Genomic DNA, 50,581 nt, shown 5'->3' on the forward strand with positions numbered 1-50,581 from the left:
ATATTTAGAGTTCACAAAAGCGCACGAGTGTTTTCAAGTGCCAACACTGCATGTAACTACATACGGTCAGGAAGTGAGAAGCTGTTAACAAAGTCCATTCAGTATGTTATATTTGAATATTGACCTTTAACCCTGAAGAGACCATCCAAGGTAAGTCAGGAAAGCACCCAGGACTTGTACAGACTCCTTATTTTCAAAACTGTTCTGTGTGCTATTAACATCCAGCTAACATACCAGACTCCGCTTTCATGTTGAGTAAACAAACAAAGAAGTTAGTTACTCAAATTACATTTTATTGTTTCCCAGCTCCTGACTTTTAGAGTTCACAGTGCTTTATGTTTGCCCCAAATATTTAAATAAAAAGTAAAGCCCATATCACAGATTTCATTTGGGATTTACACTCCCTGCTATTGCCAGGGGGAACACACATTTCAGTCAGTACTCAAAAGCAGATATTTACTCTCAAATAGTCTTCCCTGTTTGCCTTTTGCCCTATGTCAATTATTATGCACTTTGCCATCTCTAAGAATGCCTTCTCTTTGCCTGTTTTACAGAATGTTTGTTGTTGTTTTTTTAAAGAGAAGTTGTTAAAAAAAAAAAAAAAAGTTAAATAAACCAGCTGGGTTTCAAACCAAATCTGTTAAAACTATAAAATATCTATAAACTATGTTGAGAGTAAAAAATATATACACCTTACAAAAGAGGTACTACATTTAAGACTTATTCCCAAATATTGGAATAATTTTAATGGATTCCAGCTTGTAAATTCAATACATATCTGGTGTCCAAATGCCCAACCATCTGGATATTTTGTTCCTGAATAAACAAATTGGGAGGAAAGGGGAGATGAGAACAAGCACAATTATCCAATAGTTTAGGCTCCAAAAGATCCCTAAAGGTTAATAAACTGAATCATACATTGACATCACTGATTTTATAGTGGTGAACAAGTTTTGCATCATATGCAGGAGATACAGTAAATGCAAACTATTTCCAAAGCAAAAAGAATAATGTTCAGGGCAACGTTAGTAGATGCGATTTTTTTTTCCCATCTCACTTGCTTTAGTTTTTCCATAATCAGGGAAACTCACAGAAGCTCACCTGTCTGGTGCACAGATGCTGTCGTACTGCACCAGCATTTTCTACTAACTGCCATAGCCAAAATTATTTCCTGATTATTACTGAATTAAATGGATCTATCAGACTTTAGACGCCTAAATTATAGATTGAAGCAAATATAAACTCAATTTTCAGATTAACTCAGATTTGTGTTGTAGAGACAGATTATGCTATATAAAGCTTCCTTCTACAGTTATGGCATCAAGAGGAGATAAAAGGAATCAAATGTTTGATAATGAAATACACAGAATACCCTCTTGACCCGCCTCCTTCAAAAGGTAACAATTTGCTACCGTGCTCTTGATTTGGAGGCAGAAAATTTAACAACTTCATCTGTCTCTTCATCAAGCAGAAGAGCTTAATTGGGAGAATAAGGGCACAACTCTCCAACAGAATTCAGCTTTTGCCATACTTCACTGTTCCCAAATTGCGCTCCTGGGGCAGAACTCACTTGTCGTCACTCGGTTGACTTCACTGGAGCTGACAATTTACACTCTGAGAATCCACCCCCTGCATTTCCACATCCAGACTGACCTAAAAGAACTGCTCCAACATACAGTAATAGCAATGGCTCGGAAGAGAACACCAACAATGTAAATGAGAAAAATTCATTTGCTTTTTTAATGGAATTACACTTGGGATGAATTTGGCCTAGTGCTCAGATTATGTGGTTGGCACCCCAATTTTAGAAAAGAGTCGTAAGAAATGGATTATTAATGACCACCATGTTATAAAACAATTTCCTCAATTTTTGCTCTCTCCCTCCATTTAACGTTTATCTTGCATACTGAAATAAGATGCTAAGTTCGCCATTCCCCTCCCCACCCCATAAATTAATATAAATCTCTTCTTTGTGGTATGCATTATACATGACATTCCATTTCAGCAGACCTCCAATCCTCTTTATGAACCGACAGATGTATGCAAAGAATAGGGACAGGTGAACAGTAAATCCAGTTTGACAGACCTCTTCAGTGCAATTCACCGACTTCAACTGTCCCTGTTTTAATTAAGGCTTCACCAAAGAAATATGTATTACTTGTTTTAAGCCGAAATCAGCACATTCCCTTCAAAGCAAATGGTCCTACAGCAACTTTAGTAGCACTACCATCAATTGTCTTCATGGATGAAGTAGTATCTCACTGGTGGCCCTGGCAAGTCTTCATCTCCATCTGTTTCTGGAGCAAATGACACTGTGAGATCCACATATTTTTTATCAGCTGATGGTTTCACTAGCTTTTGCATCCTGCAAAGAGAGGATGAGTTTTGTAAGCGCAAGAAAAAAAGCCAAGAGCAGGCTGGGCTGAGCTATCCTGTGCTATAGGACATTGTTTTATCTTCAGAGCTCTACCAGGAATGAAGTCCAACGCATCAGAAGTTTGGTTAAAGACAATGAAACTTCTGTTTATGCAATGTACCAAAATTGCTCTCTCTTGGTTGTGGAAGGTCACATTTCAGGTAGTCTATTTCTGTTTTTGCTCTCAGAGCAGTCAACCTCTGAGCTATTATGTTGCTTGTGATAAAAAGCAAAGAAAAGTTTTTGTGCAGGGCTGGGAGACTGGAGGAAAACAACAATTCTTTCCCCCATCATGCACCAATAGAGCAGACAGATCCATGCAATAGCTGTTTCCCTTATCACATGGCCAGCAGTCATGGCCACGGCCTTTGTACATCCCACATGTGGTTCTGACCAATGGATTTGTACTGTGTATGAACAAATCCAATGGTCACACTTCCAGAACCTCCCCTGTCCACCAACAGTGGCTCTTTCCATGGCTCTCCTGGAGCTCTGCATGCAGGAAGTTATGGGGTCCCCTTGCAATGGGACTGTTCTGCTGCAGTCTATTGCCAGGGATTTTGGAGTTGGATAGTGGTGGTGGTAAAGAGCCAGGCTTGAGCCCTTGCTGAATATTAGCTACAATGCTAGTAGACTTACTGCTGTAGACAGCGCCAAAACATGCCCCCATATGTGGCTTTATTATCGAAGTACCACCCTGGAAGAGTGGCCTCACTGCACAGCATCTTATTCTTAACAAAAAGTTTATAGTAAAATTCTGAACTGCAAGAGTCAATTAACAGTGTGTTTAGATTACACATTTACCACTTATCCAAAAATATTTTGACCATTTCGATTGAGTTGACACAACATATCCGTCCCTTGCAGTCAGATTCTGTGAGCTTTGCTGTCTTCATCTGGAATGTAGTTGAAGTTTACTCTCTTTGAAATTATTTGCTACATTACAAGAACCACTGACAGTGTAAGTCTCGTCTCACCTGAACAATAAGGGTCTTAACCCTTCCACAGGAGGTGGACAGCAAATTCAATGGAGCTACCCAGCCATCCTTAAAAGCAAGTTTCATAAGACAGAATGACAAGCTCATGCAGCAGATCATCATTCTGAATGCAAGGACAGTATCAAAACACCTAATTGGCATATCTGAGCCATTTGGTGGTTGCAATTATTTTTAAAGGAAGAATAAAAACATGCAGCACCTTAGAAATAAAAACAAATTAGGATTTATACAGTAATTCAAAATGCACTAGTCACCAGTGTAGCTAAACGCTAAACATCAAGAGACCAAAGAAAACGATTTTGTAGGGTGAATAAAATATAATCAAACTTATGGAGGACTCCACTTTCAGTGTGGAAACGCCTGCTGGTAGCTAGCTATAAACTGCAGCTTTGTGCCCCCAGCACTCAGGAAATGAACAGTACTGACTGTAACCAGAGGCGTGGACCCTATCTGTACTCCACACGTGGGCACGCATGCACGCCATGTGCCCAAGTCCAGAGATTTCCCAGAGCAGAATCCACTGACACACATGCACAGTAGCTTCCCTTGTGCTCCTGACCAAAGGTATAAGAGGCAGTGTGGGTCGATGCCCCTTCAGTTCCTCCTCTTAGCACAATCCAACAGGATCCGAAGCAGAGGGGAAGATGGGCAGGTAGTCGAATACAGATAGGAACCACCCCTCTCAAAGAACCTCCAGTTACATTAAGTAACCTCCATTTCTTTGCTGAGTGCTGGTCCCTATGCGTATTCCACACACGAGTGACTGGCAAGCTGTGTTCAGAGCGGGGAAGGGTGTAGGGAAGCTGTCAGCAGAGATGCTTGTAGTACTGCCATCCCTACAGTTGCATCCGCAGTTGTGGCTTGAGTTAGAGCCTAGTGCACGATGAATGGGTGGACAGAACTCCAAGTTGCCGCTCAGGAATCCCTTGAGGGAATGCAGCTATCAAGAGCTTTCATGTATTTATGCTCTGCCTATCACCATGGTATCTAGGTGCCAGCCACATTAAATAAGTAAAAGGAATCATTAATGTACCAGGTCACATTCCTGGATCCACAGTTCGTTTTTACTACCCTATTAATACTTACGTCAGCTTTAATCTTTTGATGTGACCAGGCATCACAGGAACATACAGCATTTTGACGCCCTGTACAACCATTGTAGGCTCTATTCCATATTTCTCCTACAATTCAGGAATGCAAACATTTTAGCAGATTGCGCCATACAGACAGACAATTAGTTCCAAATAGAACCACTTCTACAAATATAAAAATTAGAAATTTTTTCATGCATTAAATATAAAATTGACCAATGGTTTATTGAAATTGATTTGATTAAATCTTTGTATATATTCAATTACAGCTCTGATCAGGGGCCACACAAAATGCACTTATTCCTAAAAATTATTTTGGCATTAATAGGAGCTTGACAAGCCAGAAAAAAAATGAAGCCACTTTCCCCACATCCTCTACTAAACCATTACAGTAAGTGAAATCTTACTCTGACAGCATTTATGAAGTCCAGCAGAGTGAAATCTTCTTTCCCATAAATAGTCCACCTGTCCCAGATTGTAAACGAGATTCCATTTCTATTTGAAAAAGAACAGTGCGCTAAACATTCCTTTGATCTGCACTCTGGAACTGTGGATTCAAAGTCTTTTTTTCAGAAACCGATATTGTCATTATCAGTAGCTCTGCTATGAACCTACTGTTTAACTTTCCTCCTCTCTCTGCCCCTATTTCCCCTCCCTCCCTTTGTCTGTCTTGTCTATTTAGACTAAGTTCTTTGAGACCATCCCTCAGAATGCATGTACACATTACATAGAGCAAGGAAGTCCTGAACCCAGATTAGGCCTCTAAATACGACTGTAGAACAAATACGGTGAAGAAAGAAACTGGCAAACTTGTATTTTTATACTGCAGAGAAATGTATATTTGCAACCAAAGACTCTGCAGATGGAACAATGTTTGACTAATACATTTACTAACTGAAATAGTTACAAAGGCAGTAAGTAGGGGCCAGACTTCAGACCTGTTCAGTAATCTGCAGTTCCCACTGAGAACAATGCTGAGCACTTTGAAAAATCTGCTCTCCAGTTTGTATAGGTCAGAATGTTTATGTTGGCTTTCCAACCCCTGGCACTGTACATTTGAGAACAGCCTCATCAGATCTAAGAATATTAGTAATGCTTAGTGTAGTGACAGGAATTGGGCACTACCCCTCCAAGTGCTCACTGTGTTCTGTGGTTTAGAAACGCGCCAGAGCGGTAGCAGGTAGCGAGGCCTGGTATGTCTGTGCGAAATTAACATGGTTGCTTGGAACCCAACTGTGGTTTCTTCATATTCTTGTTGCGTGAAGACCAAAAGACAACACGTAGCCAGGCTATATGTGTTCCCTCCAACCCCCATACATACTAACTGTGTCTCTCCAGTCCTGATGTAACATTACACCCCTCTCAATTATCAAATGTAAGTTCCTAGACAACACACCATCGTTGTACTCCTTACCTTATTTCTGTTTTTCTTACTTCAGCAGCTTCTGTGAACACTATTATTGGAATGGCTAGATTTAAAAAACAACTCTTATATGCTTCAAATGGATGTTCGCCCACAACTTTGATCAGTTCCAGGGCAACCTAGGGTAAACACAAAGACAGAGCTACTTAATACTCTACAAATTACACGGTATCTTGGGATAAAGCTGGTAAATAAAATCTGGTGTAACCAGCTGCATGCTGATACAGCAGGCTAAGACTGGTATGTGGAAGACATTTGGTATGGCCTTCCAGTAACATTACTAGGAACAACAGAAATCACGGTCAGAAAAAGGGAACAGTGTCAGCATGGCAGGGCATAATTAAGGTTAAAGCTAACCTTCCAGTGCGCCCAATCTCAAACACCTCCCTAATAGCTCTAATTCTACGTCCAGGCACATGTGTTCTGACAGTAGGGTAGAATTTTCTGGAAAGCCCGAGACAAACCAGACAAGGAACTTGGGAGAGATGGGTTCAGAAAAAATAAGGTGGTGATCTCAGATCTTAAACATTTCAAATATTTTGGTTAGTAATAACCCAACATCTTGGCCTAGTAACTCCAAATATGTTTAATTCTGCTGGTTTTGGCAAGGATTAAGAGCTTGGACTGTTTTTTGGGAGAGGGGAAGAGAGGCTGGGTTACTGGTACTGCAAAGAGTTCTGAACTCTAACACAGCAAAGTCTGCAGCACCTCTGACATGGAGAGCAGCAGGCTAGGAGTGGTCTGGGGAAGGAGTGGAGTCTATCCCTGCAGAAGTTGCAACTTCCTCAGTCACTGCATAACGTGAAAGTTAGTCCCATCACTGAAACTTTGTCATCATTTCTGGAAAATGAGAAAATTCCCAGCCAAAAATGGAGCTGGTACAAATAGCTAAACCTTGACAGCACTCACATTACTGTTGATTTTCCAGTTTAAGATTGATGTTTTCTGCAAAAATGCCAATAGCATCTTCAGGTTTTTCCCCTTCGTTGGTAAGGGGGAAATTTATTGCTTTATTTTCAAAATTAATGATTTTTTAAGACCTGGACATTTGTTTTTATTTTGCTACAAATGAAGTTCTATTATCATAATCCAGATATGCAGCAATCATGAACATGGGCTGGCTCACACCCTCCTCTGGAAAGGTTCCCTCTGGTGCAAGAAGTTAAGAGATTGTATACTTTGAAGGCTGAAACCACCCCCCCCCCCAGCATTACCGCTCCTGTTGGTGCCATGCCAACACTGGCTGTCCAACAGCAGTGCAAAGGACCCGAGGTGAGGGAATATGAGTCTTCCACCTGCATTACTAGGTAGTAGTTGGTGCACAGAGCAGGGGATGGTGCTGCAGAGAATGCCTACCCCTCTGTGTGGAAGTGACAAGTGTCCTACTTTTCCTGTGGAAATGTAGAGATCCATACACAGATTAGCAAGACACAGTCCAGGCCTTTATTCTCCTGGACTATAAACAATTTCTTTGCTATTCCACTGCTATTCTGTTTGCGTAGATATAGAACTCATCCCGTACTGGTGGACTGCATAAATGAATTATCAGAAAAATTGTCATCTGTGGAACTTGAGGTTTTGAACTGAGCTAAGACCACACAAACCGAAGTGACAAAAAGGAAGGGGCATGGATTTATTTTCAAGTAATTGAAAAGACTCTCACATTACACAAGCTTAAACTCAGTGGCAACTGCTTCTCTCCTTGACAGCACATGGCCTGTATTGATCACAATGGAGTCAACATTTCTCAGATATAAAGTGAGGAATGTAAATGAAAATAAAGGATTGCAAACTGATATTTTACCTCAAGTCTGGTCGCTGACACCTTCTTGCTAAGACATGACACACGCACCCAGTGTTAACACTAATACCGGTTTATCCTATTTTAATACTAGTTAATCAAATCTTTTGTAAATGCAGTAGTTACCCTTAATGTTTTCACATTAAGGTGTCCTTCTAATTGCCAAACTAGCATTAAAAGCATGATAGAAATTGGTTTATAAACTATGCTAATGAATTCTCATACTGCTAACATCAAATACTGTATCACATTCAAAATGGTGGTTTTCACACACACATTCTATATCACAGAAAACACTGCTGCTTGCCTTTCAAAAAGTTTTCTACTTGTTTAAAGACAAGTATATTATACTGGTAATTAATACCCCCCTTCCCAGTCTTTCCACAATGCCACAAAGCCTACGCTGCAGGATCACAGACGCAAGAGGCCACTGTCAAGTTATACCTAGCTTAGGATCACTTCTACCAAAAGTCTTGCAGCAGGGATGTAGTAGCTTTAACCAGCACTCAAACAATGAAGAACAGGCAGAAAAGAGGGCCTTTGCTTCTCACAGATCAGAGGTGGTTTTGCAAAATAAAGACTCCTCAATATGCAGACTCACTCACCAAGCCAGACACTGCAGCAGTAGCCGTTGCAATAGCAGGAATAATCTTTCCAGCGATGCGCTTTGTTTTGAGCCGATCCGCTGGTTCAATGTTGTACATCTTGGCTCGCAGATTAGATGCTGCTGTTATGAAGTCTATATGCCCGTTAGCGTCGTCATCTTTTTCAAAGGAGAGCATCCTCATTTGCAAGTCATCTGTTCACAAAACAAAAATCAAACGTTCACCAATAAGATGAATGAATTCTAAAATAAATTACTGCTGTTCCGGGTCTATTTTATTAATACGGTTTCAATTATGTGCTTTATAAAGATTAGGGAGTATTAGGTCCTGGTGCAGGGTTATCTGTGCTACAAAGAGAAGCAGCTGCTACATTTGACGACTGAGTTTTGTCCATTTGGGTGTTTTTTTCTTTTGGTTGTTTTTTTGTTTAATAGTAACGGAGACACCAAGCACTTTTTCCTTTGCAGTGTCAGGAACCAGTGTTGGCCTGTTTTGTGGTGTTTTTCTCCCCACCCTGAACTGTACGGATCCCCTCTGTGTCAGTGTTAGCAGTGTGTAACCATTTCACTGAAACTATAGTTACATCTAATTATTATTTTTTAAGCATCAAAATGTTCATGTGTCTGAAGTACCTGACCAGGCACCCTTTTACTATGAGAGCAATTACAAATCAAGTTCCCCTTTAGAAAGTAATTCACCTTTTTTCCATACCAGGACCACTTCCAATCTGACTGAGATCTAGCCAGGACACCCCCTCGACCCCTCCCCACACACACAGCAATAGGGAAAGGGCAGGGTGGTCACAATGCTCTGACACCCAGGTTGAGAACCTGTACTTCAAGAGATACAACAGTCAGAATGGCAAAGCCACAAGGACTCAGATGTTTATTTCTTAGGGAACCCTTCAAAGCCATTCTGTGTTTTTTATATTTTTAAACAACAAGTTATGGCAGTGGTCCCCAACCTTTTCTGGGTGGTAGGTGCCAGATGATGAGCCACCAAGGACCACGGCCAGCAGACAAGCATCCACCGAAATGCTGCTGAGAAGCAGCAACGTCAAGAGGTGTCACCGAAATGCTGCCGAAAATCAGCATTTCGGCGGCGACTCATGTTGATGCCACTTTTCGGTGGCATTTCAGAGGATGCTTGTCTGCTGGCCAGTACGTGGGCGCACATAGATGCCACAGCGGGGACCCACGGGCACCATGTTGGGGACCACTGAGTTATGGATAGTTATCTCTAAAAGAAAGTTTTGGTTCTTTAGGTGATACACAACAAGAAAGCTTTACAAGCCCTCACCAAAGTGAAAAGCTGGTGAGATACTGAACTATTTTTCCAAAGACCTGAGCTGTACACAGTTGGCACTACGGTAGCAGCTACAACTCAACAAGTAGTGGAGTATTTTACAAAGGAAGTTACTCACTTTTCAGAGCTTCATTGGATAATATGGCTTTTTCCAGCTGGAAAATAGCATTCCGCTCATCCTCACTGCTTACTGGAATGTGGTCTGGTTTCCTTGCAGTTTCATCTGTCTGTACAACCTATGAATAGATGCAGCATGAACATGCAGCATGGTATTACCCTTAGCCCAAGAGCCAGGTTTGCCCAAACTGATTACATGTGGCATTTGCCTTGCATTATCACATCTAACCAAAAAGCTGATGTTCTCTCAATGTCTAGGAAAACTGAAGAAATCCACATCCCTGAATGGCATCCTTAAGCCAACCTAACCCCCGTGTAAGCAGCACTAAGTCAACAGAAGAATTCTTCTGTCGACCTAGCTACTGCCTGTCAGGGAGGTGTTATTACCTGTGTGGACAGAACCCCTCCCATTGGTTTAGGCAGTGTCTACACTGAAGTGCTACAACGCAGAGCTGCAGCTGTGCCGCTGCTGGATTTCAAAGCTAGAGAAGCCCTGACGTGTATCTTTCTGCCAAACTATCAAGATCACCAACAACCTCACAGCACTACACATGAAGAGGATGTATAGTCTCAACAATTCAAACCTCCATTCTCCACAAAGAAAATTACAAGAGAGAGTTTGCTGCCATGTATTTTAAGCGGTTGCAGCCTGATCTGACCCACTGAAATCTTTTTGGTTAATAAAGCTCTAAAACATTAGCTTTACGTGGAGACAAATAATCCCATTCTCTTGCCTAGTATTAAAATAACGTAACCCAGAGCATTTACTGTCACAGTAATTAAAAGTTAACTAAAAGACTTCGATGTGCAGATATAAAAAAAGCCTGGAGGCTTAAGGTCATGGACTGCACTCATATGATTCAATTTTAAAAACCAAAAATAATTTTGAAGAGTCCAGATCATTGTCAGCTTCATTTGAGCTTGATTTAGCTGGGATATTTAAATACAAAATCTTGACTATAAAACATGGGGAAACAAAGCAGAACCTATGCTACCCAAACCATATTCTCACCAGGAGTTCCTCCATATAACAGGGAGGGGAGAATTACCAACTGACAAAAGCAACATCACAAGAAAGGTGTTTGCTTAACTTAGAGCTTATTAAAATATTAAACCTACTTTATTTGAAGGTCTGAACTCTTGTATATTTACTCCCGAAATTATCTTCAAAATAGTTTCTTCTGACAAATCCTGTTTTTTTAAATAAAGATAACTGCAGCTTACTTTATAAGAAATAGACAAAACCTTATTATATCTACTACACTTTTTAAAAAAAGCAAAGTTACAAAATATTTGTAATTTATAGTTCATTTACAGCAGAATTACAGTTTTATGGGCCAGGTACCCCAAACTGGCTTGACATTGAAGAATCATCATAAACTATCAGGCTGGGGGACACAAAGGCATTTCACACTGAACAGTTCTATGAGGTCTAAAGTTTGTAAAAGTGGCATTTATCTACATTATAAAACGCAATCACAGGATTACACACAACTAGGTACTTATACAAGTTACGACAGACATATGTTAACGCTACTATGTTTACATCCACTTCTCTATGATGTTTATATATTCTTGCCGCTAGAGATGAGTATTAACAAGTCAAATGCACAACAGTGAAAAATAACCCAGCATTTCCTTTATTTAAAATTCCTGTTCTTCCTTCATCTAACCGCTACTGAGAGGGGTGGGAAAGCCTGAGACAACATACTGTGTTGCATCTTGACTGTAGTTCATCCGCTGAAGAAGATTGCAAAGAACAAAAAGTGGCCAAAGTGGCTACATGAGAGACTGAGGGTAAAAATCTGAACGGTAAATAAAGATCATGGGGGCAAGGCAAGAAAACACACACTTATGGCTTATAGGGAAAAAGGACATAGGAAGAAAAATGAGTTAATGCTGGCCAAAAAGGTTAAGGGGAGCACGACAGGCCTTTACAAATATTGTCAAGGTAAGGTCATAGCAGGGAGGAAACAGGAGGGCAAATGAAATAAATCCTGATTGAACGCAGCTGAGATATTAGTTTAGTTTTTCTTCTTGTTAAGGACAGAATTAAAGAAAAGTTTGGACAATTAAAAAGTAGAGCAGCTTCTTAAAGATTAATATGGATAAGGAGCAGCAATGGTGGCACCGGACCATCATGCTAAAGACTAAAACACTTGAGGGATCAGTTGTAATTCTAAAAGTATTTTGTTTCTCAACAATTTATCACTGAAGACCGAACACAAACAGTAGCATCTCAATGCATACGGAGTATCAAGTGCATCTAACCTCTGCTCTAATTATAATTATTACCTACCTTTTCTGTGACAGGGACACAGTATACTCTTGCAAAGAGTTTTGCACCACTCACTATGAAACTGTAGTGTCTATTGAAAAAAACAGAAGGCAGTTGTTTTTGTACCAAAATCTAAATTCAGATTTTAAAATAATATTTGTGTTTCAGCAGCACCCTGTAGTTCAAATGAGGATTGGGGCCCCAGTGGGTCAGGCTCTGAAAAAACACAAGGTAAGGTTCCTGCCCTTAAATACTTATCATCTAAAAATGAAAGAGGATGTGTTACCAAAGTAGTAACAGCAGTATATCATGGGATGCTTCTACACATCAGGGAACTACTGCCCAAGAATAATTTTCCTTACATGACAGGATCATTAAGAAAGTAGATGGAACACACGAGAAAAGAAGGATTTTGGCTAATGACAGCTGAGCACAATCAAAAACTATCTTGTCAAAATGTTAAAATCCTCACTGAGGACTTGTCTTCACTACCGGGGTAAGTTGACCTAAGTTACACTACTTCAGCATCAATGGGAGACACTCTCCAGTCGACTTACTTTAATCTTCTCAGGGAGTTGAAGAACCGGAGTCAACCAGAGAGTGCTCTGCCATCGATTTAGTGGGTCTTCAGTAGACCCGCTAAATCGACACCTGCTGCATTGATTGCAGCAGCATAGTGAAATCAAATCCTGACACTGCACAACTTCAAGAGAGGCCGGTGTGATTTACTTTTAGTCTTCCCCTTATTCTTGTTAGCGTCACACCAGAGAATTCAACGAAATGCTTGATACAGGAACCGCATACTTTTCACACGCTCAAAAGAATTCAGTCTTATAATAACTACATCCAATGCACTGCCATATATTCCCATTTGATCTCACTTTTTAAGAGGCTGAGTTCACATACTAGGTGAGTGTTTCCCCAAGAGTGAGGAGCAGTTTCTCAAAGGAGAAGTCGATATTTCATTTGAAAAACCTCAAGACTTTGACATGCTTCTTTTGCATGAAAACGCTGAGTTTAGTTATCTGCAACACTGAAGTCTAGCCTTGGTTACACTGAGGTTGCTATTACGGGGAAGTTGCAGGCGGCAGTGTATCCAATGCAGACCTCACTTCAGTTTGTGTGGGTCTTAGCTCAGTTCAAAACCTCAAGTTCTACAGACGACAATTGTTCTGCCGCACAAGCCTATTACATAATATCCCTCCCTTCCTCCATGTATATACAAAATATCAATAGAGGTAAAATACTTACAAAGGATCACTGAATTCAAACTTTATTGGAGAAGGTGGCCTCTTTGGTGACTGCCAAAACAAACCTGGTAGTTGGAAGAATTTAAAGTGAAATTCTAAGTAGATGATAACATAGTAAAGCAATGATTTACTATATGAAGTCACATCAAAGGGAGGTATAACTGGCTATTTATACTTACTTCCATCTTTTAACCGGGTATCAAGGGGAAAAGAATGAAGTAGTTGAAGAGCCTAGAGAAGAAACGTCGAGTACTATTAATACTCCATCATACACAAATCAGCAATTCAAAATATGAATGAAACAGAACAGATGTCATTGTGGTGTTGTAAAGTCTTGATCCAGCTTTGTCATATTTCCCTCTGATAGAGGGAAAGTTTTCTAATCTGTTATGAAAATAAAAGAAATTTATGTACATGTAAGGCAGGGGTGGGCAAACTTTTTGGCCCGAGGGCCACATCTGGGTGTGTGGAAACTGCATGTAGGGCCAGGGCAGGAGGTTGGGGTGTAGGAGGGAGTGCAGAGTGTGGGAGGGGGTGCGGTGTGCAGGAGGGGGTTCAGGGCAAGGGGTTGGGGCAGAGGAGGGGTGTGGGTGTATGAGGGGGCTCAGGGAAGGGGATTGGGGTACAGGTGCAAGGTACAGCAAGGGGCTCAGGGCAGGGGGTTGGGGTACAGGCAAGGGGGCTCAGGGCAGGGGGTTGGGGTGCAGGCTCCGGCCCAGCACCACTTACCTGGAGAGGCTCCAGGGTGGCAGCGGTGCGCACCGAGAATAGCGCAGGCTCTCAGCCTGCATGCCCAACCTGGCCCAGGACCTGCGCTGCCCCGGGAAACAACAAGCACCACGTCCTTGTGGCCCCTGGAGGAAGGGGTGTATAGGGCTCTGCGTGTTGCCATTGCCTATGGGTACCTCCCCTGAAGGTCCCATTGGCTAGGAACAGGGAACCACGGCCAATGGGAGCTTCGAGAGGTACCAACAGGCAAGGGCAGTGTGCGGAGTCCTCTGCTCTGCCCTCCCTCCCCTATGGGCCGCAGGGATGTGGTGCTGGCCACTTCTGGGAGGGGGTGGCAATCCTGTTAGCCGGATCCAAAGCCCTGCGGGGCCGGAGCTGGCCCGCGGGCCGTGGTTTGCCCACCCCTGATGTAGGGAGCTCCTTCCCAATTGTACAGAACCACAGGGTTGAAGAAATGAAAGTATTCGTGCCTATCACAAGATACAAGTGCCAACTGAATAGGGCACTCTCCAGTCTTCATCCAAAAATGTTGTGTAACATGTGAAGTATACACTAGCAACCCAGGAACTGTGCATGCAATTAGTACTTTTTCTGCAACACAGTCACTCATTTGTGTACACATAATTTAAGCACATTACTTATCACACTTTCAAACCTACATCAACGCAATCGGCATGTTTTAATCATCCTGTTTGCTGTATATGAGAAAACTGAGTAAGTACACCAATACAAGAAGTAAGGTGACAGCAATCTTAGCACCATATTAAGAGTCTACTGCAACAAAAGAGAGACAGGCGAGGTGAGGTAGTATCTTCTATTGGACCCATTTCTGTTGGTGAGAGATAAGCTTTCGAGCTTACACGAGCTCTTCAATGTCAATTCACTGAAAGCATAAGCCATATTTTAATAGAAGGGCAACCTTGTGGGGCAGCAGGACTACGGTATTTATCAGTGCATACACTGCCAAAAAATACAGCAAGTCCCACCCGAAGTTTAAGTCTAATACACTACAATAACGTGAGGATTTATAAAATTAAGTTAAAAACATCTAATAATCTATGGAAGACTACACCCAATGTGAAACCTTCTGAAGAGATGCACTGGGTTTTGCAGTTTTTTAATTGTAGCATTTGTGGCAAAGATTCGCTGCCTGATAATTCTGGACGAAAGAGACAGGAAACAGATCTGAAAAAACTTTTTGCAAATAATTTTGGTATTTTATCCATGAGATAAATAAAAAATTCTTTTGTAAGCCTCAATTAATCAAAAGCCATTTCTCAACATTAACAGGTTTTATATACAAACCTTATGTTTAAAATACTTTTCAAATTTTATTCTTGCAAGTTCCACACACTGAGACCAATTTCGGGGTCTTCTACTGAGTGATTTGATAGCTTGAAAACAGCCTTCTAAACTCTCTCCTGACTTTATTCTCTGAACAGAAAGGGGGAATAGGAAAACAGTATTAGACTGGACAAGCTCTATTACAACCATTTAATAAAATGAAAGAGTAAATTAAACTTTGTTACCTTACTAAGAAAAGGGAAAATGGAAGTCTAATTTATGAAATATTCTTTATTCTAGGCTTCACTATTTCACTTCATGCTACCCTTTTTGCAGCTTCTGCTTTGCAATTTCTCCAAACACTATTGCCTAACATAGCAGTTCTGAAGTTACCTGCTTGTTAGATGTTTATTCCATTTTGTTTCTATTGGCCTCAGTCCTGGTTACCATGGGGTAATCAATGCTCAGTATAGAGAATGAGTGTGCAAATCCTCTTACTGGAAGTTGCATATTAATTTACCATGCAGAAAAATGAAATTATTTACTTAGAAGCAAATAAGTTTCTTTCTAGTTTCTTCAGATTAGTTGTTGCACCAGTTCTCAGGAAGATGCCCAATATTTTCTTAATATCAAAGGACAGTATAACAACTTATTGCTCCTACCCATGTGTACAGGTACATATCAGCTAGAGAAGCTTTCTACACACAACTGACTCAGCTTTGGGCTACTAACTCAGACAATGGCAATTCAGGAAGTGGTAGAGGTGTTCCTAATAAGGCTATTGTGGATATTTAGAACTAATCTTATTTTGCACCCAATCTGATCAACAATTATTAAGACTACGTTTTAGTCACAGGTATTTTTTTTGTAAAAGTCATGGACAGATCACAGGCAGTAAACAAAAAACAAATTCATGGCCCGTGACCTGTCCACGGCTTTTACTGAAAATACTTGTGACTAAAACGTAGCCTTAATAATCATTGATCACACTGGGTGCAAAAGAAGCAGCAGCAACATCCCCCATGCTCAGCTCCGAGGCAGAGGCGTGGCCAGGCAGCTCTGCGCACTGCTTCCACCTGTCCGCACCACCCCTGCAACTCCCATTGGCTGTGGTTACCAGTCAGCGGGAGCTGCGAAGCCAGGGCTCTAGGTGGAAGAAATACACAGAGCTGCGTGGCCACGCCTCTGTCTAGCAGCTGAGCAAGGGGGATGTTGCTGCTTCTGGAGAGCCCCCCAGGTAAGCGCTGCCCACAGCCCGCTTCACCTCATCCTGTGCCCCAACCCCATATCCCCCCACACACTCAAACTCTCCTGCTGCACGGAGGGGCAGGGGTACACATGCCATGGCGCACCGGCTGCTGCAGAAGTCACGGAAAGTCATGGAATCCATGACTTCGGTTACAAACCTACAGCCTTAATGATTATCATCACATCACAGATTCTGTATTAGGAATGAAAACAGAACTGAACTTGAATCTTGATCTTAAAACAACAGCCATTACTTTAAGCCCCTTATTTTAATCATAACTTTTATTCCTACCTGCAAAACCTCTTCTGCGGATGGGTAGGTCTGCCAAAATTTGTTAAACAATGAAGGCTTGTGAGAAAACGCACTTTCAAACTAAAAAAACAAAAGCAGAACTATGGTGTTGTGCAGGTCACTGTTCTTCAAGTTGATCCCCCCCCACACACACTTCTAAATACAGAAAGAATGTGTGTACCTTGCCAGGCAGTACACCTACCTTATCCCTTGCCCACTGTATTGTGTGCTCAATGGCAGCTGGGAAAGATTTTAAAGTGCAAAAAGGTATTTCTTCTTCTGGTGGATCTCGCTAAATTAAAAAAAAAAAAGAGCAGTGTATACTGAGAGACATGTTAAAGTATATTACTATCGGTACACTGTGAATGTCTGTATTATCTGTAGGTTGAACGTCAACTGACATTAAACATAAAGGCTGTTGGAGGTTGTTTATAAAAACAGATTGCCAGAACAAGGCTAAATTGCCACAGTGGCATTAGATGTGTCTTTACAGGCAAGAGGGATATTATAAGTAGAACGGTTTTCACTGCAACTGAAAAACAAAACTTAAAAGGCAAGAGGGTAGGAGCTCCAAAAGCAAAACTGAACCATGATACTGCATTTACATGAGGGCATCACTTCCCCATTTTCAAATAAGAACAGGTGCCAACATTTTAAGGTTATTTCAGAATTACTTTTAATTTCTGATCCCACTGTAACTGCTGGTTAAATAGAGGAAACAAAACCCTTAAAACACATTAGTTTTGGTTCTCCTCTGCGAACATCTTTAGAAAAATAATTTTTGCCACAGTTTAAAGTCTGACTTTCCAACAACAGGAGGTCACTCAAATGGGTCACCTGCACTTAAAATACACAAGAGGTAGAAAAAGTATAAGAAAAAAGGCACTTGTAGGATCAGCCACACATGGTAAGCTACTGTTACAAAAAGAACACTTACATGGCTGTTATAGGACTCTGTCAGATGAGGCACAATAGTTTCTGTGTGTCCTTTAGTTCCCATTGTTCCAGAGTCTAAGAGAGGACGCAGGTTTGCTACACAACGACTAAAGTGGAAATACAACATAAAAGATATCAGGGGAAAAAATCATTCAGGATCTCATTGACCTCTCTGGAGTAACTGAAATCAAGCCAAATGTCCTCAAAAAAAAAAATCTTCATGGATACTCTTTTTTTTGCTTCTGAATGTTTCGTAAGTGAAGGATTGTTTCATTATAACTCAAAAACTAGGTTTGCTGTCAAACGTGATGTTTTAGCCCTTGACAGTGTTTGCCCTGACTACATTCCAGACCTCTCCTTTGAGCATTCTCTGGCTGGGATTCTGTGCTTGCAGACCATCTACTGGTTGAGTTTTCCTTCACAGTGTCCTGGAGTTGGCAGGTCTTATTTATCCTGTGTGGACCATTCATGATAGAACTCATGTCTCTCTACACTCTTCAAAAGCACCTTCATGTTTTTTCCCCATAAAGGGAAATTCTCTCCCAAATTACACTTCCCTTTAAAGTTGCAACCCTCAAACTCTTTGTATTTTAAAGTTTTTATATTGTATTTATTGTCCCAACACTAAATACTTTGCTGAACAGTGAGTTACATAATCTCGCTAATAACACATAGCAAGTTCAACATGGAAGTCACTGAGCCACAACAAAGGGGAAACCTCATGATGCAACATTTAAAAGTAATCACTTCTCAGACCAGAATCAATCGCATTTTTCAAGATGAACTGCAAAAGACGTTGAAAATTTACATCAGTTTCTAATATCTGTGCTCAATGTTTCCATTATCCAGGCCAGGAGAGGCATTCAGCGTGCAACTAGAAATGGACCTCCCTTCCCTCCATTTTCAGGAACGCCCAGGTCATGCATTATCCAGCGATGTCACAGGTATCCAGTAGCCCAAATAGATTTTAAGGATATAGGAAAGACTTTTTTTTTTTTTTTTTAAAGACTGACAGATTGGCTCCTGAACTTGTCTTGGGCCTTGTCTCACTGAGGATTTCAATCACTTATGCCATCATAAAGGCAATGCCATTATGAACTGATTTGCACTGAAGTAGCTTATTTCTGCTTAAAACTAGGGGAAGCCACACTAGAACAAATCAGTTTACTGAGGCCTTGCTTGTCTACACTAAGTGTTTCCATTAGTGCAGCTACACTAATGGATGGCCAAAGATGCAATTCTCACCACCTCAGAGGTATTCTCCACCACCTCTTCCCTTACAGTTTTTGGCTGCTATTTCATGCCAGAGAAAACATTCTGAGACCATCCCTAATACATGCTGTCACCACTGTTTATATCAGCTAAGATGAATTTTACGCACACACACGCACTTTTTTTTTTTTTTAAAGGCAATCCAGTTTGTGGCCTACATTCCTCTCAAGGTCTGAAAGACAAGATTGAGCATACTACTGTCAAGTCACATTTAAAAAAAAACACTAGAATTGGAGGAAAAAAGATTAGGGGGAAAAAAACCAGAGGAGCAGATCTGACGCCCATCTCAACACACGTACCTGTCTATATATCGCCTTGCCTCCACATTGTCTAGCGCTGTAACGATGATGTCTTGCTTGGTGTAGAATTCATCATTGTAAATGTTCTCAGTGGCTGGACACACTTTATTAAGATACGGCTCTATCTTTAACTGAGGATTGATGTTCAGGGTTGCTGCTGCTGCAGTATAGCTTTTAGGTTTCTAATCAAAAGAAAAACGTGTTTATTTTATCTTTATTCATTCTAAAACCAAGAGTCAAGGTGGCTAGATTTAGGTCACGAAAGTTCCTCCAGGATTGCAGATTAAACAACCATTCAATGTATAAAATGTATAAATCTGAACCGCACCGCTGAAAATGAGGAAATACAAAGTTAGACAGGAAACCAAGTTATGGTTACTCAAGAGATGAGCTCATCACCTTTAATCATCCTATTCATCCAAAACAGACTGTGAAAGATCTGCTCTGAGGGCCTGGCCAAACCCAATCCAGACAAGATGCAATACTGGTGGTTTGGGGAAGTTGGAGAGAAAGCATCTACAGCAGGGGTGGGCAAACTATGGCCCAGAGGCCACATCCAGCCCTCCAGACATTTTAATCCAGCCCTCGAGCTCTAGCCAGGGAGCGGGGTCGGGTGCTTGCCCCACTCTGCGTGGCTCCTGGAAGCAGCGGCAAGTCCCCACTCCTGCTCCTACATGCAGGGGCAGCCAAGGGGTTCCACACCCTGCCCCTGTCCCAAGCACCGCCCCTGCAGCTCCCATTGGCCAGGAACCGCGGCCAATGGGAGCTGCAGGGGTGGCGCCTGTGGATGGGGCAGTGCACAGAGCTGCCTGGCCGTGCATTCGCATAGGAGCTGGAGGCGGGACATGCCACTGCTACTGAGAGCTGCTTGAGGTAAGCGCCGCCGGGAACCTGCACCCCTGACCCCCTCCTGCACTCCAACCCCTTGCCCCAGAGCAGCCCTGATCCCCTTCCCACCCTCTGAACCTCTCAGTCCTAGCCTAGAGCACCCTGTACTTCCAACCCCTCATCCCCAGCACACCCTAGCCAGAGCTCTCACCCCCTCCCACACCCGAACCCCCAATTTTGTGAGCATTCATGGCCCGCCATTTAATTTCTATACCCAGATGTGGCCCTTGGGTCAAAAAGTTTGCCCACTCCTGATCTATAGAATAGGGTAGAGATGGTGTCTGCCCCTATTACTGCAGTAGACTTTCTGCTTGTGGTGCTTTTGAATCCCTGATTGCCCCTAGGTAGCATCTGTGGCTAAAAGTGTATTTCAGTTGCATATAGACAGGAAAATGTGACCAGTGCTTACCCAAAGTAGACCTCAAACAATAACCAATAGCACTGTGATTTCAAAACTGAATTATTGAGATGTCATCTACAGGAGGCTGACCTCAAAGGTCACATTATCCACCTAACTGACAGCATTAACTGGGGGGAATAGTTAAGACAGCGTATATTTATATGCAAGGATGCACACAGGCAAGCAAGTTGATTTGACCATTATGAACTGCAAATTAAAACATCTAGCATCATAACTCCAGGGTCTCCATACCAATATTTCAGAAAGTCGTGGCGAAAGTGTTTAAAGCAGACTATCATTTTATCATTAATTCTGTTCATAATTCTCATCACGCTCAGTGACCTGCAGAAGGTCTTTGTTCTGATTCTTCACTCACAGCTATGTAAAGGAAGAATAGCTTCACTGATGTCAATAGAGTGGAGAATTAGGCCCTTTGAGTCCATTAAACTGGTGTTAACATAAATAACAATTTTAGATGTATGAATAAGTCTAAATATTGGATTTAGTTATTGTTAAAGTCCATTCCTCTCCAACCCCGCCCCCCGGTTTCTCAGACTCCTTTCTTTGCACACAAATATTTATATGCTTAAGCTAAAGCCTCACAGTGGGTAATGATGCAAAAAGAAAGTCTACCTGTATATGATGGGGTCGAAAAAGAAACTGCCTGTTCAAGTTGGATTTCTCTATCAAGTCTGGATCTGTAATTGTGACCTACAGCAAGAAGGAAAAAGAGAACCACTGAAATTAGAAATTAAGTGTGCTGTTCAGCACTGCTCTTTTTATAAAATCTAGTTTCCAGTGTCAAAATAAGATTGACAGATGGTAACATGAGCATTAAGACTGTTACAACAATCTATTTTAATATCTTAGATTTTAAAACAAATTATTTCCCAAGAGTGCTGCTCATGAGTTCTACTTCCAAATCACACATGAACATCCCAATTTACACGCAACTCTCTTCCTCCTACCCAAGAACTCAATCCAAAACAAGACTAACTCCTTAATAAGACTACAATGGGATACAATTTTTATTTTAAATATGTATCTGTAAGAAGGTATTTAAACTGGTTTTCATTATAAACAATCCTTTTTAAAAGAGGGAAAAAAATGAGACAAGCACACATCTCTGCATACCATCATCGCTTTCCCCGCATAGTCTCCAATACATCCAAAGCATGCCATATTTACAATAAACCCTGTCTTATGTTATTGTTTAGATACATAATGACAAGCCAATGTGTGCATAAAACTTACCATGCCTTTGTCTCGGCCACTACCAACACCAAGAAGTGCAAAATTTTTTAACATTTCACAGCCTATTGCTCCACACCCAACCTAAAGAAAACACAATTATAGTGGTCAACGCCATCATTTTATTTCTATCGCTTAAAAAAATAGGAGGGGACTTCATAATATAAGATTAGCTGAAAAAGTATATAAATTACAGTAAATATTGAAGTGAAATTCAAAATTCAGATGTTTAGCTACAAAAGTCCTCAATGATCTAGGCCCCAGTTATCAGAGACACCATATGACCTGCCACAACAATTTCACGGAGAAGGAATGCTCCAACCATTTAAATGAAGGGTGAAACCATCAAGAACTAGGGGGAGAATGTTCTTTTTGGCAAGCCACCAACTCACTGCCAAATACACAACTAAACCCTAACCTAGCCACTCTCTGAGTGAGATCCAAGACATTGTTCTATCAGGCTTTTCACTAACTTGCCTGATATTTTTTATACTAGCTTCTAGCTACTTCCATGGATTCTCTGAGGAAAATTAGGTTGGCTGCTATGATGGACTGCAAAGCAGGAAAGATTATGTTCTGGGCTGTTTTATGAAAAGGAGCCCAGAAACCAAAGCAGTGGACATCTTATATATACTACTATTAAAGTTTACCCAGTTAGGCTGGTTAAATGACCTTTCTGGACAATTACAAATAGATTTCTCCAAATCACTCTTCACTTCTTGCCACAAGATTTTCTCCAAAGATTTAAAACACCTTGTATTAATAAGACTTGTTTTCCACATACAGCCACAGTTCCTTTATATTCAGGACATTATGAAGCACCACAGCAGGAACCAAACTGTCATTCTAGAAGTTATAATTTTGCAATGCATTCTTTGTATATTTTTATTCTTTTACTCATTAAGACTCTGATCTTCAAGGAAGTCCACATGAGCAGTGTCTCATTGTACACAGCTCCTTGCAGGTTCAAGGCATCATTTACACAATTCAGTAATTTACAATGGATCTCTTAGATATTAATGTATCTTACTGAGAATCTACTTTTACTTTTGAATGGTTATCTGGCCAGTTATTCATGTAACCACTACAGCTCTGGCTAATTTGAGGACAATTATAATTACTTGCACCATAATATACAACAGTTCACATAACACGTTACTTCATATCATAAGCCAAACTTACCAGGAAAACATTCAGCTTGTGCAGCTTTTGGCACAGAGACTCTCCAATGCAAACTCTCAAGGCATCATATTTATCTCCCCTGTGCAGACACATTCAGATAAAGAGGGAAAACAGTACGGCAAGAGTGATACTAACCTACATATGATAAATGGCATATATTGTGCTTCAATATTAGCTAAGAAAATGAGGTGAAAACTTCCCCACAACTCATACAGTCTCAGGACTCATTACTTAGTCCTGCCATGAGTGCAGGGGACTGGACTAGATGACCTCTCGAGGTCCCTTCCAGTTCTATGCTTCTGTGATTTTAAAAATAAGATATGCCCACCTAAGGAACATTTCCTCTAACTGATTTTAAAAAATGCGCAAAGTATGTACTGAAGTATTACTAGGTTAAAATCTTAAAAATTGGATTGCATGCCCACAAGGGATTCAGTACATAAAACACTATTACATTTAGAATATTTCAGCTTTACCTTGGGAGGAATTCTTCACAACTGGTCTTGTCTAGAGATATAGCAATATCCAATGCATCAATATACAGCTAAGGGGGAAGAAATAATTTGATCACATGAAAATACTTCAGATTAATGTGTAAATGTATTTGATTTAGAAGGAGACAATTAGGAATGCACACTTTCTGTGTACAATATGTAGCCATGAAAATTAGGAAAATTAAATATGGAAGACAAAGGCTAAATCTCTACTGTCAATATACGATTAAATAGCATCATTAACTTGGGAGTTATTTTTCCTAGCTACTATAAGTTGATAATGAACTTGAAAATAAACGTTTATGCCAGAGAAAAGGCTGGTACATTCATAGCATTCAGATGTCTCTTTTGATCTATGACAGTTACATCACTTATCCAGTCCTTTTGAAAGTAGTTCCCTATGAGTCTCGGACTGTTCATAACTGAACTGCATTCTAGAGGCCAGTCCCAGCATCCCTGGCAGCACCATTCTTATCTACAGTAGTTCAAGTTAGCATACATCATACCTTCACACCAACAATGACAACAGTAAGTGTCTATGCTTGCCTTCAATTTCAGCATGTGGAAACAACCTCCATACCCTCTGCCATGTATTAATAAAGCTAAACATCAAAAAAAAAAAAAAAAAAAAAAAAAGAGAAAAAGCTTACCCACTGCTGCAAAGGAGAAAACTTTCCCGTTACTGCTTTCAAGACTTCTTGGCTAGCAACACCACCTATTGCTGCAGCAAGAGGAGCTAGAAATCCCTGAGCAGTCCTAGAGAGCCATTTCACTATGTCTGCATTCACCTGAGGCTGAAAGATAATCCACAATAAAGAGGATTTTATGAATTTCTCCCAGAAATGAAAAATATTCTGTGCCTGTGAGATAGTGCTATCAATCAGGCAACGACGTGTACTTTTTATCCAGAAAACAGGAACGGCAGAGTCAAGCGTGACCCAAAGGTACCAGCACTTCTAGAAGTGACAGTATTTCAAGTCTCCATACCCATTCAACATCTGGCTTTTATCATCATCCAGCTTTTCTGACAATGGAGCCAACAGATGTGGCTTTCCTATGGGGGAAGAGACACTGAAGTGTCTGAAGCCCTACAAATTAAGGAAGTATGCCCTACAATCCTGGGAGAAGGCCTGCCACTCTTAGGCATGACAACGTGGGGATTCCAGGGCCTAGGGGAACAGCCACTGTGAGACCAGTTTATCTAATAGCCACCCAGACTTCCAAAAGTAAACCCATATTAGATTTAACCATGTTTTAATCAGCACTAGCTCCCTCTCGCTACGCTTCCTAAACCACTACCCTCAAACAGGTGATGGTACAAACATGCAGGCAAAAGCAAACGGCGGACAGGATGGAAGGAAAGAGGTTTCTAGAGAGCATCCTACATAGCCCAGAACCACACAAGACTCAAGATCCAGGGACAATGGAGCCTGGTTTCCATATTAGACTCCAGGGAACGTCCAGCCTGTATGAGGCCAAACCCACCCTGAGGAAAGGATGCATAGTTCTCTTTTCCTGCAGCAGGAGTTGTAGGTTTAAAATCCATCAAAAGAATACCAACAAAAGCTGGGTCAAGGGCCAGAAACTAAAGCAAGGCAGGTATACATGTATTTAAAATTATCTATAACAAAAGCTCTTAAGAATATTAATCACATTCATACTATAACCGCCTACATAACACTGTAGAGTAATTGCAACTTAGCTAAGAGCTACTCACTTTGCTTTCCAGTGTTTCACTTATGGATACTGCTATTTTCAACATCTCCTCAGCATCCTGAAGGCATCTAAATCCCAGGACAAAAACAGCAAGAAAGCTTAATAGTAAAGATTTTTATCCATGAATACAAACATAGAAGAACAATTCCCTATGCAAAAAGCCAGGAAGCAAACTCAAGAAATAGGTCTAGTTCTCGACTGTAAAAGTGCTGAAAATACATCTTAAAATCTGTTTTAAAGCTGTAATATTTAGTTCAAAAATAGGTGTCTTTACTGGCTATGTCAACACGAAAGGTTTTAATGTTGGTATTTTAGCTCTGACAATAGAAGCTTAGAACACCACCTGAAGTTGGACTCCTAAGGCAGGGTTGGGCAAACCTTTTGGCCTGAGGGCCACATCTGGGTATGGAAATTGTATGGCAAGCCATGAATGCACACGAATTGGGGGAAGGAGGGGGTGAGGGCTCTCGGGTGGGACCAGAAATGAGGAGTTCAGGGTGCAGGAGGGGGTCGAGGCTGGGGTAGGGGATCGGGATGCAGGAGGGGGTGAGGACTCCGGCTGGAGGAGTGGACTCTGGGATGGGGCCAGGGATGAGGGGTTTGGAGTGTAGGGGGGGCATCAGGCTGGAGCAGAGGGCTTTAAAGTATAGGAGGGGGCTCCGGGCTGAAGCTGGGGGTTGGGATGCGGGGGGAGGGTGAGTGGTTTGGAGTGCAGGAGGGTGCTCCAGGCTCAGACCGATGGATTCAGAGGGCAGGAGGGGGATTATTGCTGGGGCAGGGGGTTTGGGCTGTGTCATAAACAGAAAGCTAAGGGTTAATGTTCTTTTACCGGTAAAGGGGTAACACCAGTAACCTGAAACACCTGACCAGAGGACCAATCAGGAAACAAGACTTTTTCAAATCTGGGTGGAGGGAAGTTTGTGTGTGAGTTCTTTGTCTTGTGTCTGACCCTCTCGGCTATGAGAGTGATTTTTCTATCTCCAGCTTTCTAATCTTCTGTTTCCAAGTTGTAAGTACAAAGATAGGAAGACCATAGATTTATATTGTTTTCTTTTGTATTTACATGTGTGTAGTTGCTGGAATGTGTTAAATTGTATTCTTTTTGGATAAGGCTGTTTATTCATTTTTTTCTTTTAAGCAAATGACCCTGTATTTGTCACCTTAATACAGAGAGACCATTTTTATGTCCTTTTCTTTCTTTTTATATAAAGCTTTCTTTTTAAGACCTGTTGGAGTTTTTCTTTAGTGGGAATTCCAGGGAATTAAGTCTGCAACTCACCAGGGAATTGGTGGGAGGAAGAAGTCAGGGGGAAAATCTCTTTGTGTTAGATTTACTAAGCCTGACTTTGCATACCCTCTGGATGAAGAGGGAAGTACTTGTGTTTCCAGGACTGGAAACAGGGAGGGTGGAGTCCCTCTGTTTAGATTCACAGAGCTTGCTTCTGTGTATCTCTCCAGGAACCCAGGGAGGGAACACCTGGAGGGGGGAAGGGAAATGGTTTATTCCCCTTTGTTGTAAGACTCAAGGAATTTGGGTCTTTGGGGTCCCCAGGGAAGGTTTTTGGGGGGACCAGAGTGCCCCAAAACACTCTAATTTTTTGGGTGGTGGCAGCTTTACCAGGTCCAAGCTGGTAACTAAGCTTGGAGGTTTTCATGCTAACACCCATATTTTGGACGCTAAGGTCCAAATCTGGGAAATATGTTATGACAGGCTGTGACAGACCCACGCCAGTGGCGTATAGGAGTCTGGCTGAGGGCAAATATACTGGTCACTGGCTGAGTAGTTTTCTGTTCCTTGAGTGACCAGAGCAGGGGCTGCACTAGAGTAATCAGGAACCTACTAGAACCAATTAAGGCAGACAGGCTGATTAGATCACCTGCAGCTAATCAAGGCAGGCTAATCAGGGCACCTGGGTTTAGAAAGGAGCTCACTCCAGTCAGGCCAGGGGAGCCAGAGGAGAGGAAGTGCATGTGAGGAGTTGGGAGCAAGAGGCACAAGGAGCTGAGTGTGAGAGGCTGTGCTGCTGGAGGACTAAGGAGTACAAGCGTTATCGGACACCAGGAGGAAGATCCTGTGGTGAGGATAAAGAAGGTGTTTGGAGGAGGCCATGGGGAAGTAGCCCAGGGAGTTGTAGCTGTCGTGCAGCTGTTACAGGAGGCACTATAGACAGCTGCAATCCACAGGGCCCTGGGCTGGAACCCAGAGTAGAGGGTGGGCCCGGGTTCCCCCCAAACCTCCCAACTCCTGCTCAGACACAGGAGGAGTTGATCCAGACTGTGGGGAAGATCACTAGGGTGAGCAAATCTGCCAATAAGCACAGGACCCACCAAGGTAGAGGAGGAACTTTGTCACAGGGCATAGGAGGTGGTCAGGGGTGCAGGCTCTGAGTGGCCTTTATCTCAAGCAGCTTGCGGAAGCAGCGGCATGTCCCCCCTCTCCGGCTCCTAACGTGGAGGTGCAGCCAGGCGGCTCTGCATGCTCTCCCGTCCACAGGTGCTGCCCCTGCAGCTCCCAGAAGTAGTGGCATGTCCCCTCTCCGGCTCCTACGCAGAGGCGTGGCCAGGAAGCTCTGCACACTGCCCCATCTGCCCCTGCAGCTCGCGGAAGCAGCAGTACGTCCCCCCTCTGGCTCCTACGTGGAGATGCAGTGCCGGCCAGGCAGCTCTACACGCTGCCCCGTCCGCAGGGACCGCCCCTGCACCTCCCATGGGCCGCAGTTTCCAGCCAATGGGAGCTGCAGAGACGGCACTTGGGGCAGGGGCAGCATGCGAAGCCCCCTGGCTGCCCCTACATGTAGGAGCCGGAGGGGAGACATGCCACTGCTTCTGGGAGCCGCACAGAGCCACAGCATGCACGGAGTGGGCCAAGCCCCCAGCGCCGATCCCCACCTGGAGCACCAAAGCAGGTAAAGCCCCTGACCCTGCTCCCTGGCAGGAGCTCAAGGGGCAGATTAAAATGCAGCCCGCAATTTGCCCACCCCTCTCCTAAAGGCTACTTACGTTTGTATGTGTACAGGGACTTAATTATATGAATTTATTGGTGGTAAAAGGTGAGACTAAAATTCCCTCTTTATCCATACAAGAGCTAGGGGATCACATAGTGCAGTGGCAGTGCAAGCTTCTGCACACTGCTCCATCAATGGGAAACCACCATGACATACAGGGATGGCTACTGAAGAAAAAGTAGTTAGATATCTGGCCTCTCCTGGTGAAACTGACAGTGAGATGCCAGATAGCGGAGTGGTTTCTGAGTGGGTCATGGACTAAGACCAAACTCAATGATAACTGTTCAGTGGCATATCCATAGATTGTTACTTTCTATCATTACTAACTGGCCTTGATTTGAACTCATGATCTAGAGATGAAAAACTCCAGGTACCTCACCAGTAACACAATCCATCACATTCCCCTGCAATAGTCTGATACTGGAAATGAAACAAATTAATCATCAGAAGATAAACACGGTATTCAAATGACATTACCCAATGTTCGGCATGCGACCAAAGTTTTCCTGGAACTGGTTCAATGCAAGCATGGCAGTGTGAATTTGCAACGGTGCCTGTTAAGGAAGAGGAAATGTCTGATTTACACAGAACTAATCCATGGCTAACTCAGGGCCCATCTACGCAGTGCAGCAATGCACACCAGAGGGATATAAGTTGTACAATGCTCTAAAGTGTTGCACTCTAACTGCCCTACCTAGATCCTGCTGATGCGCTCTAAAATGTACCTAGTGCACATTGATATAGTCCCATTTGAAAGAGTACTATGTTAACATGCACTAGGAACCTTTCAAAGCACATCAGCAGGGTTCACCCAAAACAGTTAAAGCACAACACTTTAAAGCACTCTAGAATTTACACCTCTCTGGTGTGCACTGTGTACACAAACCCCCAGAGGATGCTGCTAAATACTTTTTTAGAGTTAAGATTAAACTTTCCTTCCCCCCCCAACCCCCTCCACCTTTTTGGTCCTTTTTCTAGATGGCAAACATTTTTCCACAGTGTTCTGTAAGTTTTGTTAGCTATCTTCTTGCTGGAGCACAGCTGAAGGTCAAAGTTAACACTTCAGCTCTAACAAAAAGAGTTTGAATGCAAGGCTTTCCAGTACCTAATAAAGCAAATGATAGTTACATTCTCCAATATAACAGCCAAACACTAGTTGTCAGGAAAGGAAAGCCCCAGAAGAAAAGAGGGAAAAAAAATGAAGTGTGGGATGGAATCACCAGCGCAAACGTTTTGATTCAACGTTTAAATGGGATTAAAGTTGTGTGAGTTGGGGGTCCATAGTATGTTACTAAATCAGTGGTGGGAAGACAACAGCACTAGATTCAAGTATTAGTGAGGCAGTTTTTAACATTCAATATATAGGGAGCTCTCAGATTTCAAGCAGCAGAAATCAATAGCCAATCACAGAATAGTATACCTTGCAGTTAGATATTTATATGAAAAATGAGAATTCTTAACAAGTTGTTGAATTTGGCTCTTACATTTTCCCACAAAATCCTGAACACGACTTCTGGGTCAAGAGCTTTTACAATAATAAATGTTTACAAAACATACATTTTACGTTACCATTTCACACTGAGACCCTCTTCGCCTTCCTACTCCACACTTTCCAATACACTCACATTCAACCAATACAAAAGTAGACAGATATGAAATTTCATATTGCAAAATTATGGGATATTTAGTCTTAAAAAAATCCACATGCTAATTACCTCAGGTTTGCTAAAATCTCCAAGAAGGTAAGTTGGGTTTTTTAACTGCTTCTCCAGCCGTTCCTAGAAGAAAACAAGATCTCCTGAACAGAATGTATTACACCTATTTACTTACATATCCTGTTCTATTATGGGGCAATGAATGGGACAACAATGGTAACTGATCTCTAACTCCACACATGAAGCACTGATATCTACACATACCTTCTTTTCGGTGTTCTCATCTCTATTACTCTTCATTTCACTAATGCTACAGAAGTTAATGTATTTCTACTTTTGCTCAAAGAGTTTCTACAAATGACATCTGCAGCTATGATAGATATCCAATTGGCTATACCTATTCCAGCAATACTTCTGCCTCTCAGTTACTGGTGATTCTACACCAGCGGCCAGTTCTGTGATGGTTTTGTAAGTGCACAAGGAAACTAGATAAATGCACTTGCATATCATTCAGCCCTAATCTAGACGCGATATATCGATCCCCGAGCGCGCTTATATCGATTCCGGAACTCCATCAACCCCAACGGAGTTCCGGAATCGACACGGAGAGCCGTGGACATCGATCCCGCGCCGTCTGGACGGGTGAGTAATTCGATCTTAGATATTCGACTTCAGCTACGTTATTCACGTAGCTGAAGTTGCGTATCTAAGATCAATCCCCCCCCCCCCCCCATAGTCTGGACGAGCCCTGAGCGGTGGCTTACAGGATGGACCTCCCACCACATGAAATGCTATTTCTGGTTGTCCATTAGAAGCTCTTGGAATCCTCTGGGAACAAACAATTTAAAGGAATGGAAAGTCCAAAATTTGATCTCAGGTCTCCAGGGGTGATAAGCCAGTGCACTGTTCCATTGCACCATCTAGCTACCACTTCACACTTGATAGGAGCAGAAACAATAACATCAGAGAACAGTTGAGCAGTTAAGATCATATGAAAAGAATCTGGTGCAGAACCCAGACTAAACAAACAATTTAAAGGAAAAAAGTGTGTTTATGTCCGGGGGAAAGAGGGAGTGGAAAGGCAATGTAGTGGGGAGAGGACACTAACCTTTCACTTCTAGAGACGTGGGGTAGTAATTTGAGCTTGCCACACAGAAGTGACCACATGCAGAGTTAACAGTGGAAATGCTATACATATTCACTGAAAGCACTACATATTCTCCAACATCCCAGCCAAGAGGTATTCTTACAACATTCCCTTGTGCTAGGGTTAAGAAGGAGGCTTATCAAACATTCAGATATACTGGACTGATGAACAACAAATTTAAGTTGAAGTTTTCAGGCTTCTCTGCAACTGAATAATGAAATTACTACTTTTCTGACCGTATGGGGGGGTACCACGTTAGCCAAAAAGTTACCTGTCCTTTCATCCTATTTATACCTTCTACATATACCTTTATCTGCAACCACTCAATTCTCATTCCACTTTTTTAAAAAAAACACACTTCCATTTAGAAGAAAAACATGCTGCACCAAGAGAACACTTACAAAGCAAAATATTTTGGGTGTCTTTACTTGGACAGCTATGCCTCCATGTAAGTAAGGCTCCATATCTGAAGTATCACCAATGCTGAAAGAATAAGGTGACACCACTGAAAAGATAAAAGGTTAATCATCATTTTGGTGACAATGTTATGTAATAAGCAGCTTAGGTACATACAGTTATTCCATTTCTCAGGAATGTACATTATTTCTGCTAATACTTCTACTCGGTCATTGCTTCTTTTCAGGTTGTAATTGCTATAGTTCATCTCTATGACAAAACCATGATGGTCAGTGTAGTTTACCCATTTTTCAACATTTCATGTCTTTTCCCAGGTATGGGCCTAAAGCATTAGTTTAAAATAATTTGTTATATAGACACACACACAAACACACACCCTTTTAAAGGAACTTTTGTTATCAGTTTAGCCATAAAGGAACAGGAAATACGAAATATTGGTTTCCCCTGGGACTGGACAATTAGAGCAACCCAATTTAGCCAAAACAATACTCACTTAATTTTGTACTATCAACCAAGCTCAGCACCATAGCAGAATAACATGGAAATAGAGGCAGGAACTTTTGCAAAGCAGCTGGAGCACTTAAGGGCAAAACCCAGGCCTTTGTCAAAAATTCATTCATTAAAATACCATTTAGTTATGGAAGAATATTGTTAGGGAATAAGCATCAGTAAGGCTATGATTTTGGCACAGAAATTTTTAGTAAATTTCATGGCAGAGGTGGGGGGGAATCAGTACATCACCGGAAAGTCAGCAAATAATGTAGTTTTTGCTACGTCAACACACACAAAGTGAAAGGTAAAGCTGGGAGGCGGGAGGGAAGAGGGGTTTGGATTGCAAACCTACCCACTCTGCATTCACTGCAGGGCTGGGCCTGGCTCCCTGCTAGGGGCATTGAGACTTGGCACATGGGGTCACAACACCACTCGGGTATGGCCTGTCTACCCCTCCATCTCTATGGGGCTGATAAGCCAAACCTGAGTGGTTTTGTGACCCCATACATCAGGTAGCAGTGCCAATCAGTTTTGGGGGCCTAATTAAACGTAGTTTTACATTCATTTCCATGATTTAAAGGACTGAATTCAAATGCACGATTACCATGACATCCATGCCAAAATTGTAGCCCTAAGCATCAGGGTACTTTAGCCAACTGGAAAACAAAGGCAGAAAGGGGGACTTGAGGGAGAAACCAGGGAAGTTAGGAGGAAAGAACAGAAGTGTTCAGTTCAGAAAAGCTCAAAACAAGGCAGACATTTCATCACTAACATTATTGGACTCTGTGCTACAGATTTACGGTTTCTACCTCCAACACAGCTAGGATAAGATGTTACCTAAGAAATTTTGCACTACAAAACCTACATGATGATATTAACATAGCCAGATGTCACCAGAAAAAATTAAGTACTATCATTTCGAGGTCCCTGATAAAGAACACAGAACTGACTTGAAATAATTTGGCACAATTGTGCAGTAAATTTCCCCTTCAGAATTTAAATTTTACCTTAAAATTTACTTTAACAAGTTTACAGTACAATTAAATTTGAGATACTGGCCGAGATTTAGATGGGATATGAGTTCCATGTTCCTAGGATACTATCAATGACTGAATGCTAAAAATATCAGGTGTCCAAACACTGTAGATGGTCCCAATTCCAGTGGTTCTGACCTCTTCATACTCATTTTATAAAAAAATCCTTCACATCATCTCAGCATGTTCTAATCTAGCAGACCACCAAGCAGAGCTCCACAAACAGGAGATCCTTTAATTTAGTATTGATCTACACCAGTGTATCTACATTCTTCCTGCTGCAAGCATACTGGCATTGTAGTGAGGGAAAATGCACAAAAAAAAGTGTTCCTTTTGCACAAGTAAAACAATAGATACAAGGCCTACCCGTTATTTGTTGCATCGATCCATTTAAACAAGACATTCCATTAACTTCCCGAAAGGTTAAGCACTGTCCCGTTTCCAGCTTGTGAGGATGATTTTCAAGGCAAGTGACAATCCCAGGGTTTGACTGAAAATGGAATCGACTGCAAAGTTAGTAAGGAACGGTCCTAAAAGTGTAACCTCAGAAGCAACTAAACACGTAGAAGAGGTAGGAGCAGGCCTCTGTTACTTTACTGCTAATATCTTTGTTACTGAAGGCAAAACTGGCTATAGAGTGCAAGCCAGGTCTTAAAGCAGTTCGTGAAAGACATCTGTTACACATTCCTTCCTTTCCCTAAAAGAAGTCTTTATTCCAGAATTCTGTATCCAAAACTAATCTTACTACCACTTATCTGAATTCATCAAAATACTATTCCCTAACAGATACTGGAAAAAATTCTTTAGATCCCTGGAGAGAAGTACAGTACTTTAGAAACTTGAGTTCAATAAACCCAGGGAACCAATATATCATTTTTAAAAAATCCCTGGGTTTTGCCCCTCTCCATACCACACTCCTAATTCATTTCTTCAGTTCTGCTCTCCTGAAACCAGAAAGACTCCTTGAAGAAGTTGGTCTCCTCACCCGTAACATTTTTAACTTTCAGATATAAAGATAATTACCTGTTCTACTTTCTAAATAACAATTCCTGTCCAAGAAGGCATTAATCTGACAAACAAACAATGTAAGGAGAATTATGGATCTATTCCACCCTCACTAGATGACAGAGACCACTGGCCAGGTCAAACAGAATGTTTTTATTTAAATATATGTAGTTTTCCCTTGGCCAAACTCACTTTATTCCTCCTCCTGTACATATCCCCAGGAAATCTTATGTTATTTAGAGGGGTGCATCTGCAAGATAGGGACTAATATTAACATATCTATTACATCAATATGAACCTCTGTTGCACTATATAACACCATTGTTCACTGTACTTCAAGCTTGTTGTAAAAACAAAACTTGGAAAATAGAACTCCAGCCAGATCAAGTCCCTAACCAGAGTCTGAGAAGTAAAAACAAACAAAAAAAGAAATGAACCCCAAAATTTTTAAGCAAACAAAACAAAAGGAAAACAATTGTGGCATTAACATGACACTGCCAAGCCAACATCCTGCTTATATGTTATATTCTTTTCCCTTTGTCTGCTGGGCTATTGAGACCGTAAGTTTTCCTAGGCTGAAACTGTCTTCTATTGTACGTTTATACAGTGCCTAGGAGCAAAACGAGACCCCTCTGGATTCTAGGTGATACCACAATACTGACACCTAACAAACAACTAGGGGGTGATAAATTCTGTAGGCTGAGCTCTTTGCACACACCAGGTGCTCCTTGCATCCCTGTGCCCCCCAATCTCCTCTGAACAAGCTCCCTGCATGCTACCCTCCCATGTCCCTCTACTTCAGGGTTTGAGTGCAATCCCTGCCCACCCTCTCCTCTATGCCAAGGGCTCTGTGCACTCCTCCTTCCTCCCACCCCCATACTAGGATCCTCCCATTCCTTACCCCACCCCTCTTATTTCTTTTCTTTCTGTCTGGGAGAAAAGTCATGCAGTCGTGCATTTCAAACTGTATTGGTATGATGAGCAAAGCTGAAAAGGGAGGTATCATTGTTAGTGGCTGCCATCAACCCGTTCTATCTGTGATCTATACACAGTTACAGAGGTAGTTGAAACTGCTCAGGCTGCTAACCACTTGCCAGGGGCTCCATGTGCCCCTTGCTCTCCCTTTCGGTTTTCATCAAATTAAGATTCAGTCCACTGATGCATAAACCATTCCCTGAAATTCTGGAACTGATCAGATGCAGCATCCAAAATTTACCATGTTACAGACAGATGACATCAAGTTAAGTGTAGATCATAAAACAAGTCAGATCATGGCAGTTTGATTACTAGCTCTTACTTGTGTTATGTTTGAAATGAAGATTTCTTTTGGTTCCTCTCCTGTAGTATCCAGCACTTCAAATTCATCACCAAAGTCACAAAACAAACGTGACCATATTCCATACACATCTGCGCTGATAAACTATAAAAGAAGGGAAAACTATGAACATTCTTAATGGTGCACAAAACAGAAGTGTTCTTGCCAATTAAGGATACTATCCAATGAAGTTAATTTAGGTGCAAATTCCACCGTGTACTGTATAGAATACAGCAAACACTGCGCCAAAAGACAGAATTTAGCCCTACATCAATCTTTTTAAATAAACACATACCGCTGGAACCAGAGATGGCATCAGCACACAACAAAACTAACGAAAAAAGATGTTTTCCATCTCTTGTATTTCGTCTCATTCGTCTCGATTCATTCTGGATCAGATTCACCATAAAATCATAGAATCTCAGGGTTGGAAGGGAACTCAGGAGGTATCTAGTCCAATCCCCTGCTCAAAGCAGGACTAACCCCAACCTAATCATCCCAGCCAGGGCTTTGTCAAGCCTGACCTTAAAAACCTCTAAGGAAGGAGATTCCACCACCTCCCTAGGTAACCCATTCCAGTGCTTCACCACCCTCCTAGTGAAAAAGTTTTTCCTAATATCCAACCTAAACCTCCCCCACTGCAACTTGAGACCATTACTCCTTGTTCTCAGTGGTACTAGATGACAGAACAATCTAGATCTACCTACTTCACTTTAAACACTTGCACTCCTTTTCTAGCAGCTCTCGCCATCAAGCTGTGGAGTGTACCCAGAAAGAGATAATACAGCTACAAGTTCTTCTACCTCCCACTTGGGCATCTATCCAAAAATCCAGGAGCAGGGCAAGGAATGGTACCATTAAAAGTAACATCTCCAGGGCACCCATAGTATGCCAGCAAAAGGGGATTGTGGAAGGCATTATGCTGTGAACAGGGCTTTGGAGCTGTGCTCCGGCTCCGCTCCAGCTCCAGTGCTCCGGAGCTGCTCTGCGCTCCAGCTCTGGGCTCTGCTTCAAAGCCCTAGCTGTGAAGGTAGCATTCCCCTCTTCACACTTCTGTGCAAAGAGGAGGATGAAGGAAGAATCCTCCATACATGATCAACACAGGACGATCTGGACCAATAAGCTCACCGCAGTTTTGCATTACCTTAATAGGAGGGTGTTGAGCATGGCAAAAATCATTAATCTTCTTCTGCAGTGATAGCCTCGTTTCAGTCAATATGACACACTGTTGACAAAAAGGTACAAGAAATAATGTCTAGGTGTTGCTGAAAGCCAATAAGAAAAAGAGATGCACCTTTCCTTTTAGAGTGCAGGTGTAAGAAAGCCTCTATTGTGCAGATTTAACCATCACAATTTGAACAGATGTGCTTCTGTTCTATTAACACAGTCTCCAGACAAACAGTGACAGCAAAGATGAGAATTCACTCCTCCTGCACAGTCAAATAACCCCTCCTGCAAGTAGTGAGGTTCAAAGCCTAACTCAGACTATTTAAATACTTGTATTAGTAACAAGGAATATCTGTGTTAAAGGAAAAAAAGACAAATTCAAGTAAACCATGTTAATTCAATATTTAAGGTTAAAGGCATAAAATTAGGAAATGCAAACAATATTGGCTTAATTTTTATTTTATTTAAAGAAAATGTGCACTGTCTCATATGTTCTAATGCAAATGACTCACCAACACTTCAAGTGTGTACAAATGTCCAAGCTGCAAACTCACACCAACATGCAAACCTGCTTTTAAAAATTTAGGATTTTGTTGCCACTACATCATTAAATCTGATCACATTGCATATATGTAGCGTCTTCCATTCCTGTGTTTTTCAGGATAAATATGAACCTCAATTACATCACAGTTTGTTATAAAGTGTACAATACAGCCAGGTCAGCTCTAGAGCAGAAACTGTAATCTTTGCCATTCTCTGTCTTTGAATTTAAATTGTGAAACAATCTGACATTTAACTATGCACTGACAGCTTTAATTTCAATGTCAGGAACATGTTCTTTCAGTCTTGCAAAATTATTGTTACAATTTTTACCAGCCCAGGCACAATACCTATTCATCTTCTTTTTAACAAGATGAAAAAAATAGTTTGAGCGTTTTGTTTCACTTCAGACAAAATGAAGAAACTACTTACTCTGGTCAGGTAGAATGTTGCACAGCTACTTTAAATAAATACTACATACCTGATACTTTTTTAGAAAGGAGATGTCTGTGGTTTCATCAAGTGGTGCAGTCGATGATAAAACATGGACGTATGGGTTGAGCTCTGCGATGTGAGGAAGTGTGGCCTCAGCTCTGAAACAACAGCATTCTGGTTTTCAATGGCATCCTCCAATCAATTCCCAGAACGCTTATTTCTTTACGGTCTTCTTTTACGATAAACACTTACTGCAAATGACTACTCACGCGTCCTCACATTTAAAATAATTTACCACACGTGCTCTGATAACTCTGGCTCCATCAACCAGATAGCAAGATTTAGAGTCTGACCGCTAACACTTTTTAATATTTGCTTTGGAAGAGTGAAAGACTACAAATAAGGTGTTTATTGGCTTTCTTCAGCCAACCTTGGAAAGATGGAAAATAAATGCACTTCTGATCTCTCATTCTCTACAAAGAAACAATCACTGCTTACGTGCTGCTAGCTATGGGAAGTCAAGATGCGCAGAGCAAACAGGACTCAATCCCACTTCAGAATGCTCTCCCTTTATACCTGGGCATTGTGCTCAAAGGCAATGACTCCAATAGAACAAGATGTAATGCACACTAAACGTACAACATAAAATATATGTCATAGGCAGTGGAAAACAAACATTCTTGTTACACACAAGTGACAGTAGACAGCTCAAAAACATCTAAATAACTGTACTAACCTGTTCCTTAGATTTATACAATCATCTTCACAGATGAAGAAGTTGGTTCCCAAATCCCATGTCTTGCACTGCTTGGTATCATGAACTGTAAGAGCCTTCAAAGATGTTCAGGAGGGGAGTGTTAAAACCGACAAATCATGGAACATCAATTGAAAGAAATTCACATAGTCACGATATACTCCTGCCTAGGTATCATGTTCAATACGGAGATTCTGAAGAATTAAAACTGCAGTAAAACTAAGTGAGCTAAATAGAACTGCTAGATGTACTGCTTTAATTAAAAACATTAGACTCCACACCGTTTCCTACTGCCCTTGAATAAAAAATTCAATCAGAGAATATGTCTACATTTCAATGTTTTGCTCAGTATACAACATGGCAGCAACGACTCATGTTTAAGGTATGAAACTTGATTATTCATAGCCACTAACTGTAATTGGTAAAAATTACGTAAAAGTTGTCACTGCAATATTTTTTCACCAAAAAGGAAGATTCCCTCCCACCCTCAGAAATGGTCTGCGGTGCTGCTAGCCGCAACTAGGAGCCACTGGACTCAGCAGAGCCCAGTTGCACGCAGAAGACACTTCCAGGGGGAGGGAAAGTGAGCTAGAGAGTTCCTGGCAGCTGCAGTTCCCAGCATGCCCTGAGAGAAGGAGAGGGTGGTGCGCAGGAAACTCCCTGCCAGCCCGGGACCCAACATCAGGTTGTTTCTCCCTCTGGATCCTGGGGCTTATGGGGTTAGGGGAGAGGAGGAGGAGACAGGTGCCTGGGCAAGGGGAGGCCCCACAGCTGGGCTCTGGCAGGGGAGGAGATGTGAGTGTCTGGCCCCCCGGCCAGACTCTGGGGGAGGAAGGGGGCAAAGAAACAGGAACTGGGTTGTCTGGGGGAGGCAGGGGGCAAAGAAACAGGAACTGGGTTGTCAAAGAGGTTTCTTTAACTCTGTACTTCTGGGGGAATTTGTGTGTCCCCCCGTATTGTTACAAACATACTTGACAGGCAGTTTGATATAAATGACCAACATAATTGAAATTGGCGTGATTATGTAATGTTATTTTGACAAATAAAATTCGCAGAATTTTGCAGAATTTTAAAATAGTGTGTGCAGAATTTTTAATTTTCTGGCACAGAATGCCCCCAAGAGTATGTATGTCAGAATTCTTTTTCAAAAGGGCCCTTCTATGAGAATACGACTAAGGAGAGAGTCAGAATGTACTTCTGGAACAAGTATAGCCTGTCTTATCAGCACTGAGATAAAATTCTAGATTTCTCAATCATTTGATCTCTGATCAAGAACATTCCCAGTCACTGCAAAAATGAAAATGTTACTTAACTAAAAGGAAATTTATACCAATTCCTTTTACAACAAAAAAAAATGTACATACCTTTATTCCAGCTAGAACTATGTTCTTAGCTGAAAGGAAAAAAAACATGTACAGGATTGAAGGTAAAGCTCTTAGTTCGCGGTTCTCAAACTGTGGGTCACGACCCAATCTTAATGGAGTTGCCAGGGCCAGCATTAGACTTGCTGAGACCCAGGGCTGAAGCTGAAGGGGTGGTAGGGCTCAGGCTCCGGCCCCTTCTCTCCCACACGGGGAACTGGGGCTCAGGCTCTGGCCCCCTCTCCCTCCATACCTCACCCCCCGGTGTCATGTAGTAATTTTGTTATCAGAAGGGGGTTGTGGTGCAACGAAGTTTGAAAACCCCTGCTCTAAGTGATTGAAAAGTTACCTGCCAGTAGTGAAATCACTCATTCCTTCTATTTACATATAAATTTAACAGCTTGCAGCAGTCAGATATCTTGCTGAATAACTTTAAAAAAGAGTCAATTCAGCTCCTTAGTGGAAATCCAGAGAACACAGAAGGAGCTTTTTATCCCTCACTTGTGAACTGCATTTATTTTCTGGCAATCCTCTATCCAACAAGCATCATTACAGGAACTCTAATCAAAGAAAGGGCTATTATTACCACTTCAAAAGACCATGAACCCAATTCTGGGGTCAGATAAAACTCCCAATCAAGTCAGTAGAAGGGACCACATGCCGGATAAAAGTTGACAGGGCACGGAAGCACTTGGCTGACATGCCCCTCCCCATCCAAAGCAGAGGTACCAGGTCAGAGGTCCCCTATGCCAGGAGAATTCTCAGATGACCAGTTAGGGCCGAATTCTAACAACTTTGCCCCACTCAGAGTGAGAATACGGCCTGTAGTTTCAGATTATTTAATTGTACATATTCACAGATTAAGGCCAGAAGGGACCATTATGATCTAGTCTGACCTACTGCATAACACAGGCCAAAGAATATCACTCAATTTCTGCAACAATTTAACAGCATAAATACGCCTTACAAACGTATTTCAAAATGCTTTACATCCTCTAGCTACAAAAATATTTCTATATTACATATTGTGGTTCTGCTCTATGTTCTTGTAAGTTGTACATTTATTCACTCAATACACACTAAATTTAATTTATTTAAACATATATATGCATTATTAAAGGTAAATGCTACCTAAACTTACCAATCTCCACACCAAGCCCACCCATACCACTCAGGAACACATTGGACTGGGCCATCTTCTGCATTGCTGTGTCTCCAAGAACATACCTCTGCCGACTACAAGCAAGAAACAAAACAACACACAAATAGAACTCCCTCCAAAATAAGTACACACTATTTCAAGAATTTGCAGGTATTTTCGCTTGCAAATTACCAGCCCTGCAAATTCAGCCTGGGCTCTGATAGCCAAGCCAGCTTCTTACCATCTCTCACGCTGCCACCAGCGATAAAAGCTCTGCAGACCAAATTATGCCATCAGTAAAACGTATAAAACCCCATTAGCCATTCAAAGATTTGCACATACGTAACGAAGGACAATCTAAAAACAGTGAGATTGCAGAGTAGTTTAAGGACACAGAAGATTCTTCAAGACAAAGAATTAGTAATTATGCATGAATTGAAAGAAGTTCTGAGTTTCAGAGGCCAAGGCAAGCGTGTGGGGTGAGAGTTAGAAAACATTTTTACTTGCAGACACAGCATAATTGATATGGAAATCTGAGCCATACAAAGAAAAATTAATGCTGTTCTACCCTAAAATCTGACATTGTGGGGTCTGTATTCATTGCAACGTAGTTCAAGACTTCTCTCTTCAGGATACATCAGGGCATACTTGGAACTACATCTCTTGCAGGCACAAGCATGCTCAGAACCGGGAATTTCCCTGACCAAATCAGAGTTCAAAGTAGCTCATGTACATCCAACTGCTGAACTTCTAGAGATCTTCAGCTCTCTAACATTTCCAACCATCTGGTTTCAACTCAGTATATCCAATTATTGAAACCATTCTGAATTTCATTTACTGTATCAAGAGCAGTGACTTATTTTGTAAATGATTAAGCGAGAGAAATTAGGTTTGTTTGATATGGTACTGATATTCATAGAAGCATAGCAATTGGTCTACCCAAAGATTTGTCAGGTACTTTTTTGGGGGGCAGGGTGAAGAGAAGGGAGAAGTCCTGGGGCACAGGGGATGAGCAGGAGAGCACAAGAAAGGCAAATATGTAAGTGTATACAATGTGCAAAAATACCATGCCACTAAAATATAAGGGAATTCAGTATGTTTAGAGTATCACATCTGGTGCATGAAACATCATTAACTGAGAACTTATATCTTTCCAACACAGACACTTCTCTCCCTACCTCACCATCTTCAGGGCTATGATGTTCCAATATAGACAGGTCCTGTTATTGTCATAATGTAGGAATCATTAAGGGGAGGGATAGCTCAGTGATTTGAGCACTGGCCTACTAAACCCAGGATTGTGAGTTCAATCCTTGAGGGGGCCACTTAGGGATCTCGGGCAAAATCAGTACTTGGTCCTGCTAGTGAAGGCAGGGGGCTGGACTCAATGTCCCTTTGAGTCCCTTCCAGTTCTATGAGATACGTATATCTCAATATATTATTAATTACTACTTATGGGTTACAAATTGCAAATGGAAGTCAGAATCCAATTCTGACATTTGATGACAAAATTTGACTTTTAGCACTTCCATCAAATATTGCAAAAGACAATAAAAAAATGTATAACAAGATATTAAAATCTACCAACTATTTAGTTAAAACACATTTGTCATGCACAAACATGAAGTAGAAAGATTTTAATTTCTACAGTATATGTGATGGAGCTGAACCCACTCTTCTAACAAACATATTGCTTTGTCTCCCTCTGTAATAGAATTATAGAAGTCTCATCTCCAAGGAAGAAAGAAATGGAACAGCTGAGGTGTTTTGGGGACAGTAAAATTCAATGAGACCATCAGCAAACCATCTTATTAAGATGTCTCAGGAAGCTTTGGATGAAAGGATCACAAGGATTTAGGGTGCACTGAACGCCCAGCCTGTTCCAAGGGAGCACATTTCTACTGGAAGAATGATGAAAAAATTCCATGAGCTGAAGCAGCCAGCGTGGGCAGGGAGTTTCAAGTTTATCACACCCTGAACTAGTCAGCGGTTCCCAAGCAGGGTTCAGCACAGTGATTGACTGGGTAAGTTAGAAAAGAGAAGTGTAGGACAGACAGGTCTGGACGGGGAAGAAATAAAGAGACAGAAATTATGTTTTGGAGGGACACAGAATGCAATGTGGAAAAGGCCAGAAGAAAGATAAGGGGTGGAGGGAGAGAGAAGGAAAAGAGGAAATAAATAGAAAACAACTGGAGAAAAGATACACAATAGTCTATTTTAGGAAAGAAACAGTGAATGTGGATTGACATCAGGAAGGAAGAGAAAATATACAAAACATAAGGGGTGTAATTATGTATGGCTGACAACACAGTAATTTGACAAAAAATTTCACTAGTATTGTTCAGATAATTTGGCACTTACTCTGCAGTATCTGACCAGTTCTTTAGCTGGACAAATGTATTGTATGGCAAGTACCAGTAAAATTAATTAAGTATACAAAAAATAACCTGCCATTCAGCTAGCCCAATATCAAGTTACAAGTTTTGAAAGACTGTATTAAATAGAAAGTGGAGTCACAATGTTACTTGTGTGTACTGTACTTTGAAATGTTTTATTCCTTTAAATTACAGGGGACACAGTAGTAGAGGTATTTTCACTCTGGCTAATAGGCAGCAAATACTTTTTTCAAATCCGGGTATTAATCCGGGTACAGCAAAGTGTATCTACTTGGAATAATATCAAAGATATACCTTACAGTGATATAACAGGAATCACATTCTTACCTGTATAAAGCATCATCGATCTCCATAGAGTCTGTTGCCATAATGGAATATAATTTGTTTGTGCTGTGGGGGGAGGGGGAAAAAAGGACGACAAAATGAATAGAGCATGCTTACAAATGAAGCAACTTTATAAATGCCTACTATTGTTTTCTTAGTCACATCAGAAACAAATTAGATATAGATGAAATACAAAAAACAACACTGATATGAAGGTCAAACAAGATAATAATGGTTCCTTCCAGCTTTTAAAAAAGATAATCTATGAACAGATGTAGTGTTATATACCCAAAAGTTGAAACACACAAGAAACATACAAGAAACCAAAAGTTAAGGATCTCAATGCTGTTTTAAATCTGTCCTCTTATAACAGAGACAAAATCCCTGCTTTAAGTGCAAAACTCAAACCTAACTATGGAGTTGAACCTGACATCTTCATAATGCAGAAATTACATGTTAACTTACTTAGTGCAATATGTCCAAGTTATGCCAGATGAGAGAGACAACTTTAAATTTCCTGGCTACGAGCATGTACAATTTCACTATATATTAATGGTTTACATTTTTAATTTTATTAAAATAGGTTCAATGGATTTGAAGAATAAGAGTAATTGGAAGGAATTATCTGAACCACTCATTTACATTACTGGGAAACAGATACTGTACCACTTAATGAAAGTCAATACACAGAAGTAAAAAAAAAACAAAAAAAAAAACCCACTCAAAATATTAGGCTGTGTAAAGAACAGAATAGGAAATACTGAAAATTGAATGCCTTTACATAAATTCAAGTTTATGACAGGGCTTTTTTTTTTATATATCACATTTAACCACAAGATAAAGGCCAAGAACTTGGTAGGATTAAAAAAGGATTAGACATTTTTATGAATAGAAACATACAGTTACATTAGATAGAACAAAAATACATTGGATTCAGGGCATAAGTTCACCACTAAGAGATGAATTTAAGAAGAAACTTCCCCTCTGGACAGATTATTCCATAATTGTCCAGGTTGGGAATCAAGCCATGTTCCTATGAAAGATCTGGTAGTGGTTCCTAGAAGAGACAGGATACTTAACTAGATAGACCACTGGTGTGATCCAAAATGGCAATTCCTATAGTTGTCATTAGATGACACATTCAATTCAAATTTCCTAAGCTCTGGGACTGATTAAAGTGCACTGCACTTAAGAGTGCAAGATGCGAATATCGTGATACGGGATCCAACAGAAAGGCTACAAGCCCTGTCTAGCAATACATTGAAGGTAGAGACCCAGAAGGTCTGTTTTCCTGATGAGAATTCAAATGCTGCGGAAATAGCTTCATTTTAAAGAAATGCCTGTCACAGTTGTTAGGTTCAAAGGTTAAACTTTTACTTGTTCAACTCATCAAATGCACCCTAACATGACCGCTAACAAAAATAAATCAAACAAAACCATATACTCTGTCTTATATCTCCTGTTAAAAAAGAAAAAGACTGCTCAAAAAACAAATCAACTGCTCCAAACCCCGCAAGCAAACAGCTGAGAATACATGAGCATCACACTATATTTTAAAGGTAAACCGAACTTTTATTTTCCCCATCACCAGGTTTGTTTGCAACATCTAGACATTTCATGATTCATGCTTTTTATTTTTCTAATATACTTTAATGCTATTTTATCTGGCATTTAGTTCAGTGATCAGTAACATTTAAGATGTCTACCTCACCTCTAATACTGCAAACTAGATATCATTTAAGAATAAAGCAAATAAGAAGGTTCTAGGCCAAGACTTTTTTGATATTTATTTTTCAAAAAATTGTTAAGACTTTTCAAATGAAAAAACATTTCTCCCCTCACTCCAGCAAAATAAAATCTAGTATCCTAGAAAATAATAACCTGATCAATTCAAACTTTCCAAGACAATGTCTCCCATAGCCAGCTACAACTCACGTCCCATTTCAGGCAGAATGAATTTTTACTGAAAGTTAAAAAATTGCAGGGGTAGATGCAGAGGTAAAAATATGTTTATAGTGGAAAATGAGCTACAAGTGGAGCTACAAGTTTAACTGTGGAAACAATTAAAGTGTTTCCACAGTTTATGTATACTGTGCTCCACAATTTATGGATACAGGGACCATTTTCATGCAACTTTATACGTGAACCAGCAGGTATCAGCCCTTAAGGACAAGATGTCACATATATCCATATTCTCCTCCTTTATAGAAAGCCCAGCTGCTTGTACTGTAGTGGTATGCTGCTGCTAGTGGCTGACTCACCTCCCTGTCACTTGCCATTCAACTGAGAACATACTAGCACCTGTAAATTCCCAGTCTTGTGTGAACAGTAAGGTTGAATTAGACATGAGAACCTTCTCCTCATATATCCAGGCTTGGAAGGATTCGATTTTTATCAGTAAATGGAGGTGAATATCAATTTAACCATATACACACACAAATCGGCCAAAAATATTTCCTCCTATAATAATCAAAATTTACAGATAGACAAAGTAAGAAAATGCTGCTTGAGAACTTACTAGAGAGTTTGATTTAAGGATATTTACTTCATATATTTTGACACGTGATGCTGACAATGTGTTTTAACAGTTATAAAGCTTTAATTTTTTAAATCTCAACATCTATTACTAAAGTATGTATAGTCTGACCCCCCCATGATTTTCTGCAACTACAAACATTTAAATCAATAAAGATTAAAAAAAAATATAATTTTGCACAACTGTGAACGTTTAAATTGATAATTGAAAAAATGCTTAAAAATAAACACTGATATTATCCATCAAAATTATAAAAAGATAAAAATCGAATTCTGCCAAGCTTATGTATACCACACACAACTCGCTTGGACATTGTTCCTTCACTGTACATATAAATTCCAGATTTCCCTTCAGTGTCTTTTGTACAGCCATGCAAAAACATTGCTGCCAGTAAACCCATTATATTTAGCAGCAGATAAGGTTTCTTATTGAATAAGAGATGTAAGGATACTGTTGTTCTTAAAGTGGCTTTCAAGCAAACTGAGAAATATTTTCCTGTAACTAAATTCTGTCTTCATTTGAATGTCTTTCAAAGGACAAATGAGCTTACGGGACAGTTGGACCAAGATTACTTTCTGCAAGCCTCCCAAAGATGTGCATATTTGGTGTTTTGTTGTTTGGCTGGTGGAGTTTGGCTGGTAGTGAAGACATATCCTGAGTGACTTGCTCAAGGCCACACATGAATTGAAGCAGAACAGAAACTGGACCCAGGTCTCTCCAGAACCAGTCTGGTGATAATCAAAAGACTATCCTTCCTCCCTGTGGACAGAGGACTTCAACGCTGTCAGACTATTTCTCCAGCATAAATTTATATTTAAAAGAGGAGGATGTGACAGAAATAACATACTGTCTTCAGAACATCCATCATGCTCAACACACTCGTGGCTAATTATTAAGCAGTACTGATGCTTTTCTGAGAGAAGTTCAGCTCTGACTTTTGCAATCCTGAAAGTTGTCAGAGTGACACCTCTAGATGCTGGGGTCATCTAATCCATAGAGCATTTATTATTTATACAGAACTATAAATGCACATGGCACGTGTCACAAATGCTCTGCCTCTGGTATGTTTCCCCCTCACACTGCACCAATGGGCTTTTTCTACACTGGAAATATCTCCCTCATTACAGCATACGAGAACCCCCCAGCGCTAACAGTAGAAGCAATAACACATATTGGCTTCTAGGTTTATCATCACCATATCATCTAGACTAGACATACTAGAGGTATAGCTGGCCTGACTGATAACACCTGCAGATAGTCTACACTAGTGCCCCCACCATTGCTAGCATCAGTGCTATGCACCAACAATGACACCGATTCACAAAAACTACAGCCAAGACACAGCCCATTTGCCTTAATTCATTCTAGATCACATCCAGAGCAGGATGGTAATTCAGTCTCTATGTCTAATAATCTGATCATTTTGTTGAGACCACCAAGGTGCAGTCAGCTCCAGTTACAGGATTTTTGCTATCCTAAACAACTGAAATGTGTGCCTTATTAAGCTCACAATTTCACATCCTAACAGCACCCTTTTTGCCTAACTTTTAAAAGACTTCTGCAAGTGTCTACCCTAACTTCAAGGCAGAGACAAGTATGCTGTTACTTGCTATATGAACATAGATGCTACAAATTTGATTGAAATCCTAATCATTTGGTAGGCAAAACCATGTGTAAGATTTGTGGTATGAAACTGTGGCACTTACTCAAAAGGGAGAGCACACAAATATTCTGGTATTTGGTTAGTTCGGATATTTTGGGAGGTCTGCAGGATCTGTTTCTGCCACTTCTGGTTGCTGGTAAGAGTTCAGAAGGGCTTCACTGCAGCAAGAAACAGAAGGAGAGGAAGGATGAAGGGGAAAATGGTCTGTATGAATATGAAACACCTCAGAGATGACCAATGACTGCAATGCACACACCTGTAAGGATAATAAAACACTTGGTAAGATTTCTGCTACCACTGACGGAGTGGGATTTAAAAGCACCAGTGTTGGGTTTGGAGAAGGGGAAGAGGAAGGGAAATATGGGAAACAAAAAGGGAGAAAGGGCTACAACTGTTGTAAAGTCATTTATTTTCCACATAAAATATCACATGTCCCATATGGAAAAAATGAGACCTAAATAAGTGCCTCATACAACCATATCCCTCCCTATATCCCCCATACTCATATTCCTATAACCCCAACCATCCATCAGCACCCATCCATTCTTATACCTCTCAGCTCATACCTCCCCACTCTCTACCTGCCAGAATCCACCCTCAACACCAATTCCAACACTCACCCCCCAAGATCCCTCATACACTCCAGCCACAAGTCCCTCCACCCGACACACCCCTTCTTACACCCTCCAGAACCTCCATCCCGCACCCGCACCCCACTCCTTGGTCACCATGGGGGGCGATGTCAGGCATGTCCCCCGTGGGGCCACAACTGCACTTCTCAGAACATATCCACCCCCACCCCACAACCCCCACGGCACCCCCACACCTCACCTACCCCTGCTATCGCCACCCCTCACCCACTCCCACAATCCACATCCCACCTCCCTTCCCCCATCCCACACCCTCACCCCACCTACCCCTACTACCCCCACCCTACTCCCCCGCCCCTACTACCCCCCACGCCACACCCTCACTCCACCTACCCCTACTACCCCCACCCCGCCCACTCCCCCCACGCCACACCCTCACTCCACCTACCCCTACTACCCCCACCCCGCCCACTCCCCCCACGCCACACCCTCACTCCACCTACCCCTACTACCCCCACCCCGACCCCTCCCCCCACGCCACACCCTCACTCCACCTACCCCTACCACCCCCACCCCGCCCCCTCCCCCCACGCCGCACCCTCACTCCACCTACCCCTACCACCCCCACCCCGCCCCCTCCCCCCACGCCGCACCCTCACTCCACCTACCCCTACTACCCCCACCCCGCCCCCTCCCCCACACCACACCCTCACTCCACCTACCACCCCCACCCCGCCCCCTCCCCCCACGCCACACCCTCACTCCACCTACCGCTACTACCCTCACCCCACCCCCTCCCCCCACACCGCACCCTCATGGCACCTACCCCTACTACCCCCACCTCGCCCCCTCCCCCACGCCACACCCTCACCCCACCTACTCCTACTACCCCCACCCTACTCCCCCGCCCCTACTACCCCCCACGCCACACCCTCACTCCACCTACCCCTACTACCCCCACCCCGCCCACTCCCCCCACGCCACACCCTCACTCCACCTACCCCTACTACCCCCACCCCGCCCACTCCCCCCACGCCGCACCCTCACTCCACCTACCCCTACCACCCCCACCCCGACCCCTCCCCCCACGCCACACCCTCACTCCACCTACCCCTACCACCCCCACCCCGCCCCCTCCCCCCACGCCGCACCCTCACTCCACCTACCCCTACCACCCCCACCCCGCCCCCTCCCCCCACGCCGCACCCTCACTCCACCTACCCCTACTACCCCCACCCCGCCCCCTCCCCCCACGCCACACCCTCACTCCACCTACCCCTACTACCCCCACCCCGCCCCCTCCCCCCACGCCGCACCCTCACTCCACCTACCCCTACTACCCCAGCCCACTCCCACCACCCTGTCCCCACGCCACTCCCCCACCCCTACTACCCCCCGTCCACCCCATCCCCACCCTCCCCTAGGCCGGCCACAGCGCGGCGGGGAGATGATACCGATACAGCTGCGACCCGACCGGACCGGGCCCCGCCGCGCCCACTCGCAGCTCCCCACCAACGGGGCCCGCGGCCCGGCCCGGGTCTCACCGCGTGGCGGGTTTCAGCGGCTGCGAGGCCCGGGCGCCGCCAACGGCCCCGGGAGGTGAAGCAGCAGCAGCCGCCGGGCCAGTGCCTGAGCCAGCGCTTCCCCGCCTGCGCGGCAGAGGGGCCGGGCCCTGCCGCCGCCAATCCCCGCCGCCCCGGGCCGGCCCCTCGCCTCGCCCCGCCCCGCCCCGGCCCGGCACGGCACCCGGACCCTGTTCCCGAGGCTGCGCAGCCGCTCCCAGCCCTGCACAATGACCCGGGCCCTGCCCCCAGCCCCGAGCCCTGCCCTACCCCTGCACAATGACCCCGGGTCCTGTCCTGCACAATGACCCGGGCCTTACACCCAGCCCGGCACCCCGAGCCCTGCACCCAGCCCAGCCCCATAGAGAGCCCCAGGCCCTGCCCCATATAGAGCCCCGGGCCCTGCACTTCCCAGCCCTGCACAGTGACCCGGACCCTGCCCCCTGCCCCAGCCCAGAGCCCCGGGCCCTGCACCCTGCCCCATATAGAGCCCCTGCCCTCAGCCCAGCCCAGAGTCCCAGGCCCTGCACAACGACCCGGGCCCTGCACCCTGCACCTCCCAGCCCTGCACAACGACCCGGGCCCTGCACCCTGCACCTCCCAGCCCTGCACAATGACCCGGGCCCTGCCCCCGGCCTAGCCCAGAGCCCCAGGCCCTACACCCAACCCAGCCCCGTAGAGAGCCCCGGGCCCTACACCCAGCTCTGCACAATGACCCGGGCCCTGCAGCCAGCCCAGCCCTGGGCCCTACACCCAGCCCTGCACAA

The 50,581-nt window shown here is 42.5% G+C and overlaps 1 protein-coding gene across 4 annotated transcripts; it reads right to left on the minus strand.

Moving 5' to 3' along the window:
- Positions 1-272: 272 nt before the first annotated feature.
- UBA6 (ubiquitin like modifier activating enzyme 6) lies at positions 273-49,906 on the minus strand. Of its 4 annotated transcripts, none has more exons than XM_050944981.1 (34): positions 49,797-49,906; positions 47,706-47,918; positions 43,467-43,529; positions 40,744-40,838; positions 39,606-39,634; positions 38,224-38,318; positions 37,534-37,645; positions 36,490-36,570; positions 35,328-35,450; positions 33,392-33,515; positions 31,484-31,587; positions 29,996-30,058; positions 28,758-28,834; positions 25,277-25,343; positions 24,210-24,353; positions 23,542-23,609; positions 23,066-23,144; positions 21,887-21,967; positions 21,266-21,343; positions 19,345-19,526; positions 17,775-17,880; positions 17,040-17,129; positions 16,838-16,918; positions 15,319-15,447; positions 13,464-13,515; positions 13,286-13,349; positions 12,056-12,125; positions 10,876-10,947; positions 9,758-9,875; positions 8,335-8,528; positions 5,920-6,047; positions 4,913-5,000; positions 4,501-4,595; positions 273-2,365 (listed from the first exon to the last, which is right to left on the minus strand). In XM_050944981.1, the coding sequence occupies exons 3-34, from the start codon at positions 43,505-43,507 to the stop codon at positions 2,230-2,232; spliced, it is 3,066 nt and encodes a 1,021-aa protein (XP_050800938.1). In that variant the 5' UTR covers positions 43,508-43,529; positions 47,706-47,918; positions 49,797-49,906; the 3' UTR covers positions 273-2,229. The 4 variants fall into 4 exon arrangements, with proteins under 4 accessions (XP_050800938.1, XP_050800939.1, XP_050800940.1 ...); XM_050944982.1 differs by having other exon boundaries at positions 47,706-47,820; positions 49,797-49,897; XM_050944983.1 differs by lacking the exon at positions 49,797-49,906 and adding an exon at positions 47,919-47,938 and having other exon boundaries at positions 47,706-47,820.
- Between the last annotated feature and the right edge of the window lie 675 nt (positions 49,907-50,581).

This window comes from Gopherus flavomarginatus, chromosome 3 (assembly GCF_025201925.1).
Source record: "Gopherus flavomarginatus isolate rGopFla2 chromosome 3, rGopFla2.mat.asm, whole genome shotgun sequence".
Classification (NCBI taxonomy): Eukaryota; Metazoa; Chordata; order Testudines; family Testudinidae; genus Gopherus; species Gopherus flavomarginatus.

Bases quoted from the DNA above. Each gene is read 5' to 3' on its own strand.
- UBA6 (XM_050944981.1), bottom strand. From the start codon at position 43,507: ATGGCAACAGACTCTATGGAGATCGATGATGCTTTATACAG. The intron at 35,451-36,489 runs GTAATGCAAAAC...CTTCTTTTATAG, and splicing joins CTCAACACCCTCCTATTAAG to TTTATCAGCGCAGATGTGTA. The intron at 13,516-15,318 runs GTTTGTATATAA...TTTCTTCTCTAG, and splicing joins AAAAGTATTTTAAACATAAG to GCTCTTCAACTACTTCATTC.